Source organism: Nicotiana tabacum, chromosome 4 (genome assembly GCF_000715075.1).
Source record: "Nicotiana tabacum cultivar K326 chromosome 4, ASM71507v2, whole genome shotgun sequence".
Taxonomy (NCBI): Eukaryota; Viridiplantae; Streptophyta; class Magnoliopsida; order Solanales; family Solanaceae; genus Nicotiana; species Nicotiana tabacum.
In genome coordinates this window covers 99,930,557-100,002,645 of record NC_134083.1, presented here as the reverse complement: position 1 = coordinate 100,002,645, position 72,089 = coordinate 99,930,557, and the positions used below count along the sequence as shown (strand labels likewise).

General features: G+C 38.0%; 2 protein-coding genes across 3 annotated transcripts; one reads left to right on the top strand and one right to left on the bottom strand.

Moving 5' to 3' along the window:
• The first annotated feature begins 25,680 nt into the window (after positions 1-25,680).
• LOC107779386 (uncharacterized) lies at positions 25,681-32,828 on the top strand. Of its 2 annotated transcripts, none has more exons than XM_016599818.2 (8): positions 25,681-26,078; positions 27,409-27,893; positions 28,285-28,470; positions 28,546-28,644; positions 28,824-28,895; positions 29,013-29,126; positions 31,242-31,514; positions 31,627-32,828. In XM_016599818.2, exons 1-8 carry the CDS (start codon positions 25,856-25,858, stop codon positions 32,530-32,532), a joined length of 2,358 nt encoding a protein of 785 aa, XP_016455304.1. In that variant the 5' UTR covers positions 25,681-25,855; the 3' UTR covers positions 32,533-32,828. The 2 variants fall into 2 exon arrangements, with proteins under 2 accessions (XP_016455304.1, XP_016455305.1); XM_016599819.2 differs by having other exon boundaries at positions 25,726-26,078; positions 27,412-27,893.
• Positions 32,829-33,777: 949 nt separating this feature from the next.
• On the bottom strand, positions 33,778-55,013 carry LOC107779388 (tubulin-folding cofactor E). The gene is made up of 15 exons (XM_075252272.1): positions 54,451-55,013; positions 53,487-53,657; positions 40,604-40,650; positions 39,404-39,550; positions 39,254-39,328; positions 37,644-37,753; positions 37,417-37,559; positions 37,269-37,330; positions 36,122-36,229; positions 36,006-36,040; positions 35,115-35,180; positions 34,702-34,793; positions 34,536-34,612; positions 34,396-34,473; positions 33,778-34,207 (listed from the first exon to the last, which is right to left on the bottom strand). The coding sequence occupies exons 1-15, from the start codon at positions 54,806-54,808 to the stop codon at positions 34,109-34,111; spliced, it is 1,668 nt and encodes a 555-aa protein (XP_075108373.1). The 5' UTR covers positions 54,809-55,013; the 3' UTR covers positions 33,778-34,108.
• Positions 55,014-72,089: the final 17,076 nt, after the last annotated feature.

Genomic DNA, 72,089 nt, shown 5'->3' with positions numbered 1-72,089 from the left:
ATGGAAATTCAGTTACGTGTTGCAATGGTTCTTCTGAAATGAGTTAAGTGAAAGGTTTCTAGCCAATGAAGTGTTTATTCTACTAGTAGTCCAGGGGTATGATGAATTCTTGTACTCTCGTGTAGCGGCGTGATAGGTGCAGTGAGTGGCATGGGAATTGGAAGTTGAGGATCAAGGTTGCGATTCGATGTCGATAAGAATGTCACGAGCTCAGATGAGTAGGGAAGGATTCAGATGTTTAGAGTGAGCTGGCATTATCTTAGTGTCACCTGAGAATGGTGTTCTGTGGAAGAGGCATTGTGTTTTGATTTGCGAATTGTGATTTGCCTTACAGAATTAGTACAGTTTGTGGTATGGAGGTGCAGATTTTGCTACCTGGTGCAGAAGGTCATGAGAGCGTGCCCTACGAAGAAATTGTATAAGTGTGGCATGTTAGTTATTTGATTGTGAAAGATTAAAACCAAGTATGGAGATTATAGTAATATCGCAAATGTGAGAGTTTATGCCAGAGAGGCATTCCATTCCTTAGGCTTTGGACTGTGTGAGTTTGTTCTAGATTTGACGGTCGTCCTTATGTGTCATGGAAAAGGTTATTGTGGATCCTTGAAGGGTTATTAGCCCAGTATGGTATGGTCAGAAATGGCTTGAGGTCCGTTGATGGGTCTAATGTGAATATGTGCTCTACATCGGGCCGGATGTGTTCATTTAACATAGCATTGCTTATGAAGGAGTATTCGGTCATTGGATGTTATTCTCGTCGTCAGCTATTCCATGTATTACTCTATTATGCCATGTGGGTTATAAGACGGCTTGATTATTCGCACATGTGTCAAGGTCGCGTGTAGCTTGTGGTATTATATGAGCAGGATGGCTCTCGAGATGCATGTCATTTATCGAACCTTAGTTGTGCTTGGGTTTTGTAGCGTATGGTGCTATCCGTCTCCCTAGGGTTGTATTTTTTCACTTCGTGTTCTTGTGGTCGATATTCGGTATTTTGTAGGTATAAGCATTGTTAGCTTGATGGGTATTTTCTTATTTATTATTATGTGTGGATCGAGTGGCACGCCGCCACGGGTATCATGTTTGGATCGGGTTGTACGCCGCAACGGTATCATGCTTGGATCGGGTTGCACGCCACAACAGTATCATGTGTGGATCAGGTTGCACGCCGCAACAGTGAGATGATGAGTACGGTTTCCTATATTTATTCTTGTATATTTTGTTTCCCATTCTCTGAGAAGGGTTCATAGCATTTGCTCGACCGTTTTATTCGTTACGCGGGCTGGGTAGTTCCTTTCTAGAGTTCGCTTTTCCTTATGTATCGCATTCGAGTTTGTAGCTTGTTAGCGCATTGTTGGCGTCATATAAGATTTTTGGCAGTGTTTGAGATGGCTTATTGCCTGAGCAGCTTGTACTGGGTGAGACAAGATTTAGACCTAGGATCGGTGCGATCAGAGTTATGTAGGGTATATTAAAGAGCAAATATCATTATTCAATTTAGAATAAGGTAATGGTTCTTGTCAGGAGGAGAGGCTCCACGATTTGTTGATTCGGCAGGTGGTTATTAGTTTCTGTGCATCTCTTCTGTCGTGGCAGTATTGCGAGAGTTGGATCAGGTCTATATGTGTTATGAGGTGTATTGCGGGCACCGGATTTATGTAATTAAAGCTATTCTGGTCGGAGGGTGTTATTGTGATCAAGCGACCTATGTGGTGCATGGTGTGATTTCAGCAGAGGAGCATGGTCATGCTGGGTACAGTGTCTAGTGATTGATGCGGTATTCGTATGTTAGACTCGGTCCCGTGGAATATTTCGGATGTTGGAATTTGGTTCTAAAGCTTGTTAGTAGGTTTATAGGGAGGATCACCAGTCCGGCTCGAGCTAATGTGCCCAACTGGGTTGTGGTCTCACGAGTAGGTACATGAGGTGTTAACAGTGATTTTGGACAACTCCAGAGCAGTTCTTGTCACGTTCGAGGACGAACGTATGTTTAAGTGGGGAGAATATAACTACCCGACCGGTCGTTTTGAGCTCTAGCGTGTCGTTTGGCAGTTTGAGGCCTTGAGTAGCTTCACTTCATGTTCTATGACTTGTACGTGTGGTCGGAATTGAATTTCGAGAAGTTCGGAATTGATTTGGAAAGAAAATTCTAATTTCAGAAGCTTTAAGTTGGAAGAATTGACTAAGGTTTGACTTTTGAGTAAACGACCTCGGAATCGGGATTTGAAAGTTCCAACAGGTTCGTATGATGATTTCGGACTTGGGTGTATGTTCGGGTTGAGTATCGGGTAGATCGGAAGCATTTCGGTGCTTATTATGGAAGGTTGGCATTTTGGAAGTTTAAGAATTTCTTGAGTTTGACTTGAAATGAATTTTGGCATAATCGATGTCCGTTTGAAGTTCCAGCCTTGGAATAGGTTTGTATCGTGATTTGTGACTTGCACGTAAAGTTTGGCATCATTCCGGGATGTTTAAGTGTAATTCGGACGCATTCGGTGAAGTTTGAAGGTTGAAAAGTTGAAAGAAAGCTTTTGGCCGTCGATTCGCAATTTTGATTTTGTTTGACGTGATTTGAGGCTTCGACTAAGTCCATATCGTGTTTTGGGATTGTTGGTATGTTTGAACAGGGTCCCGAGGGCCTCGGGTGCGAATCAGATTGGAAATGGATCGAGTTTGGACTTGGGAGAAGTGTTGAGGCAGCTGGGATCTAGTGCAATCGCACCTGCGTGGAAAGGGCCACAGATGCGAGCCCCCAGGTGCGGCGTTGTGGTCGCAGAAGTGACATTTGGACTGAACTGGGATAGCTGCCGATGCAAGGATATTTCCGCATCTGCGAGCCCGTAGATGCGAAGGATGCTCCGAAGAAGCGAAAAACGAGCTGGGCAGCTGAGGTCGCAGAAGCGGAAGGTCTCCGCACGTGCGGGAGCGCATGAGCGTGGGATGGACCGTAGAAGCGGTCGCGCAGGAGCAAAATTTGGTCTGCAGAAGCGGATTTTCCTGGCTTGGAGGGAACCGCACCTGCGATGGATTTTTCCGTAGGTGCGGAGCCGTATAAGCGCAAGATGTTCCGCAGGTGCGGAAAATCGATTGGGCAAATTGTTTAAAAATCGGGATTTTGCTCATTTCACTCATTTATCTCTTGGTTTGGGCGATTCTTGGAGAGCTTCAAGGGGATATTTTTATCATCTATGGCAAGGTAAGTTATTCCCACCTATTGTAAGATAAATACATAGATTTTATAAGGATTTAAACATGAAAATTAGTGGAAATTGTGGAATTTTGGTAGAAAATCTAAAATTTGGTATTTTTGGATTTTGACCACGAAATTGGACATGAAATTAGGAATAAATTATGTATTTGAGTTCGTGCTATTATGGGTAATGATTATCTTCAAAAACTTTTGGAATTCAGGCACGTGGGCCCAAGGGTTGACTTTATCGACTTTTCGAGCGAAGTTGGAAATTATTATAAATTGATTAATTATGGGTAATATAGTATATATTTATGGATTTGCACATTGTTTGACTAGTTTTAGAGAGACGGGCATCGGTTTAAGGTGTTAGAGTGGCGTTAGAGCTGACTAAGGAACTTCAGAGCGAGGTAAGTCTCTTGTCTAACTATGTGAGAGGGAAACTACCCCTAGGTGATGTATTTGATTTGTGTTACTTGTTGCGGGGGATATGTACGCACAAGTTGACGAGAGTCCGTGCGTAGCTAGATTCATGTTATGTCCGGGTAGACTTAGGTTCCCGCCATGCTATAACTGTACTATTTGAGTTGTTCCTTTCCTATTAAATTCCTTTATTTTACATTACGACTTGAGACTAGACTTACGTAGAGTGATAAACTTGTTATTGTAGAGATTTGACGGGCTTCATGATTAGCCGTGGAATAATTGTACTCCTCTTACGAATTTCTCCAGTGCTATGCGTTTTCCTTGAAAGTTTTTCCTTAAAACTTATATCTCACATGTTTATTCGTTAGTGGGGTCAAAGACCCGTTACAGTTTCTTATTCTAATGGGATCGGGTCGTTCGCCTCGGTAGTATAATAGATGCATCTATGGTTCGTGTCGTTCGACCCTCGGCAGTGCACACAGTATGATGGGATCGGGCCGTACGCCTTTAGCATTTCTATAAAATACTCTTACAGAATCGTGTGTAATATTTGACATGAAACCAGTGTATCTACGAGTTTTCCTGATTTGGATTGTGACGACCTATTTGGTGAGGTCCATTATATATATATGCTCCGGTTGAGGAGATAACTGCTAATTGAGAGCTTGAGTTTATTGTCGAAAGGAGGATTGTACCACGTATTTATACTTGTTTATTTCGTTTACTTACTCTGCCTCACATTTGTTTACTTCTTACTGTACATAATTTATTGGATCACTAGTAAGTATTGATGTCGACCTCTCGTCACTACTTCTCCGGGGTTAGGCTAGATACTTACTGAGTACGCATTGATTTACGTACTCATGTTGCACTTGATGCACTTATTGTGCAGGTACATATATGTCTGGTGGTCTTTTGGCGCAAAGGCGCGGCTATTGCGGGGACTTTACCGTGAGCTGCATTCCATGTTATGATCTGCAGCATGCAGAGTCTTCATCAGAGTTATTTATATTCCCCTGTCTAATTTGTATTCCAAACAGATGTTGTATTTTATTATATTTTCTAGTTGATACTCATGCACTTATGACACCGTATTTTGGGGGTTCATACTGGTCGTTCATCATTGTAGGTCACGTAAATATTATCATTTTGCCCTGTAAACTCTATTTCATACTATTTAATTAATGAAAATTATGATTTCAAAATAATAAGATGAGTAATTAAGTTGATCAATCACTGTTGGCTTGCCTGGCAGTGGTGTTAGGTGTCATCATGATCTTTAGTGGATTTTGGGTCGTGATAGCCTGATCACCTCTCTCAATACTTCTTAGAACGCCATCTACCTCTCCTCGTACCCACCAATGCCAACCGCTCGCACCTCCTTACTGGGGTATCTAGGCTTCTCCTATTACATGTCCGAACCATCTGAGCCTCGCTTCCCGCATCTTGTCATCCATGGGAGCCACGCCCACCTTCTCCCGAATATCTCCATTCCTAATCTTATCTATCCTAGTGTGCCCGCACATCCACCTCAACATCCTCATTTCTACTACTTTCATCTTCTGGATATGTGAGTTCTTAACTGGCCAACACTCAGCCCCATACAACATGGCCGGTCTAACCACCGCTCTATAAAACTTACCTTTGAGTAGCGGTGACACTTTTTTATCACCCAGGACTCCAGATGTTAACCTTCATTTTATCCACCCTACCCCTATACGGTGTGTGATATACTTTGTTTGAGCATATTAAATAGTATTCCCAATATACTTGGTATATTATACATTGGGATACTATGATTACTGTTGAATCATGGTATTCTTGATATTCTTGGTGTATTACACATATGTATACCATGATTAGTGTTGAACACATGGTATACTTTACTTGAGTATGTAAATGGTATACCCAATATTCTTGGTATACTACATATTGATATACCATGATTAAAAGAGTGCATAATTTTATTAAAAATAAAGTAAATAGAATAACATTAAAATACAAAAATAAAAGAAAGTGAAAAAGAGTGACAAAAATATTTTACGTGAAAATTTTTACTGGAAAGAATAATATTTAAAAAATAAGAATATATAATGGAAAATAATAAAAATAAAAATAAAAAAGAAAATAAAATTAAAAAAATGAGGGATTGTTGTTAGAAAAAAGGAAAAAGAATAAAAAAAACATTAACAAGAAAAAATAACTTCAAAAAAAAATTGAAAAAGTGCAGAATATTATTAGAAAGAAAAAATAATAGTTATAAAATAGAAAAAGTAAAAAAAAGTGAAAAGGAGTGACAAATATTTTGGACGAAGAGATTTTGCTAGAAAAAATAAAATTAAGAAAAATAGTGAAAAACAATATAAAAAAATGAAAAGGTGTGAGAGATTGTTACTAGAAAGAATAAACAAAGAAAAAAATAACTATTAAAAAAATTGAAAAAGGGTACAAATTTTATAACAAAGAAAAAACACAAAATTAGAAACAACAATTAAAATGTCACGACCCAAAATCCTAACATGTGTGATGGCGCCTATCGTGGTACTAGACAAGCCGACATTTAAAAATATTTGCAACACTTTTAACAGAAAACGAATTAAAGCAGTTTAAACAATAAACGTTTTCATAAACGGGATAGAAACCCAAAATACAACGCGGAAGTTCCCAATCACTGGGTGTCACAGAGTACATGAGCATCTATACATCATAAGTCTGGAAAATACTGTCTATGATAATCTGAAACTAAATACAATAAGTGAAAAGATAGGGAAGGAGAAGCAAGGTCTATGAAACGCCAAGCAGCTACCTCGATAGTCTCCGAGAATCCAAACTCCACAACTCAGAAACCGCCGTGACCGGAAGCACCTGGGTCTGTACACAAGGTGCAGGGTATAACATGAGTACTAGGGGTGGGCATAATACTGACCGAACAGAAAAAATCAACAGAACCGTAAATTTCGTTTCATTCGGTTTCGGTTTTTTGGCTTATTCGGTCGGTTTGCGGTTTATGTTTTCTATAATTTTGATGTTCGGTTTGGTGCTCGATTTTGTAACTTCGATTTACGGTTAAACCGAAAAACTAAAGTTTTCTTATATGGGTTTTAGCCTCTAGGCTCCTCTTAAGTTGTCTAGCCCAAATTTTTCACATATTTACATTATAAAATTTGAAACCCAAACCCAAATAAAGTCCTACATTCTAAAAATTATCCCTTTTTGTTTGTCAATGCATCTTTAATCTTTGTTTGCTTGCGCGTCGCTGATGTTGCTGTCTACGAGATATTTATATTGTAACTAATATTTGTCAAATAAAGTTTTGTAATATTGAAATTATCTCATACTAATGCCTTAAATTCAGTTCCTTACAAGATTCAGTTTCCCCTTCCGGTATTGGTTGAGCTTCTATATTTTTCGTTTCATCTGCCCACGACTGCTTCTCTCCACTCGGCCGTGGCTAAGTAATATCCATCTATTCAAGCAAACTCTCATTTGCAACGACTGCCTTAGATTTAGCTAGACTCATAATAGTATGTTCATGTTTTACAGTTGTCTTTGCAGGACTGAGTCTTCTCCTCGTTCATATTTAATTTATATTTCCTACATCAACCAAATGATTTTGCTAATCATATTATAAGTATTGTATTTTTGAGTTTTAATTGCACTAAAACATGAAATTAAACATATTTTTTAGTAGAAAAAGTCCGATTGAAAAGCTCAATACGACAAGATCAAACTGACTGAATTGAACCGAAAATCAACCGAATCAAATTAACAAAAATCGAAGACACCGAATAAATTTTGGTTCGGTTATTGGTGCATCAAATAGAAAACCGAAAAAAATCGAACCGAACTTCATGAAAACCGAACCGCCCGACGCCCACCCCTAGTGAGTATAACCAATTCAGTAAATAACAAGACTAAATAAAGAACTGAAAGTAGTGACGAGCTTCACAGTTATAGTTCAATTACAGTGATTTTAACATAGGAAAGTAGGCATGCTCTCAAGTTCGATAAATTATGTCAAACAGTTACTCCATGACAAGTTTAAGTAAAACAGAGTGTAATATCTTTCAAAAATTTCAAGACAGTAATACATGGTAGCTAAGTGCAACAATAATGAAATCAAATGCATCCTCTCAGGGCCACAGTCACTCAGCCTTCCCATTCACTCAGCACTAGACACTCGCACTCAGTAGATACCTGCGCTTACTGGGGGTGTGTACAGATTTCGGAGGGGCTCCTTCAGCCCAAGCGCTATAATTCGCACGGACAACTCACGTGTTGCACGGACAACTCACGTGCTATAGTATAATATCTGGATCCGCACGGACAACTTACGTGTTGTACGAACAATAATGTGTTATAGTATCAATATCTCACAATCAGACCCCTCGGCCTCACTCAGTCATCAATCTCTCTAGTCTCTCGGGCTCTCAGTAATCATGAAATCAGCCCCAACAGAAATGATATAATGTATCAACAAGAAACAATAGAGACTGAGATATAATAAACAAGTAAAACTGTGACTGAGTACAAAACAATAATTTAGCAGATAATTCAACATGTACACGACCTCTGTGGATCCCTACAGTGCCAACACATAGTATAAACATGATTTGTGGTTCAATTTCTCTACTACAGGGAGAATGTACAGATAACAACAGATTATTCAACTACACGGTTCCATGGAATTTGACCAAGTCATAATTCCTACGGTGCACGCCCACACGCCCATCACCTAGAATGTGCGTCACCTCAAAACCAAATACATGACACGTAATACGAGGTTTTGTACCCTCGGAACCAAATTTAGAACTGTTACTTACCTCAATCCGAGCAAATCTCTACTCCAACACACCCTTGCCTCGCAAAATTACCTCTGAATGTCTTGAATCTAGCCATACAAAATGCGATATAATCAAAACGGGCTAAAGGAATCAACTCCATAAGAAAATGCTAAGCTATTAATCAAAATCAAAAATCGGCTCAAAAGCTGACCTCCAGGCCCACGTCTCGAAATTCGATAAAAGTCACAAAACTCGAAAACCCACTCAACCACGAGTCTAACTATATAAAATTTATCAAAATTCGATACCAAATCGTCACCCAAATCCCCAAATCAAACTCTCCAAATCCCTAGCCTCAAACTCCCAATTTACATCTTAAATACACACCAAATAGGTAAAAAAATCAATGGGGAAGTAAGATTATTTATCAAAAATGAGCACAAGGGACTTACCTCAAGAATCCCCTCGAAACACCTCTCAAGAATCGCCTAAACCGTGCTTGAAATGTTTGAAATGAAGTCAAAATCGCGAACCCTTATTTTAATAATCTGCCCGGGCTTTCCGCTTCTGCGGCATCACAGAAATGACATCACCCACGCATCTGCGGTCCATACCGCTCCTGCGGTCCCTCACTCCGCTTCTGCGGACTCGCTTCTACGAGCATCCAAGCCGCTTCTGTGGTCCCAGCTCATCTGCCCACTTCTGCTTCTGCGGTCCTCCTGCCACATCTGCGATCACGCAAATGCGAAACTCCCTATCGCACCTGTGTGCCTTCCGCTTCTACGCACTTCTCGCCGTAGGTGCGAAAAAGTCCTCACACCTGCGACCACATGCACGCTCCCCTCTAAATATCGCACCTGCGCAAGCCAGCTCGCACTTGCGATCTCGCACCTGTGATCAAAGCTCCGCATGTGCGGTTACACCAACAAAGGTCCATCTTTAGCAATCAATCAACTTGAACTTTTGATCAGTTAACCATCCAGAATCAACCCGAGGCCCCCGGGACCTCAACCAAACATACCAACAAGTCCTAAAATCTCATACGAACTTAGTCGAGCCCTCAAATCACATCAAATAACTTAAAAAATATAAATCGTATCCTGATTCAAGCCTATTGAAACTAAGAAAATTCAACTTCTACAAACGACGTTGAAACCTATCAAAAAACGTCTGATTGACGCCAAATTTTGCACACAAGTCACATTTGACATTACAAACCTACTCCAACTTCCGAAATCGGAATCCAACCCCGATATCAAAAAGTTCATTCCCGGTCAAATTTCTCAGAAATTCAACTTTCGCCATTCCAAGCATAATTCCATTACGGACCTCCAAATCACAATCTGGACACGCTCCTAAGTCCAAAATCACCCAATTGAACTAACGGAACCATCAAAACTCTATTCCGAAATCGTTTACTCATAGATCAGCATCCGGTCAATCATTTCAACTTAAGATTTCAACCTTGAGATTAAGTGTCTCATTTCATTATGAATTCACTCCGGACCCGAATCGACTACCCCGACAAGTCACATAACAGCTATAAAGTATAAAATGAGCAGTAAATAAAAAAAGGGGACTATAACTCTCAAAAAAAAAACCGGTCGGGTCGTTACATAAAATAAAATAAAAAGGTAAAAAAGACCAAAACAACAAAGAAACAAAGAAAGAAAAAAAGGGGGGGGAGGGGGGGGAGGAAAATACCTTTTGATGGAGTCTAGGCGTCGGAAATAAAGGAGGGGGCATCCATGTAACAAAATCTTCAACATGAGCATATTCTGTCATATTTCAAAAATAGAATCATATTGGTAATAAGGTTTATAAAAGGAGCTCCGAGCGTCCTTTTCTCTAGTTTTAAAAAAGTCTATTTTTTTGAAATTTTTATCTATCTATGTTACATTATAAACTTGACTACCTCTTCTAAAGAGGTTATCACTTAATTACGTTAGCATGAACAATTTATCATTTACAAAATAATGTATTAGAATTCAGTCTTACTCATTTTTTCTCCCTCTTCTTCTTTTCCCAAATTTGTATCACACTTATTGCGTCTGGAATACTGCGATGGAAAAACTCACTAGTTGGAGAAATCGTTAAAAAATAATAGTTGGTGAATTTTGAGCAGTTTTCGTCAGCTCAAATGCCCAAACACCATGACAGAATTCATGATAGTGTTACATAATGCAATTGGAGCTTTTGAAACAGTGAAAAAAACAATATAATGGAGAAGAACCAGATGTTAGTTATCTTGAAACAGTTAAAAAATAACAATTATTAAAAAACTCCATTGCCAATCGTTAAAAAGTTTTGAAACTTTGAATTCAAAAATCAAATTTTGTGAAATTATTATTTGTTTGGATTGGGAAATGATTGGAAATATCTTTTGGAGTTTATATCTTAATTTTGAAAGAATTTGGTGAAGATTCGAGGTAGTTTTGGTTAGAATTTCAGATTGAAACTCGAAGAAGAAAGACATTAACAAATTGTATATATTTTGTATGTCGGATGTAGAAACGCCATACGAAATATATACAACTAACATACTTGTATACAACTTGCATATAAATTATATGTAAATTATAGTTTTTGACCGGATTCTATACAAAAATATTCTATTCAAATTGTAGAAAATTGTAGATTTGGACGTAATTTGTATATATTTTATAAAACAAATTTAGTTACTTTCTATAAGTAGAAAAAACTAGTGGTAAGCACCCTCCACTTCCAACCAAGAGATTATGAGTTCGAGTCACTCCAAGAGTAAGGTGGGGAGTTCTTGGAGGGAAGGAGCTGAGGGTCTATCGGAAACAACCTCTCTACCCCAAGGTAGGGGTAAGGTCTGCGTACATACTACCCTCCACAGACCCCACTAGTGGGATTATACTGGGTTGTTGTTGTTGTTGTTGTTGTTGTTGTTGTTGTTGTTGTCTGTAAGTAGAAAAAATTAGATAAATCGGGTAAATAATTTTAAAATTTCTTATATATACGAAAAGTTCCCCTAATTTTTGGAAAATTGACAAGGTATGACAACGCATAAAGATATTTGGCAATATTTTGGCCTTACATTAGGTTTGACAATAAAAGCCCAAAAGTTTGACATCAAATAGCCATATCCCACAAAATATAATTTTGTAACCCCTCTCAAATGCCAATATAATAGTTATCCCTCTTCACCTCTCTCTCCCGTATCCTTCTCTCTCAACACCTTCCAATATTGACATTGACCTTAGTCGGATTGTATTGATGCTTCCAACAACAAACTTCGAATTATTATTTTATTAGATGAATATGAAGTTGTTGTAACTGCCATGTCAACCTTGAAACCCACTATCTTTATCCCATATGGAAATTTTGTAGACCTATCCTCGAAGTATATGAGCTTCCAACTTTTCTAGATAGAGTTGACAATTTAAATGGTGTTATGCACCATAGATGTATCTCTAGCATGTATATATGTGTATCCATGAAAAATTGTTGTATATACATGGTACAGTTTAAGTCTTTGATATACATGGAGATATACAAATCAATTATACATTTACGCTCATGATATACATGGCGTTATATGTGCGATGATACAAGATATAAATCTTAGTTCTACAGTTAGGTTCATGATATACATGGAGTTATATATGTCAGTTATACAATTAAGTTCATGATATACATGAAGTTATACATGTTAGGATCGAAATAATGAGGTGTCATGCGGAAGTTAGTAAAGCAAACCTTGAACGACGATAAATCAAACAAAAGAGAAATATATCAAAAGAGACACAAATATTTAACATGGTTCGGGCAATTGACCTATGTCCACAGGCGGAGATAAGCAATCTACTATATAAAAGAGAGTACAAAATATCGAGAGAACAACCTCATAAAGAGGCAAACACAAGTGGCAGGCTAACACTTGTCCTGAAATTCTCCCCATAAACAAGACTCTCAAATCCCATATGGCTACATTGTGGATGGTGCTAAATGAGAAGGAAGGATTCTCAATTTATAGAAGTAGAGAATATTTTCCTCCAAGAAAAAGGACTAGCCGCATATGGAAGAATTATATTATCCTTTTGGTAAAAGGAAAAATCAATTATAGTAAACATGTTGCCGTTTCCTTCAAGAGATAAGAAAACCAAATATGGTAAGGAAACCAGGACAAACATCTAACAATTCCACCTTCTTCACATAACCTTCAACATGTCGTATGTCTAAATCTCCATCACAAAGTTTGTCTCAACGTGCGTAGCATTTCGGTCAAATTTCTCAGAGAAAAGTTATGATTATCGTCAAGTAGGTTGCGGTTAGAACTAAACCCGCCTAGATGAACTTGTCTCGAACCTCGCTCTGTTAGGATCGAAATAATTAGGTGTCATGCGGAAGTTAGTAAACCAAACCTTGAACGACGATAAATCAAACAAAAGAGAAATATACCAAAAGAGACACAAACATTTAACGTGTTTTGGTCAATTGACCTACGTCCACAGGCGGAGATGAGCAATCCACTATATAAAAGAGAGTACAAAATATCAGGAGAACAACCTCATAAAGAGCAAACATAAGTGGCAGGCTAACATTTATCCTGAAATTCTCCTCCTAAACAAGACTCTCAAACCCATATGGCTATATTGTGGATGCTGCTAAATGAGAAGAAAGAATCCTCAATTTATAGAAGTACAAAACCTTGTCCTTTCCTTCAAGAGATAGGAAAACCAAATATGATAAAAAATCAAAACAAACACCTAATAATACATATATGTTATATGCAAGGGATACAAGTGAATTTATGATATTGTCACGACCCAAAACCTAACTTGTCGTGATGGTGCCTATCGTGATACTAGGCAAGCTGACATCTCCAAAACACTTTCAACATTTAACAGAAATGAATTAATATATTTAAAAATAATTGGAGTCTTTCATAAAAATGGGATAAAACCCAAAGCATAAGTGCGAAAAAAAATAGCCGGCAAGTATCGGGGTGTCACTAAGTCATGAACATCTAGATATCCAGTCTAATACAAACAGTGTCTAAGTATCAATACAGAAAGAAAGAAAAAAAATATAGAAGGAAAGACAAGGTATGCGGACGCCGGCAGCTACCTCGTAGTCTCTGGTACTCGATCGCGCACAAACTCAACAACCTCCGTGATCAAACACACCTGGATCTACACATGAAGTGCAGGGTATAGCATGAGTACAACCAACTCAGCAAGTAACGGAAATAAATAAAGAACTGAGAAGGTAGTGACAAGCTATACAAATACAATTCATTTTCAGTAATTCCATCAAAGAATAGACATGCTTTCAAATCCGGGATTTCAAGTCAAATCAGTCTATACAGTTACAGTGCAGGTAATCCAGATATAGAATCTTTCAGAAATTCCACAACAATGATAGATAGCAACTAAGTGTATCAACAAATGAAAAACAAGTACATCCTCTCAGGGCAACAAACACTCAACTCGTCACAACAACTCAATCACTCGGCTCTCAGCCCTCAGTACTCACACTCAATAGGTACTTGCGCTCACTGGGGGTGTGCAGACTCCGGAGAGGCTCCTACAGCCCAAGCGCTATAACCCACGCGGACAACTCACGTGCTATAGTATCAATATCTGGATCCGCACGGACAACCCACGTGTTGCACAGACAACTCACGTACTATAATATAATATCTCACAATAAGGCTCTCGGCCTCACTCGGTCATAAATCTCTCCAGTCTCTCGGGATCTCAATAATCATGAAATCAACCCAAATAACAATGATATGATGCATCAATAATGAACAATAGAGACTGAGATAAAATAAACAAGTAAATTATGACTGAGTACAAGTGACAATAAGCAGGAAGGTTCAACAGGTATCACGACCGCTGGGGGTTTTTACAGCACCAACATATAGCCTAAGCATGATTTCTAACATAATTCACTGTCAAATTCCTATAGCACAGAAAGGGCACATAGCTAACAACAAGCTTATTCAACTTTCCAGTTTCATGGAATAGACCAGGTCTCAATTCCAACGGTGCACGCTCACACGCCCGTCACCTAGCATGTACGTCACCTCCAAAATACTCACATAATACAATAATTCAGGGTTTCATACCGTTAGGACCAGATTTAAAACTGTTACTTACCTCAAACCGCGCAAAATCCTACTCTGCAATGCCCTTGCCCCTCGAATCAATCACTAAACACCCCAAATCTAGCCACAAGCAGTACGATGTAATTAATATAAGCTAAAAGAATCAATTCCATAAGAAAAATACAAAATTATAAGCCAAAATCCGAAATCAGCCCGAACCCGACCCCCAGGCCCACGTCTCGAAATCCGACAAAAGTCACAAAACCCGAAAGTCCATTCACTCACGAGCCTAACCATATCAAAATTACTAAAATCCGATAACAAAATTCCATTCAAAGCCTCAAAATTCTAACTCAAGAGTTCTTCCTCTTTTTACCCAAATTCTCACCCCAAATCACAAATTAGATGATAAAATCAAAGATGAAATCATGGGATTTAACCAAAACCAAATTGGAATCACATACCCCAATCAACTCCACAAAACTCCCTTCAAGAATCGCCCAATTCCGTGTTCTCTAGCTCAAAATATGTAAAATGGGTCCAAACCCTCGTTTTTGAAATTAATACTGTCTGCCCAGATTTCCTTCTTCGCGAACGCGACCGTCTCCTCGCGTTCGCGTAGGCCAACTCAGACTGCCTCCCAGTTTACTCTTCGCGAACGCGATCAATGCTTTGCGAACACGAAGCTTTACAAGCGCAACTCATCGCGAACATGGCACATACCTCGCGAACGCGTAGACCAAAGACCTGGGGTCCCTAGCTGCCTCACATCTCTTCGCGAACGCGACACCACTCACGCGTTCGCGATGCACACGCAGACCACACCTTCACGTTCGCATTCGCGTTCGCGTCCTCTTCTTCGCGAACGCGAAGAACAAAATCTTTCCAGCTCACATTAACCCTTCGCGAACGCAAGGCTCCTCTCGCGAATGCGTAAGAGGAAATCAGAAAATATACACCAGCAGATATCAGTCATCAACCAAAGTCCAAAAATGATCCGTTAACCACCCGAAACTCACCTGAGGTACCCCGGGACTTCAACCCAAACATACCATAAAGTCCCAAAACACTATACGAACTTAGTCGAATCCTCAAACCACCTCAAATAACATCAAAAACACGAATTACTTTCCAATCCAAACTTAATGAACTTCACAATTTTCAAAGTCTACAAAACGATGTCGAATCATACCAAACCACGTCCGATTGACCTTAAATTTTGCACACAAGTTATATTCAATATTACGGACCTACTCCAACTTTCAGAATCGAAATCTGACCCCGATATCAAAAAGTCAACCCCCCGGTCAAATTTTTCAAAAATTCGACTTTCGCCATTTCAAGCCTAAATTAGCTACAGACCTCAAATTTAAACTTCGGGTACGCTCCTAAGTCCAAAATCACCCAACGGAGCTAACAGAACTGACGAAACTCCATTCCGGAGTCGTCTTCATACAATTCCAACTACGGTCAAAATCCTAAGAATTAAGCTTCTAATTTAGGGACTAAGTGTCCCAAATCACTCCGAAACCAAAAACAAGACCTCCCGGCAAGTCACATAAGCAGAAACAGATACGAAAAAAATAGTAAATAGGGGATCGGGGCTAATACACTCAAAACGACCAGCCGGGTCGTTACATATATACATGTCAATTTCTTCGTCCCATATTTCTTTCTCATCTTCTACAGAGTTTCATCTAGAAAAAGTCTATGTAAACTAAAAGAAAATAGACCTAATATAGAGTACTACCCAAAAAGAAAAAGATGAAGTTGAAACCTAACAGATTACTATGGAGAAGTAAAACGAGAGAGAGAGAGAGAGAGAGAGAGAGAGAGAGAGAGATTTTGGGGGAGAAATCGGGAGAAAAGTTTAGGAAGAACAAGAAGAAAATGTAAAAATAAAGAGAGAGAGAGAGAGAGAGAGAGAGAGAGAGAGAGAGAGAGAGAGAGAGAGAGAGAGAGAGAGGAATATATGTACGTTGATTTGTGCTATATTTTTGGGCAAAATAATTTTGATAACATAGTTATATTGAAATATTAATGTTTGGCTAAAGGGTGCCAATATCTTTAAGTAGGGCTTTTTTTGCTAGTTGTTAGGGTAAGTTGTCACCTGGTGCCAAATTCCCCTAATTGTTTTCTAGTTGAAACTAGAGGAATTTTCAGAAACCACTATTGTTTAGTGGCTATTAACTTCATATAGCTATCATATACATAATTACTTCTTGTAGCTACCTTTCAGTTGTTATGGTCATGTATTCGCTCTACTTTATTCATGAATACAGTAGCAAAAATTGGCTAAAAAATCGGGCAGTCCAGTTGTCAGCCACTGTATTTACATGTATTCGTGCCATGTATTCATGAATACAGTAACGACAATTAATGTAATAGTAGGTCTCTCCAGTTATTTAATAACGAAAAATTGCTAATTTAACATGATACACTCCTAATATAACTAAACTAAATCAATTATAACACGTAATATTATCAATCCAATTAATGAGAAGATTTATCATACGCTAAACACCAAAAAATAGAGCATTCTTCAGAGTTTCAATCCCTCTTTTTTTTCTGATATAGTTCGAGTTTTTTTTTCCTGATATTGTTCAAGGTTCTGCTCGGAATTGATACAAGTATCTATAGAAATATTTTAAAATTCAGTTTTCTAGATGGCAAGTTTAACACTGCTAATTCGTCATTCTAGCAAGTGGAACATTAAAAATTGTTATGTCGATTATTCGATTGATGGGATATTGATAAAGGAGTATGCATCGTACAATAATTTGGTTCCTTCAATTTTGAAGCAACTTGGCATAGATTTGAGCTCCAAGTCAATTAAAATTGAATACAAAGTGGAAGAAAATTGCACACCTATGGAAATGCACAACGACATGGGTTACATGGTGTATGTAGAGTTGAAAAAGGAGAACAGAGAATTCAGGATGTATCCATTATGTATAACTACATTGGATAAATAAATTGTAGATGGAGGAAGTTTATTTCAAAGAGACCTAATGCAACTTGACGCAACCGATGGGGTGAATAAATTTGATACAGTTGATACACTTGCACTTGCGTCTTTAAACTCAGGTGAACCAATTGAGGTTTTCAAACCGGAAAGGGATTTGATTTGTGATGATCCAAAAGGTCATCTTATGATTTAAAACTCGAATCTGCGCTCTTAGGCCTTAAAAATCTCATTTTTACCCTCCTCGATTTTGCGTGCACAGTCCGGGCAGATTTTCGGAAAAGCTTTTATGTTGAAAACTAATGAAAATAAGAATTTTTACCTTAAAAGTTAATTTTGATTGACTTCGGTCAACATTTTTGGTAAACGGGTCTCGATCTGTATTTTAACGGTCCCGGTGGGTCCGTATGGAATTATGGGATCTGGGCGTATGCCCGAAATCGAATTCGGAGGTCCCTATCTCAAGTTATGAATTTTTGATGAAAATTAAAAGTTTGGAAATTATTTGTTTTTAAGAATTGATTGATATTTGGCATTATTAATATCGGGTCCGTATTTTAGTTCTGGAGCCCGATACAGGTTCATTATGATATTTAAGACATGTCTGTGAAATTTGGTGAGAAATAGAGTTGATTTGACGTGATTCGGACGTCTAGTTGAGAAAATAGAAATTTTAAAGTGTTATAGAGAATTTCATTTGATTTGGTGCTAAATTTAGAGTTCTAGGTGTTATTTTGGCGATTTGATAGCGCGAGCAGGTCCGTATGATGTTTTTAGACTTGTGTACATATTTGGTATGGAGCCCTGAGGGCTCGGGTGAGTTTCGGATAGGCCACAGAATGTTTTGGACTTGGGAAAAATCTGGTTTTCTGCAGATTCTGGTGTCTGTCATATCCTTCTTCGCGTTCGCGAAGGTCCTCTTGCGAACGCGAAGAGTAACCTGATAAGGCTGAGACTTCTTCTTCGCGAATGCGAAGGCCTGGTCACGAACGCGAAGTGATGGGGAATTTACCCTTCGCGAACACGACCGGCTCAACGCGAACGCGAAGCATGTGGGGACTTGGGGGGAAGGGGGGTTGGTCGTTCCTTCATCGCGAACGCGAGCCATGCCTCGCGAACGCGAAGGCTAGGGGGGAGTAATAATCGCGAACGTGAGCTAGGTCTCACGAACGCGAAGTCTTGGCAGTCAGTACCCTTCGCGAATGCGACAGTGGCCTCGCGAACGCGATGCACACCGTCGCCTAGTGCATAAAACAGAATCAAACATGGGTTTAAGCCATTTCTTCAATATTTTTCAAGAACCAAACGGGTAGAGAAAATTTTCAAGAGTCATTTTCTTCCCCAAAGTGTTGGTAAGTGATTCTAAACCATTTTCTTTCAATTACCCATTACATTCCTTGAATTATCAACCAAAAATCTAGAGTTTTCATGGTAGAATTAGGGGTTAGGGTAGAAACTAGGAATTTTAGAAATTTGGGGATTTAGACCTCGATTTGAGGTTGGATTCCAAAACTAATTACATATTCGGGCTCGGGGTAAATGGGTAAAAGGATTTTGGTCCGAATCTCGGGTTTTGATTAAGCGGGTCCGGGATCGATTTTTCGACTTTTTGGAGAAAAATTTGGGAAATTTAATTTATGCAATATATTTGATTCCTTTAGCAATATTTGATATTATTGAATCATTTTTGAATAGATACGAGTGGTTTGGAGGTGAATTCCAAAGGAAAAGCTGTGATTGAGAATTAAGTGGCCTTCGGAGCGAGGTAAGTGTTGTGTCTAACCCTGACTTGAGGGAATTAGGAACCTTAGATTACTTGCTAAGTGAAATCCATGTGAGCGGCGTATATGTGAGGTGACGAGTACTTATGCGCCGCCAATTTACCTATTTTCCATGTTTCTCTATTTTTCTTATATTGTCTTTTCCTATGTCAAATTGCTACGTGTTATGCTAGTGTTGTTCAATTTATCGTTCTTATCATGTTTATGGATTTCTAGTGATAATAATATTTTTATTTCAAAGTTGAGATTGATATTATGGAACTAAATAACGAAGTAAGGTTTGTACTTGTTATTCTATCTCCCTGTTATTATTTATGCATTGTATTATGGTAAGGGAGAGTGTTAGTGCACGGAGGGTGATGTAGTGCCATATTGTGAGTGTTAATGCACGAAGGGTGATGTCGTGCCATATTGTGAGTGTTAATGCACGAAGGGTGATGTCGTGCTATATTGTGAGTGTTAATGCACGAAGGGTGATGCCGTGCCATATTGTGAGTATTAATGCACGAAGGGTGATATCGTGCCATGATATGAGAGTAAAAGCACGAAGGGTGATGTCGTGTCGTTTCTATTAATTTTATGGTGAGATTGAGAGTAAAAGCACGAAGGGTGATGCCGTGTATTTTTTCTTACTGTATTCATTATTCCTGTTGATTCATAGTATATTGACTGCTCCGGTGATCATTCTGTTGTAGTTCTTTATCTTATATTCCCCTCAGTATGTTCCCCTCCCGACATTTCCTGTTTAGTTCTTCACTTCTATTATTTGTATATGCACTATTAAATTGTACAGGTTGATTTGTAGGTGCCTTGCCTTAACCTCGTCACTATTTCGTCAAGGTTAGGCTCGACACTTACCAGTATATGGGGTCGGTTGTACTGATACTGTACTCTGCACTTTCTGTGCAGATTTTGGTACCGGCTCGGGTTGATCGAGACTTGCTATTGGTCCGCTGTCCGGAGACTCAAGGTAGATCTGTCGGCGTTCACAGACCTTGAAGTCCCCGTCTATCTTTTATGTCCTACTGTTTTTTTTCATTCAGACAGTTGTATTTCTTTCAGACTTTTACTTGTAGCAAATTCTAGAATACTCGTGAATTGTGACTCCAGATCCGTGCGGTAGTAATTAATACAGTTTTGTAATATTTCGCACTTATTATATTTTATCTTAGTTAATTATTGTTATTTGCTGAATGAAAATAAGGAATTGGTTAATGATTCTCTAACGTTGGCTTGCTTGGCAAGTGAAATGTTGAGTGTCATCACGGTCCCGTTGGTGAGAAATTTCGGGTTGTGACATGATTATTTCAAATACTAATCAAAAAGAGGTGATGGCTGGACATGTATTTAAGGATAAGGCCACATTGAAGGTGGTGATGGAGCAATATGCAATTGCTAAAAGGTTTCAATTCCGTGTTGATAGGTCAAATGCTATCAGGTTTGAGTGTTATTACTTACAACTTCTTCACCAATATGTTGTATTCAATTATATGTATATGTATTCGTAATAGTTTTATAGTGTATTCATGGCAACATATTATTATACATCATATATTATGTTGTATTTATACTATATGCTTTCTTTCATGATATGTTTCTATATCTATATATGAATACATCATGTATTTATGCCGGATACAACCTGTAATAGTAACCTACTGCCTGCATATTTCATAATAAACCTAGTGCTTGTATTCTGTTGTATCTAACAGTTGTGTTCAGTGTATTCAAGTTTATTTTGTATTCACAGTATTTTATTTATTCCTAATACATGGTACTACTGCTGTATTGAGTATATTTCATTGGTTGTATTCATTAATTTTATATTTGTATTGAGAGTATATTACTGTATTTCACAAATAATGTTATTCACTTTTTATATTATGTTCAATAAATACCTGTTTGAATTCAATGTATTTCAAATGTTTTTTTTCTTGTATTCATGTATAATGTATGTAATTCATGTATTCATTTACAGATATATGTTTTGTACAAATGTCCAAAACTGATATTTCTCTATTTATTGTAGGTTGTACCATCGATTGAACACTTGCACATGGTGAATGATGAAGGAAGGCATTACACTGTTTGCCTCCTAAGGAAAAATTGCAGTTGTGGCAGGTTCCAAGTTGACGAGGTACCATGCCCACATGCTTGGGCTGTCTTGAAAAGCAAGTTCCTAATGCCGGAAGATTATTGCTCGAACTATTACAAACCAAAGTTTGTTGTAATGACATACGAGGCGCCCGTGTATACTCTGCCTGACCGAAGTGAATGGAATATACCAGCACATATCAGAGGAAGTTGTCTTACCACCCAAATGGAAAAGACCTCGTGGAAGGTCAAAGAAGAAGCACGATAAGCCGTTAAGTGAATTGCTTCAGAAGAAAAATCAGCATCCGTGTAGTATATGTGGGCAGGGTGGACATAATAAGCGTACTTGTAGAAATTCTCCACGTAGGAATTAGTTGGTGTTCTCATTTTAATTTGTGAAATCACTGTTTTTTGATTTGTTCAAGTTATACATTCAATATTGATTTTTTGGTGTGTTGGATTGTTACTGGATGAATTTTTTAAGTTTAGATTACTAAATTGAATGTTGCTATGGTTAGTGGTATCTTAAAAAAATAGTGTGTATATATATATATATATATATATATATATATATATATATATATATATGTATGTATGTATATGTTATAATTCGATTCAAAATGAGGTATAGCTGGACATGTATACATATAATACAGAAGTGTATAAATTTTTTTAATACATATGTAATTCAATTCAAAATACTTTTGAATACATAATATAACTAGGGCTGGCAAGTGGGCCAGTCCCGGCCTAAACGGGCCAAGTGGGCCGGTCCAAACGGTCCCGGGGCGGTCCCAAATTAAACGGGCCAGGGCCAAACGGGCTTTTTGTATGGACCGGCCCGGGACCGGGACCGTTTGGTCCCGGGCTAAACGGTCCCGGCCCGTAGGCTAAACGGGCTAAGTGGGCCCAACATATATTTTTTTTAAAAAAAATTAAATAAATATTAGAGACAAAAGGATGTTAAAAAAAATATCTAAGGCAATACTTTGTAAATTTTATTATAGAATTGTGACCTAAATTTTATTTAACATCCTAAATTTTAATATTCAATATTTAATATCGAATATATATAGTATATAAGATGTATATATAGTATAGTATATATATTAAAGTATGTATATATATATATATATATATATATATATATATATAAGCTATATTCGATAAGCTATATATACATCTTATATACTATATATAAGATGTATATATAGTATAGTATAGTATATATATTAAATGTATATATAGTATAGTATATATATTAAATGTATATATAGTATATATATATAAAAGCTATATTCATGTATTAACAGCATAACTTACATACTATTAATATAACTACATTTTATTAATACATAATACAACTATGTACATGATCATACTAATACATAAATACAACAGAATACATGTATTAACAACATAACTTACATACTATTAATATAACTTTTGAATACATAATACAACTATGTACATGATTATACTAATACATAAATACAGCAGAATACAAACATAGGAAATAAAATAGAATATAATAATTGAATCTAGTTAAATTTGAAATATAGTAAACACAGTAAAATACGGTGAATACAACTCGAAAAATAGTGAAAACAATCACTGAATTAAACTCAATATAACAGTAATATGTATTAGCAGCAGAATACATAATATAACTATGTATATGATCATACTAATACATAAATACAACATAATACATGTATTAACATCATACTATTCAAAATACTTTTGAATACATAATACAACTATGTACATGATTATACTAATACATATTACTGCTATATTGAGTTTAATTCAGTGGTTGCTTTCACTGTTTTTTGGTTGTATTCCGAATACATGTATCAACAATATAACTTATATATTATTAATATAACTATGTTTTATTACATTATTGGCAGAACTTTTGAAAAAACATTAAAGTTAAAAATGAGTATTGAATCATAAGAATTTAAATACATAGGCATATAAAAAATAAATTGAATGTATTCCGAGTGACAGTTGCATTAAGACAAGAAGACATTCATGTATTCAAAACCAAAAAGGTTACGTAAAACCATGATCAATTCAGCAATAAGCTGAAAATACAATCTGTATAACAGAAAACTATTCTAAAACTATTTTCACAGAAGTATCCGATTATGTGATTTGCCTAACAATCTTTGCGGGTGCTTCATTGTCGCTTATCGCATCGGCGTCTAACTTCCGCATAGCATAGTCCCAAAGGAGGGCACCATATCTTTGATGGAGTAAATTAGCATCAAAAGTTGTTTGTGGAACCAATCCATAAGTGCTCAAATACTCTGCATATGCTGCGACATACAAACCACAATCTTGCTAATAGATTTGAGAAGGGCATTGAATGCCTCCTTACCCCATGGGTAATCACAATATCTCCCGCTCTCGACCAAATTAAAATGTAGTTTTGGGATGGTTGTGCAGTTCTTCTCAGTGGATAATATGAATGTATGTATGAAATACAACACATCTATTTTAATGACATTTCCATCGTTATCGAAACCCTAATTCTTGTTATCAAAGTATTTCAGCAAATCTTTCTTCTTGACATTCTTTGCACCGACAAAGTATGTATCCACGATCTTATTAGGCATCTTTGTGTTAACACAATTGAGACCAGTAACTACCGCAAACTCCCTGATTGAAAAGCATAATGTTGTACCATTCACATGTATTAAAAATAAATCAATAGGACTTTCCTCTAGCTGCAGAACCATGAAACACTTGAACAACTGATGTTGAACCTCGCAGTGCTTCATATCGAGGAATTCTAAAAAACAAGTAGTACCAAATAGTTTGTACTGATCAAGAGTAAGCTTTTCTTTGAGGTCGGAGATTATGTCGGTGTTAGTATAGGAACTCACATGCGGCGATAAAATAGACGGGTGTTTAACAAGGAGTTTTATTTCCTACATACAAAAAATAGCTAAAAAGATAAAATATATGGTTGAAAATACAAATAAATACAGTTAGGTTGGATACATAACTCATTCATGGATACAACATAGTACACTGATAATTACAACAAAAACTGTGAATTATGGTAATAATTATTGTTTTAAATACAGATGGATACAGTTAGGTTGAAAATACAGATGAATACAGTTATATTGAATGCATAGCTAATTGATGAATAACATCAAAATGATAAAACTAACAATGCATTTAAAAATGTTGTTGTATGAACTCAAATACATATAAATACATCTAAATACAACAGTCAAAAATCACTGTACAAAATAAAAATCAATGTATGCCCATATCGAATACATATAAATACATCTAAATACAAGAAGAGAAAACCACTATACAAACTAAAACTCAATGTAAGCGGAATCAAATCACTGTACAAACTAAAAATCAATGTAAGCGGACTCGAATACATATAAATATATCTACAATTACCTTGTCGTTCTGTGTTTCCGAGCTACTTCCTTTAGCGACCTCTTTTCCCTTGCTCCCAGAAGCATCATCCATAAGTTTTCTTCTTTTTTCCATATCAGGAAATGTTGATTTTTCGAAATTTTCTCATCTTGACCTTTTTTCATAGGGTCATTGTGTATTTTTATTCTCCTTTCGGTTTCAATGGTTGCTGATGAACCTGCAAATACAGGTTCCTTCTGAGTGATTTGCAAATTGAAAGATGACCCCTCGAAATTGAGTGCTTTAGTGGGTATACCTCGGGTAACCCTCTTCGAAGTTGTTGAATCATCCATTGAAGAGGAAATTTAAAGTATTCTGCAGAAAACCTAACAATAGTGAATATTTTTTAAAAATACTATTGAAGAGAAAAAGAAGAAGCTTTAACTAGCCAAAAACCCAAAAACTTTAACACTTGCCACAACTTTTTGGAGAAAAAAACGTTGAAAATTGAGGGAGACAACAGCGTTGTGAGAGAACTATAAAACTTGTGGGGAGAATCGTGGTTCAACAATGGGGAAGACAAACTTGATGTGAGAGAGATCGTGGTGAGAGAAATTAGATATACTATACGGTGATTTTGGGAGAGAATAACTGAAAGAATGAGAGAGAAAAATATTAGACAGCGTATTTAATGCCTTAACGGTAGTGTATACCATAAATACATATTTTGCTATAAAAAATAAAAGGTAGCTATAAAAAATAATATTTTAAAAGGGTTTTTATTTATAATAAATAGAGTTAAACCTTTGCTATATGAGGTAAAATTTTCTTTGAAACTACTTCTGGGTAAAAGCCATGGGCCTACTAACAAAAAAGCCCAAGTAGCCCATTACGGATAGCCCAATATCCCATCACCAACATGGGCTACAAACCCTAGTAACCCAACCCCTAATCAATCTCGACGTACTGACAAAAAAGAAAAATAAAATCTAACCAACTTCCCCTATATATAAAAATCTCATAAGCATATCTTTGTTTTGCTGTCTCTTCTCTCTTCAACCAATTTTTTTTCGGATTGCACTTTTGCTACACAGTCTGATATAGTGAAAAGCTTAGGCGTTAGATTTTGGATCAGAGAAAATGGCAGAGGAAGAAGTGATGGTGGAAGCAACAACAACAAGCGGCCCGGTTCCATCGGATCATCACAAGAGAAAGCTGGAAGATTTGGAACCTGAAGAAGTCGGGTCGGACTCGAAACCGGAAACGGAGTCGGATTCCGTGCAAAAAGCTGCTGATGAGGAAGATCTTGATGGGTCTGAAGCTAAAAGACCTCGTTTGGAGGATAACAAAGCTAATGGATTAGGTATTAGAGCTAACCCTTGGTAGGATTTAGGTTGTTTTAAAGTTTTGCATTGTGATTTTTGTGCAGTTTCTTGGGTGTTTTTTGGTCGTTATTGGGTTTTTTTTCTTGTACAGAGATAAGGCTGATGATTTTGGTTTATTTTCTTATGTGGTTTGCTTTATGCCTTGCATTTCTTGGAGTGATTTAACCTTTCAGAGATTTATACGTTTAGGAAATATACAGAACTTCTACGACTTTTTATTTGCATTTTGCATAATATTGCATGATATGAGTTTAAATGGGATAACATGGTCACTCAGTGGCGGATCCAGGATTTTGGGTTCGTGGGTGCTTAACTGTTCTTGACTTACAATTACTATCAATCACATAGTATAAGTGCATAACTAATTGAACATGACGGTCAAAAAAGTTAATAAAAAATCTCGTATTAGTATTATAAATGCGTGTGACGAAAAATGCAACTGGCAAGAATTTATTTTTATGGATTTTGCCACTCTAGAGGAACTATTTGTTTTTAGAAGGGTCGAACTATGGAGTTTCTTTCTTTCTTTGCTATAGAGAATTACTAGGTAAAATACAAAAGGAAATACTTTATAAAAAAGGGGAAGGTAAAATAAAATTCAGGGAAAAAGTAGTCTGGAACGGAAATAAATAAAGTAGTAGTATTGGATAAAAAATGTAGCTACTCGATATAAATTTAAAAGGGATACCTAATGGGGTAAAGGAAGAAAGTAGTAAGTTTCGAGCTCCCACCCCCTTACACTACTAAAGCAGCCACTATCCTTGCTTGACTAAATCACCCATCAGCATTTTTGTTCTCTGGGTGCTTCCGGGTTTAATATATCAAACACCTCAAATTTTCTATATAGCTAATAAAGGCCATGCGGTAAGGTTAATGGGTGCTGAAGCACCCAAATTTAGTATGTAGATCCGCCCATGTGGTCACTGATTCATATAGCTGACCCTAACTTATTTGGGACTGAGGCGTAGTTGATGTTGGGGTGTTGCCTTATGCCTTGCATTATGGTATGTGCAATATTTTAGGTCCTTATGATGTGAAATTATTGTGGTGGAAATTTTTTTTGAGGAACTACTTTTGATCTTTCTGGGAAATACTTGAGAAAGGGAATTGTGTTCTGTGCTGAGCACTTGAAGTGGGCTGTGTAGGAAGAGTGGATATCTGTGTAGTGAATGTTTATAGTGAGTTGATATTTTGTTGAAGAGTTCTCTTAGGGATTTGAATTGTTGTAAAATGTGAGAAATAGCAAAGATTGTGTATGGGAAGTCTGATGTGGTAAAGCTTGCTTCCATCTTTTTACTGTTTTTTCAGCAGCCCAAAATGGTTATGAGGAGAAGATAGAGGAAGAACCGAAAGAAGATGACAATGTGCAGCTGTTAGATGCAGAAAAGAATGATACTCACCCAGAGGTGTCTCAAGAAGTAGCCACAGAAGCTCCCGAATCAGTTAGCGAACAACCTGCTGATGCTGATCAACAAACAGGGGATGTTGAACATTTTGATGCTGAAAAGATTTCCGAGGCAGAAAAGAGTTCACAGGTAGATGAACCATCTAAAGGTGACATTCAGGAGCCTGATGTAGAGAAGAGTACACAGGTCGGTGGGCCGTCTAAAGGTGAAGGTGACATTCAGGAGCCTGATGCAGAGAAGAGCACACAGGTCGATGAGCCGTCTAAAGATGACATTCAGGAGCCATCAGCTGAAGCGCCTGAAACAGAGGGTGTTCAGCTTGATCAAGAGCATCCAGCCTCTGATGATCAAACAATTACACGCAAAATGGAGGTCCCCAATAATAAGGTGATGAGAATTTATGTGAAGTCTGAATTTATATTCTCCTAGTGCGGTAATCAGCTAGGCATGTGGAGAACTCCTGGCATTTCGTAACATAAGCAGCCAGTTTAACAAGCTCTAAAGTATATCAACTGTGTGCTGAATTGAGTCACTTTCATGTGGGAAAATGACTTTCTTTTGATTTTACTTGTTAAAGAGTGCAACAGAAACTGATATTTTCTGAGCTACACAAGGTGAAAATTTTAAATCAAGAAAACCTGGTGATAAGAATATTTGGTCATGATTAAGTGACCGTTGTAGAATTCGCAGTGGATATCATTTGGTCCTCCTGTGTGCTATTTCACCTTGTCTAGCATTTGACTTGAATCTTATAGAGTTCTATGTAAAACTGGTACAGGTTGGGGTTCTTATTGGAAAATCCGGGGATACTATTCGATACCTGCAATACAACTCGGGAGCTAAAATTCAGATAATGCGTGATGCTGATACAGATCCACATGCTGCAACCAGGCCTGTCGAACTGATTGGAACATTAGAAAATATAAATAAAGCTGAAAAATTAATAAAGGATGTCATAGCTGAGGTATGTGGTTGGTCTTATGATCATTTCCTTTTGTCATCTTCCCAGCTTTTATGGTTCACAATGTTGGCTCTCTAGGCGGATGCGGGTGGTTCTCCTGCACTTGTGGCTAGAGGCTTTGGCACTGTGCAGGCTGTGGTTGGAGAACAGATCGAGATACAAGTTCCAAATGAGAAGGTTGTATTTCTTACTTGTTCCACTCTCTTTACCTTTCCAAATGAGAAGGTTGTATTTCTTACTTGTTCCACTCTTTACCTTTCGTTCGACTGGGGACTTTGTGGGGGCAGAAGAGGTTATTATTTTTTATTCTTTAGTTTCCATGATTGACAAGGGCCTGTCTTCTTCTCTTGCTCTAGGTTGGTTTAATTATTGGAAAAGGTGGGGAAACTATCAAGAGCCTTCAGACAAGATCAGGGGCACGAATTCAGGTACTGATAACCCTATGATTTCTGTTGGCACCTATTTTGTGCAAAGTAGTTTTACTATTAGAGGCAATCAATTCACTTGGTTAAATTATCAAAATTAATGTTCTACTATTTCCGTAGCTGGTTCCACTTCCTTCTGATGGAAAAGAATCTAAAGAAAGAACAGTGCGAGTGACTGGTGATAAAAAGCAAATTGATATGGCAAGAGAGATGATCAAAGAAGTCATGAGTCAGGTTTGTTTGGATGTTCTGCCTTATTCTTTAAGTGCGCTTGTGTGAGGTCCATTTAGGTGTATTCAATGCAGTTTAATATTTCAGATCAGTATTTCTGATATAAGCGTATTTCATTTCATCTATGTTAATGGCCATTTCTTGAACACTTTTTCTATAAGTAACTGTTTCTTGAATACGCATAATTGATACTGTGACATGCTTACAATCGGGTTTGAGCCTGGAATTTTGGACAGAAATATATGTTATAGGAACTATCAGAAATTTCAGATGCAAATCTCGTACTTAAGTAACATAAAGCAATGTGTTCTTTATATAACTTAGTATATTTTGAGCCCCTATGGCTTTACTTTAGTGGCAAGAGCGCAGTGCATGACGTGTGAGTTAGGCATATGTCACAAGCTCAAACTCTGATACGGGAAAAAGCCTAATGATTAAGTTGAGAAGGGTAGATGATGGGCGGCTGCCCTGAGTTTACTCAGTTATCAAAAAATAACTCAGTATAATTTGTTGATGTGCAACATCTGTTGAATTTGATGTATGTGTCATGGACAATCGTGTAGAATGCAATTATGCCTTCCGTTTTCTGTTTAGCAGTTGATTTATTCTTGTATAAAATGACAATTTACAAGTGCAATTAGAAGTTACATGTTAAAGAATAAACGTATTTAGCTGATCTTCTGAAGTAATAGTATGGCTCTTACCAGTAGGAGGGCACCAACGAGTTTTTGGAACATTTGCATGTTTCTTAGTGTCACTAAGGGGGCATAAAGTTCTCTGCTTACAAGGGGTCAGTGTGAAAACTCTCTTAATGGTTTTACTCGAGGCACTTGTTTAGGTAGAATATGGTGCTGTACTACTGCCTTGCTATTCATTGTTTACAAGCTCCAGTTGGTGACTTTGCTAGATCTGAACTGCTGAAGGAATGTATTAATGTACTCTTAGGATTAAATTAATTGCCTATCTTGTAGTGGTTACTCTGTTATGTGTGGTGAGTAGGCGTTTTGCATGAGATGAAGAAAAATGTCACATGTTGGGAGCTTGTTTCTTAGTGAACGTTCATAAAAGTTTGTGTGCCGGGTCAATTGAATACAGTTAAAGAGAATGTTGTGTTGAAATGGGATGTCGGTTGCCGTGATTTATATTTGTCAATGGGTGCCAATTTCGAATTGGTTGGCTTTAAAAATGCAGATTTGGATTTTGTCTTTGACATCGCAGCATTGCGTTGGTGTAGCCATAGACAACTACTATTCACTCTCGACCACCGAAGAGAGGTATCAAGCATTAACCCTCGCCATTGCAGATGTTAATAGTTGGTAAGATTGCTTCGAGACTTAAAAACTAAAAATGATAATAATAGTAAGGTTATTATATTAGAAGAGTACTCTCTGGATACCCTATGCTCTATGCAAGCCACCATGTTGCAGAATGCCATCACTAGTTAAATCATCTTTATTGAGTGTACTATATCCATGATGAAATCTGATCTCATTTTATCTTAAACATAGGAGAACTGAATAGTCGGCCTTTTGACTTGCATTAACACGTGGTGTTTGGAAGTAGTGTGACTACCATGGTATTACACAATTGAATGCAATAAAAAAGATGTTCTTTTATTCAAGACTGGATATTGTTCTGCCTCTTGGATACTATGTGCATGTGATTTTTGAAGATGCTTGATATGTATGTACTAAATGTCAGATGATGGTTTGTTTAGATATCTGAAATAGTATCAAGAAACATCAATCTCTTTTCCTTGATAGTAGTGTTATGGGCTACTCATCTGATCCCATTTTGGCAGTTGTGTTTGATATTTTCTTGAAGCGTCATTAGATTGCTATTTCTGCTTTTATTCTTTACATTTTCATCAATGCTCTTGCTATCTACTATTCACGTTTTATTATAACTCAATGCAAGTACAATCTATGGATCTGTGTATAAGTGTTTTCTTGCAGTTGTCACCCTGCTACAGTTCAAGCATCTACAAATTTCATTTACTTCGTTTCCTGGAAGCTATTCCTGAGCTTTTCTTATATTTATGCTTATATTTTCTGTTTAAATCTGCAATCATGTGGCTAACTTCTCTAGATGTCTTTCTTTTTCACAATGGTGTGATAGCCTGTAAGGCCATCAACTCAATCTTCGGGTTATGGTCAGCAGGCATTTCGCCCACGTGGCGGAGCTGCTCCCCCACAATGGGGACCCCGAGGTGGTCATCCTGGGCAGTTTCCAGGTTATGATTACCATCAAAGAGGACAATATTCATCTCGCAGCCCACAATACCCACCTCCTGCCTATGGAAATTATCCTCCACAGCAAGCACCAAGAGGCGGATTTGGTCAGGGTTGGGAGCAAAGGCCTCCAGCCTCTATGCAGGGCCCTCAGTCACAGGTTGGTGTTTATAATTATTAATTGCACTATATAGCCAATGCCTCAGCATTTGCTTCACTCTTTAAAATTATTACTCATGCTTTCTGGTCCTTTAACGGGTCTGCCTTCTCAGGCAAACTACAACTATGGGCAGGCACATGGTCCAGATTATGGCCAGTCATACCCTCATCACCAAGCACAGCATGGACAAGGCTATGGGCATGGATACACTGATGTAAAATATGATCACCAAATGGCACCACAGAATCAGTATGGAGGACATGGAACTTCTCAGCCGACATCTTACCCTCAAAGTGGTGCACATCCCAGCTATGGCACACAAGAACAATACGGTAAACCTCCTTCATATGGTATGCATCCACAGGCTTCCCATTCGCAACCTTACAGCCATCCCAGGGCTAATCAACCTGGAGAAGTGCCATATCAGCAGGGTCCAGCTCCATCAACTCAAGGATATGGTGCTAGTATGCCGCAGCAGCAGCAGCAATTCCCCTATGCATCCAGTGGGCAAATGCAACAAACTTACCCTGCATATGGATCCACCGCTACCGCCGATGGATACAATCACCCACAAGCTGCTCCAGCTTGTGGTCCTGGGTATCCTCAGCAGAGTGCCCAGCCTGTTCCTGGATATGGTCAGCCTGTACCACAACAACCTCCTGCTTATGCCCAAGCAGCCCCTGCTGGAGGTTACAGTTCCTACCCTTCACAGCCCGCTTACACTGAACAGCAGGCAACAAATAGTGCAGGCTATGGTTATCAGGCACCAGTTGACCAAACTTACAGTGGTGCTCAGGCTTCAACTACTTATAGCGCACCATATACTGGACAACAAGCCTATGCTCAACCAGCTCCAGTTCCTGCTGCAGCCCCGGCTCAGCCTGGTTATGATCAATCCATGGCTCAATCAGGTGGTTATGCAACTGTACCTGCTGCTGCTGGTTACGTGAAGAGTGTCTCGCCCCAGCCTGGTTATGCACAGTATGATGCTAATCAGATGTATGGTGCCCCAAGGTGAACTTGTTATCTGATGAAATTGTTTCAGGGAATGTGTTCCGGTGTTCTTGTTCACAACTAGGCTGTTAGTTCGTATTAGTTTGAATTTCAGATCATTTTCATTGCACATGGAATATTTTATTAGTGCAATGTGTACTTTGTTTTTGCTTTGTCAGCATCATACGCGCCTAATCATAAATGCTAAGAATTTATGGGAAGTCTGTATTTTCTGCTTTACAAATTTTTTGTAGGCATATGGAACTCTTGTGCTAGTTGTAGAAATGTATTTTCAAAGTCTTGCGCTGGTAGATTTTCAAATCTGTTGTTGACAATTTCAGCTTAATGAGTGACGAAGATGAGAGATATTAGCAGGTGATGATCGATGCTCAATGCTTCATCTATAGCTATTTTTGTGCAAATATCAAACATAAAATTTAAGCTATTTTTGTAGTTATCTTTAAGGAATAGGGTGAGAATGACCGTTGATTTCCTCCCCCGAGTGCAATTTCACCTTATGATTGTGTTTACAAAATTGGGTCCTTGAAAAGTGTTTATATTGGTTGAAAATGAGTATTTGAAAGTTATATATGCAGTGTACCTTTTTCAAGTCTAGCGTGCCATTATTTTTCTAAAAGCAGTTTAATTCTGTCTTATAGGGAAATAGGCAAAACGTGAGATTAAGTTGTATTTGTAATTACGATAACTTTGTAGTCTAATACCATGTTAATTTACCCCCAGAAAAAAAGGAAATATAGTAGAAGGAAGAAAACTGGTTTGATGTGTACTAAACTAGCATGGCACTGCAGATTTGAGGTTGAACGATCTTCGGCGGCACTCGCAAGAAGTTGTGCGAATTCATTAAGTTCTAGTGACGCTAAAATTTTAGCGATTCCAAATTGTAACTTTCTCAAATGACATTAATCATGTCAACACTCCCCATTCTTTGTTGAAATAGGTTAAGTGTTTACTAATGATTGTTATTAACCAAATCTAGAATGTTGGAATGAAGAGCATGGGAGGTAACTAGTCATAAGAAGAGTGGAAGCGAGCGCAATCAAAATCAAGGCGGGAGACATTTCCATCATCCCTTAAGAAGTGTTGTGGTCGAGTATACACTGCTACCAAATTTTTACGACAATGGAGAATCCTCAATACATAACGGTCTTCGTTTGTTCGGTTAATTTTTGTATGTCTTGTTCCTGTTTTTGTAGAATATATATGCACTTCAAAAGAACTAGCGGTTTGATTCTCACTCTTAGCCTCATTCTTTTCGCTCTTAAAAACACTAGATTTATATACTATTCCAAGTTTTGAAATGTTAGTGAAGGTATATTGTAGTGTCACAAAAGCTTCATCTACATCTACATCTACATCTACATGCATAGGCCAGACAACCAACCAAACATCCTGCAAGCTGGTACAATTATCTTTTGAGAGTGATGAAAAGGGCAAGAGTAGGAAGAGAGTATGCTGATAAAAATATTTTTGGAGTAGAGAACTAAATGCACGAGACATTCTCAAATTCCAAAGAGATTCCAAGAATGTATTTTGTGTTGACAATGAAGCTTTCACTGGACGTTCCATGATTTCTTATGACATTAACAATCTTCATCCACAAGAATAGTTGATTCATTGCCAACTCCAAAGTCAATTAATGATGCCATATCATCATCAAGCAGAGTTGGGAATGGGGAACCCTGGGAAGTCCAAAAAGAAGATTCTAAACATAAAATTCTCAAAATCTTAAACACTGATAAATCATGCAGTGACTATAAGCAAAATATAGAGAAGATTGGTTGTGGAAATTTACGATTATCTGTTAAAGTAATTATTGTACATCTCATGACAACAGTGACTAATGTGACCATTTTATTAGCATACGTACCTCTTCCCGAAGAAATAACTTTGGCTTAATAGATTTTATCTTGAAGAAACTCTCACAAAGGATTTTCAGCTTGCCCACCTGAATGGAGCAGAGATAAGTAGAAAGCTTTAAACCAGTCTAGTAAAGGAAAAAGATCATACCGTAGTTGTCGCAGGCAGCTTTTTAGTCAATGGGGCCTTTTCACCAATTGATGCTGCAACACACTTCAGAGTAATAGCTGCAGAAGGCGAGCATGAGCGGTAAGATCATTTTCATGGATCCGATTAGGATCTAAATTTGGCAAAGTTTAGAGTTGACAGTCAATACAAATGAGCCCTGATGCCATTTTTTGTGGACCCGTAGCTCCACTTGCAGCCTTTTGATCCTCAATCCCGTGAAAAGATTTCAGCTCTGCAAATCTGCACCAATTAACACATACTTAAGAGTGCTAGATAGGGCTCCTACTTAATACTCTGAGTTGCTTGAGAAACAGAAGGTCACTAAAGTAAATGTAGTATTCAAATATATGCGAGTAAATAGAAAATAGAGAATAGGTTGAGGTATTTATTTCCAATGTAGGTACTGCAAATTTTTCAAAACATCCTCTAAACAATCAGTACCAACGACACAAGCTAACATTTGCCCAAGCCAAAGACAAAATATACCAAATATTGGCTTATATACTAGCCTCATCAAAAATATTTTGAAGATATATGTTACGTACTAAATAAAATAAATACCTGGGGTGAAGCTTCTTAATTTCCTCTGCATTATCATGGCTTTTAGACATGACCAATCTGACATACCTGCAGAAGGATTTGAAAATCTATTTATCTGAACAATGACTGGACTAGAATCAAGTAAAGTGCCTCAAGTTAGTGTATTTTTCGAAGAATCAATCAGCAACAACATAAACAACACTAGCCTCATCCAGCAATGCTTTGCAAATGGAAAAGGAAAAACAAAAGTTAACAACATCACAATAACCAACAAATAATATGCCTCAAGAGTTGCGGAGTTTAAACAAAACACATAAATATACTGCCTTGGATGAGGCAATTGCTTTAACTTTCAACTATCTCATCAGACGGTCCAATGTATAACAGCTACCTAGACTTCTCAAAGAACAGCTGATGCAGGTTTAAGAGACATAGAGAATAAGAACTTTCATTTAGTTTTTGGCTTACTGTTTAGAAGTTTTCGTAATTCTCTTCAGTAAATATCTCAACACATTTTCGGTATATTTTGAGGACTCAGCAATATATTTCCCCTACGCCCCTCCGATAAAAAAGGGAACAAAAAAGGACAGAAAAAGAAAGAGGAACTAAAATAGGTGATTAAATTTACAAGTACAGGTGCCACCTTTCCACTAATGATTTAACAAAAATTTAGTTAAAGCATGGTTCTCAACAATAAACCAGCTACATAATGGATTTAAGATTATTCATCAAACGATAGAAGTGAAGCTAAAGAAGATGATCTGAAACTAAGTTTAAGATAAGAAAACAGCCAGCGAGAAAGGTAACTAATTGAAGTAAGATTTTTAGAGGCATAGGTAAATAATAATATGATCTAGATGTAATCACTCTTGAGTTCATTGGGACATGCTACATCAGAAAGAGAGAAAATACCGAATTTCAGAATCCTTCCTCTCTCGAGGACTAACCTGAAAGAAAAAGAAGGCATGAAAAACTTGAGCAACTTCAAATGCTTGCAAAAATGAATCAGTAGAATATGAAGAATTTACCTGGCTTCCGTTTAAAGTTTCAACTTTAGCAAGGCGAGCAATCAAAACAAACCGGGGCACACCACCTTTCCCTGGATCTGCTATAGGATTCTCAGAAAGCCTTATATCCTACCAAAAGTTTGACCAAATAACATGAATTTGAAACAAGATTCTGAAGTTTGTAGCGAGTTACATTTTCTAGGTGCTATACTTTTATAGTTAGCAGGCAAGTAATTTTTTGGATTACAGTTAGCAATCCCTTGGTTTTTAATGACATAAGAACTTCGACAACAGAAGGCAATAATGGGACTTCATTTTCTTCCTTACGGGGTGATAAGAATTGTACATACCCACCCCCTTCTGACTATGTCACATTAGTTCTTCCCGTATGTTATATCAAGCAGACCAATGCAAGGTTTTGAGCAGTTAGCGATATTTTTTAGAAATTTCTTCATTTTATTTTTTTGACTATAGTTATGCTGATAAATACACACTCAAGATTCAACCGCATTCTTCAGGAAGAACGTTAAATGTTGGAGAGAGGTGAAAAAAAAGCAACACAAACCATAATGTGGAAACACAGAACCCTTGCTCAAATTAGTGACAAAACGTACAGCTTAAACATCGCTGTAAGCTTAGCATGCACTTAGCTCATTGCGAATTATTGATGGAAAAACTAACTTATTATGACAATCCAAGAACTTTCTCAAATACGATTATACAAAGGTCAGCTACTAATAAAGTAAAATAAAAACCACTCTGGCTTATAGTTCTCACAAACACATAATAGATGCAAAGAGAACGATTTATCCCTCGAGTAAAATGCAAAGTTCTAAATTACAAAAACCATTTGGATACAAAGTGAGATCCAATAACAACCACATTAAGCCCACTTACCATACCAGCAACGTATTCCGGAAGATATTGGAGGATAGAGAAAAGGACACGCATGTAGTGGTTGCATAGTTTCATGATATGCATCTAATGTGTAACACCATAATAGTCAGATCACACATAAGAAGCTCCAACATAAAAATTAGATCCAAACACCATTATTACATCCGTTTTCCAGATAAAAGTTTTTCCTATAATAACAAATCATTATCCAGTTAATTCATGAAAAATTCGTGATCAAATCAAATGGTCTGTACTTTAAGAAAAATCTTACCAACAAATTAGGGAAAAAATTAAGAGAATCAATAGAAGCAAGATCTTCAATTTTGTTCCCACCTGTAAATGTAACAAATAAACTACCAGTTAAATCTCAATTAAATATCCAGGATTAAGGTTAGTTCTGCAGAGAGTTGTAGTATTACCCACAAGAAGGCAACGGAGATTCTGGAAAGGCCTAAAGCTTTCCCCAAGAAGTTCATGACCATTGGGTGTTTCAGATGATGAATTATGATCAGGGTACCAGATACGGCCGATACAGTTGTTATTCAAAAAGAGCTGTTCCAATCTGAATGCAAGACGGCAAACTAAAATCTCAATGAGATGCAACATAAAAATAATGTGTTTGAAGAGGACATTAATTTTGCAGCACCTTTTTAACTGTGACAGCTTCAAGATTTCATCCCAAGCGACTATAAAGTTATTCTCCAAATTGAGAAGACGAAGATAATCAAATCCATGAACAATATCTGAAGATAATGGCTGGAAAAGGAAAAAAAATTTCTAAGAAAAAATTCAGTGAATAATTTATAGATCATATATGACGAGATTCATCCTTGTACTTCATATGGGAAACTCATTTATTACTCTCTTGGTTACAGACGTAATAGTTAGTACAATAACTAATTGTTCTTGATGTCAGTTACTAGGAAATGAAGTGCGATCATTGATGAACACATTACTCAGAGGAGAGAGCTAGTAGGAACTTTCAAACAGTATATATGCCTTTCATCTGAAAGTTTCAAATTTTGCTCTTGTAATTCTGGAACCGATACTTGTCTAGACATAATCTGTTAAATTGGTTTCAACCCGGTTAATGTTCTCCACCCTAATGGGTGAAGGCAGTACCAAATTTCATTGCCCCAGTTTTCATGTGGAAAACAGAACTAGAAAAATACTTGCTATTACCATGCAGAATTTCATAAAAAAAAAAACTAAGTGATCAATGCGAGATATATGGATTTTCCTTTTCAACTTTTGAAGAAATGGCATAAAAAACCTAAACTGGCATTCTATTTCTATTTGGTTTTGTATCCAAAATCATCTTGTGACCATCGCTAAGAGTAGCTCCCCGAAATCCTCTAATGGCCAGCAGTCATCCTCTATCTCGCATATGATCTATTCCCTCGTTGGAAAATGATGATGATCCAGTACAAAAGCAAAAGTAAAGGTTGGAGTCACATCAAAGTATCTGCCAGATAAGATGAATCCCCATGCAAACTCATGGGCTTCAAATCGCAACTTTTTTTTCAATAGTTCCTTTAGTTTTTGTAATAGCTTCTCTAGCATGCTTAAACATAAATCGGTAAAAGTTGAAGGATTTTTACTGCCTACTGAGTATACACTTGTTTGCTTTGTTATGTGACAAGTTTTTCCGGTCTAACAGCTTATTTGGATGGTTGTTACCTATTGTACTGTATTCTATTATTATTTTAAATATGATGTTTGTTTTGGTTGTTACTTAGATTTTATTGTATCGTATCGTTAAATTCGTTGTTCTGTGACGATGAAAAGTGCTACTTTATGTAACGGCCGATTTGGTGTGGTTTTTACCTTATTTTTCTCTCATCTTGCCCTTCCTTATTATTAAATAATCCTAATTTATCCTTCACTCTACCTTTTTATATAATAATTCTACCTTGTACCCTACTTTTTCTTTGTAATATTACAAGTTTATTCTTCATATTACTGGCGTGTAACATCATGAAATGATGGCAAATGATACAATCTATCCAAACATTGTATTCATCAAAACAATACAGTACAGTATAACACCATACAATGCTATACATTATGAAATGATATCTAACAACCATCCAAACAAGATGTAAGAGCGAGAGCACAAAAGATACAAAGAAGATGAAAATTTAATGTCATAACACAGTTATCTATCTTCAGTAAAGAAGAATTAATAGAACTTGTGGATAATAACATAGAAATTTGAGATTCAACTGCAAATAACTCTAATAAGGGAAAACACACCGCTATTTCTCTCAGTTTGTTTCCCATCAGATGAAGCTCTTCAGCAAGAGGGAGAGAGTCTTTAAGCATTTCAACCTGCCAAATGAAATACATCACACTCAATAAATGATTAAGTTACATGGAAGAAGACAGCAATAGGTCCACTCTCACCTGTTTCCAGCTTATACCAGTGTGATTCAAAACTAAAACTTTGATGTGGTTTAGCAGGGGCATCCCACTTATATTGTGAGACATGATGTCGTATGATAAGTTCAGAGTTATGAGAGCCGGTAACTCTTTACAGATTGCAGCAATTTCCTGCGAGGATATGCTTGCTCAGATAAACAGTATTTTTACGCATGGAGAGAGAATGCACTGGTATCACAGTTCTGCATACTACGATGCACAAAAATGAAATAGAGTCATACAATCAATGATATGACTAGACTTTTCGACATCGATTCTCTACATTCTGCAGTCCAACTAGGTATTATGACCAATAAGCTGGACTCAAATGCTTTGTTGAGACTAGGTCAAAGAAGAATTGACCCTATTAGAGTTGAAAATCCAACATATCTAATGAAGTACAATCTGAATCGAAAGGTTTTATGGAAAAGGAAATCAGCATGGACTCAATCCTCCCCTCTCCTTCCATGTTGATATCTAAACTTCCTCCAACCTCCAGTTCACATGACAAATTTTCAGTCTAATGTTTGAGACACTTACAATCCAACAGACCTTTGAAACTATTCAGACTTCAGATGCAACTAACCATTTCAGACTTCAGATGCAACTAATCATTTCAGATTTAAACCACGATCTGATATTCTTTTTGAGAATGGTAACATATTTCTGTGTATATATGTAGACATCAGCACAAAGTTTGTGCCGGAAACCAAAATGTGGGTGTTACATAAAAAAATGGAACATTAAAAAAAAACATTCCTTGCTCTTCTTACAAGGAACCTAATATCTCTAGAATTGCCTCAGGATCATCTGTGTTCCGACTTACACCACAAACTGAATAGAAGAATACAATTCCCCTTAATTTTTTGTAAAGAACTACTTGTGTCTTCAAAACATCTCGAGTTCACCTTTTTAGCTAGTTCACCTTTTTTACTACTTATCTGATATTCTCCTATTAGCTAGTTCACTTTTTTTACTACTAATCAGAAAAGTTTTGTCTTCTTTGAAAAGTATGTCAGGCAGTCAAATTAACTTCTTAATCCACATCACAAATAAAACTATATCACCACAAAATTGGACACAGTGAAAACCAAAACGTCGCGTAAACAGTCAACAAGTCAGAGAGGATCTGATTACAATCAAACAGAATATGATCTGACTTCATTCAGAGAAGCAATGCATTACCCTCCAGTCAGAAAGCAGGTTTCCAGTCAAATCAAGCTCCTTTAACCCTGCAACAATGGCATGCACAATTCAGGTAACATTTTGCTTCCTGTCTGAAAGCTCACAGGGCTGAATAATGATATAGAAACAACTAACATGTAAGCAAATGCTAGTAGATAAAAAGCAACAACAGTAAAAAAGCAACAACCACAACAGCAAAATAAAAGAACCACCATGAGTCTCAATCTTTAACTAGTTAGGTTGGCTATGAATCCTCAATATCCATTTGCTCCATTTGGACACAATGCACTCCAATACTCAAAAACTTGTCTTTAAGACAAATTAACGGTTCTCTAACACTAGAGTTTCTCGATATTTTATATTGATATACTGATATATCTATATCATATTAAAAGTGGGAAGCCCATAACTAAAAAGTTGAATTACATAAATGCCCTTCTAAATCACTTAAATATCCTATATTATTACTTATTTAATTTAATAATAATGTATTAACATAAATATTTAAAAGTATCAGAAAAGAAAATCAAATATTTGAAAGGTTGTGTTCCTTCTGCTTTGTGATCAGCTTACTTTTGAATTCATTTCAACAGTTGGCTACCTTTCAAATTTACAAAGCCTATTCATTTAATGGCTTTAAACTTGCATCAAATATGTTACACCAACAAATGAATAGTCATTCCCTTAGAAATATTCCGCCAGTTCTTTCTTCGCTAGATATACAAAGAATTATTCATTCTTCTTAACCTTCTACCAATTCTTTTTCACGGTCAATTCTTCTAAGATTTCTTCTTTGGGTTGAGTTTCATTATAGTACATTCTAATTCCAAATATGATTCTTCAATCTATGTGTATTTTTTTCTGATTCTGATTATATGATGTTTTCTATGAATTTTTTTGGTATTTGTTTTTGTGATCAATTTGTGTATGGAATAGTGATTTAGAACTTGAAAATTTGGGTTAGTGGAAATTTGAGAAAAGTGCATTTGTAGATGTTGCATGCGTTGCTTTACTAATATTCAATGAATGTGTGTCAAGGAAAGCATAGAATAATGTCAACGGCAACTATTTTTCTATTTACGGCGAAGTACTTTTCTATTAGTTTGTCTGATAGTTGCAGTGTGGCATGTAAATCTTAATCTATAATAAATAAATAAAAAGAATTAATTTTTTCAAAAAGAATGACATAATTTTATAGTTGATAATAATTTAACATTAATTTTTTTTAAAAAAAAAATTAATGAGAAGCTTTTATAGCCTCACAAAATATTATGATACGTTTGAGATCACAAGTTTCAAATGTGCCCCTAAAACCAAGTTTTGAGGCTACATTTAAGGCACATCTAAAAGTGGGAACCCCAAAGCTAAAAAGTTAAAGACCTAAATATACATTTAATTAATTTAAATACGCTAATTATTAAAAATCATATGCCCAAACCAACCTTCATACTCCTTAATCAACCGATCCGACTATCCACAAACCATTCATTAACAAGTGTAGCATTCCTAATGTCCGTTCCAACTACAACAAAAACAATAACAACATACCCAGTTTGATCCCAACAGGTGGGGTCTGGGGAGGGTAGTCTGTACGCAGACCTTACCCCTACCTAATGTAGGTAGAGAGACTGTTTCCAATAGACCCTCGGCTCAGGAAGGGCAAGAAGAAGAAGAAGAGGAAAGCAAGGAAGGAAGAAAGATGGAAGAGAAAAGAAAAAGGGAGAGATAAAGGATAAGTAGTACCAAATAATAGTAACAGGGAATACAATACCTGAGGCGAACAAAACCACATAACGTAATAAAAATCTAAGAATATGAAGAGACATCCATGCTACTAAGACTATCGGTGAACAACTATAAACTACCTACTAACCTTCTATCTTAATCCTCGTCCTCCACAACCTCCTATCAAGGGTCATGTCCTCAGTGAGCTGAAGCAGCGCCATGTCCTGCCTAATCACCTCTCCCCAGTACTTCTTAGACCTACCTCGACCTATTCTCAAACTCTCCACGGCCAACCTCTCACACCTCCTAACAGGAGCATCAATGCTTCTTCTCTTAACATGTCCGAACCATCTCAGCCTTGACTCCCGCATCTTGTCCTCCACGGAGGCTACTCCCACTCTGTCCCGGATAGCTTCATTCTTAATCCTATCTCTCCTGGTACACCCACACATCCATCTCAGCATCCTCATCTCTGCTACTCTCATCTTCTGCACGTGGGAGTTCTTGACTGGCCTACACTCAGCCCCATACAACATAGCCGGTCGAACCACCACTCGATAAAACTTACCCTTAAGTCTTAGCGGCACATTCCTATCACACAAAACACCGGAAGCGAGCCTCCACTTCATCCATCCCGCTCCGATGCGATGCGCGACATCTTCGTCAATTTCCCCGTTACCCTGGATAATAAACCCGAGATACTTAAAACTCGCTCTCTTGGGGATAACTTGAGCACCAAGCTTAACCTCTACGTCTGCATCATGGGTCCCGTCACTGAACTTGCACTCCAAGTATTCTGTCTTGGTTTTACTCAGTTTGAAACCTTTAGACTCCAAGGTCTGTCTCCAAACCTCCAACCTCGCGTTAACTCCGCTACGCGTCTCGTCAATCAACATTATATCATCGGCATATAGCATGCACCAAGGCACCTCCCCTTGGATATGACGCGACAGTACATCCATCGCCAAGGCAAATAAAAATGGGCTAAGAGCAGATCCCTGGTGCAACCCCATCGCCACAGGGAAATGCTCTGAGTCACCACCCAAGGTCCTCACTCGAGTCGTAGCATCATCATACATATCCTTAATCACCCTAATGTACGCTACCGGAACACCGCTAACATCCAAACACCTCCACAGGACCTCCCTCGGAACTTTATCGTATGCTTTCTCAAGGTCAATAAACACCATATGCAAATCCTTCTTACTCTCCCTGTACTGCTCCACTAATCTCCTTACCAGATGAATCGCTTCCGTAGTCGAACGCCCCGGCATGAATCCAAACTGATTCTCGAAAATAGACACGCACCTCCTCACCCTGGCCTCCACCACCCTCTCCCAAACCTTCATAGTGTGACTCAACAACTTGATACCCCTATAATTGTTGCAATTTTGGATATCACCCTTGTTCTTGTAAAGCGGAACCATCGTACTCCACCTCCATTCTTCGGGCATCTTCTTTGTCTTAAAAATAACATTAAACAGCCCAGTGAGCCACTCCAAACCTGCCCGCCCCGCGCTCTTCCAGAATTCCACCGGGATTTCGTCTGGCCCCGTCGCTCTGCCCCTGCACATCTTGCGCATCCCCCCTTCCACCTCCTCTACCATAATCCGCCTACAGTACCCAAAATCCCGCCGACTCTCGGAGTGCTCCAACTCACCCACCACAATGCGTCTATCCCCCTCCTCATTCAACAGTTTATGGAAGTATGTCTGCCATCTTCTCCTAATGAGTGTGATGTTTGGCATATTTCGATATGTGTTAATGTTACTTTACCCATGCTTTAACCACTTTTTGATGTTATTTAATCTTTAAAACACCCAACATGGTGTAATTATTGGTTTGATGACTAATTAAGTTATGTGTGACGATTTAAGGTGTTCGGAGTGCAAAATATGAAGAAAAGGTGGTTTAGCTAGAGGAAGAAGGGTTGGATGCGTCGCATCCAACCTAGGAAAACATCATCCTGCATGCAACCTTAGCAGTGAAGTTGTGCCATCGCGTCCGCCATCGCGTGCGAAACTGGGAAGTAGAAGTGAAGCTGGATGCGTCGCGTCCACCATCGCATGCGAAGCTGAGAAATAGAGGACAAGGTGGATGCGTCGCATCCGCCTTCGCAGGCAAAAATTGAAATGGAGGACAAGGTGGATGCGTCGCATCCACCTTAGCATCAATCCCTGAAGCCGAATTGGACTAGGAATAGGAGAGCTTTGGCCCACGACTTTTGTACGCAATATATAAGCCAAAAACGCCTCTTTTAGGTCATATAACATATTGGGAAGAGGAAAAAAACCAGGAAAAAGCTGTGAAGGCCGGAATTCATCAAGTTTCATCTTTCTCCCACCAAACTTAGTAATTTTTATGTTTCTTTGTATGATTTGTTGTTTGGCTACCATGTCTATGTGGAGCTAAACTTCACGTTCTAGGGTTGTGGTTCTTTCATGACTATTGTTATTCGGATATTGATTTTGACTTCTTGATTTATCATATTAGTTTATTTATTCAATCTTGCACTTAATCATTTAATTGCTTGATCACCAATTGAATATTATCTACGAATCTAGAATTGAACTCGAAAGTGGGAATTCTATATTGCATATAGGATTGAGTAGGGCAAGTTCTTGAACTCGGGCATCGGGGAACGGATTCGTGGTTAGGATAGACATATACCTAATTACCTTGCTTGGTTGATTTACAGGAATTATAAATGCGTTCTTGTTGATTCTAACTCCATAGACATATAGGCGTTAGGTTAGCTTGAATAGGCGAGTAAGAACTCGACAGATTCTTATGAGCAATATTAACCCTGTCAACCAATAAGCTAGATAAATTAGTCGGTCAATTCAAGTGAAGAATACAATAGGATTGTTAGATAGACCATAACCCTAGATCGTTTTCATTACATTGATATCATTAAAATCTGCTCTTCCTCTGTTCAAAGTTTATTATTTATATTTTTCTTATTTAATTAGTTAGAATAAAATATTTTTAGATTTAATTCTTATTTAGATAATTAAGATAGGCTAATTTAGTTAATAGCTAATCATAAGTCCTCGTGGGTTCGACATCCGACTTTGAGTCACTTTATTACTTGACGACCGCGTATACTTGCGTGAGTGTGTTTGGTCGCAACAAGTTTTTGGCGCCGTTGCCGGGGACTTAGAAATTTGCTATTTTTCTAGATTAGACATTTTTTTTATCTATTCATGTTTTTTTATTATTTTATTTTAGTTAGTATTTTTTATTTATTTTAGCATGGCATCTTGGAATAAAAATTGTTCGAATGATGGTTATTCTTATTTTGATGATCCTTGTCCATATTGTGGAGGACCCCACTGGTGGAAAAATTGTCAGAATGTTCCCAGGAGCGAGTTGTGCGCACAATCTCAATCCTTTGAGTGGAATATTTGTAATATGTGTGGTGGTCAAGATGGCCATTGGGATGGTTGTCCTAATTTTGTTCATCCTTCTCTGAGCCCTTATTATGATCTTTCTAATGATATTTCTGAGTTTGATAGGGGCAATGAAGTGCAGGATATGGAGCCTGATGCATATATTAGGGATATTCTGAGGCAAGTAGCAGAGCAACAGGATGAACTCAAAAAAGATATGAAAAGAATGAGGGCAGCAATCACAAGAATGAAGGCCAATATGGAAGAATTGAATGAAGAGAGCGAGTTTCAAGAAAAGGAAAATTTTGAAAAAGTGAAGATTTTGAGCCAAACATGGCTAGTGGAACAAGCTGAAAAGTTAGAAATATATGAGGCTCAACGTGAGAAAATTACTGATAGGACGAGACACTTTATAGAAGGAAGAGCTGAATTGGGACAGGAGATTAAAAATTTTGGCACTGATATTCACGACTTGGGAGCTAAATTAATTGCAAAGGTTGATGCGTCTAACGCCCAACAAAATAGTTCTGAGTTGTGTGAAGCTGAAAAGGAGCTTATACGCCAAATTGAGGAGCTAAAAGGGGAGAGTAAATCATTCGTCCATACTTGTATTGATGATGTCCATGTCGAGGAAAGCACTCTAGAGTCATGTGAGGAAGTAGATAATATTATATATGAAGACTCTAGTGTGTGTACATATGAGGATGTAAAGAGTAATACAATTCTAAAGTTAGGGTGTATTGGTCCTCATTCCATACATTTTTCAAAATTGTGCTTGGATGATGACATGGAAATCGAGTCATCTGAGCCTTTGGAGGAGCCAATGGATGAGGAACGGGGTGCTTACATTCTTGAATTCGTCGTGCCAGAGAGACAAAATTACATACCTCATCCGAAGGCCAAGAAGTGTAAAATGCGATATTGGTTGCTTGGCCCAATTAAATGTGTCTCACCGCCTCGGGAGCATAATAGAAAACTGGAAGCCAAATTAGGGGCGCAATTCATAAGTTCGAGGTGGAGGCAAAAAGTGGTTCACGTCGTGCCGCTACGTTAAATCAGGCGCTTGTTGGGAGGCAACCCAGCGTTACTGCTTTCTTTTATTTTTGTTTACTTTTTATTTTATTTTATTTTTATTATTTTGTAGTATTTATTTTTGTTTTGTAGGATTATGAGCATAGGAAGCAAAGCCATTAGAAGAGTGCAAAAGCGAGCTAGATGGTGAGGACTAAGTGTGGGGTGCCCACACAAAGGACGATGCCTGGGGAAGTCTGAGTACCTCGTGAGCCGCTATTGCTTCGGCCTTTGGCCTACCAGGGAGTCTTGTTTACCCTCTTATTATTTATAATGTGCATTGAGGACATTGCAAAATTTTAAGTGTGGGGTAAGGAGATCGTTTGGATAAGTTTCTGTGCTATTTTAGCTTAGTTGTAGTACTCATTCTTAAGTGTAGTAGCTTTTGTGAAGGAAAAAAAATGAAAAATTAACGAAAAAGTAGAAAAATCGGACTTTTCCCGACGATTGATCTCCTAGACAGTTTTCTTGAGGGATTAAAGTCTAAACAAAAATTCAAAATATATCTTTTAGCTTTCTTTAGGTAGTAATAATCCCCTGTGGTTTTTCTTTGTGCCTCGGTTCTTTTCCATGGGATGTAGTTTGAACCGGGTAATTTTGTTTTCTTTTTAGAGTAGAGTAGGAATGTAGGGAATAAAAGGAGGAAGAATGATGAACCTAGGTGACCTTGACTTGGTTGATACTGGCATATTTAAGCTTTTACATATGTAATATCTTCCCTTCTCACTCTGAAATTATTGATGATGCCTTGTTAAAACGGATAGCATGTTTTGTTGCAGCCTATTTCTCATTTTTCTTGACTTGTGTTCACTTTGCGTTTAATGCTTAATATCTCGTTGCTCCGTGAATACTTGCATTGTTTGAGAGTCGGAATGTGACCGTCCTTAGCGAGTCATGTGCCATGTGTGGTGAGGTTTTTGTGTAGTCCATGTAATGTACTTGTGTCTAGAACTTGCCCGGTATGTGAGTTGAAGCGAAATTTTAGGTGATGCTCGGTTTGAAAAATGATTTTAGGCTTTCTTTGATCTTTTTGAGCTTATTGCTTATCACAAATAAAATCTATCCCTAGTTAAACCTTTTGAGCCTGTAGACCTTTTATTTGGTACCCACATTACAAGCCTATACCCTTTTTATTCTTAATTGACATTGTTTTGATCCTTTTACCTCTTAAAGCACTTTAATTGTTAGATGAGCGCTAAAAGAAGTAAGAAGGGACTAAGTGTGGGGTGACTTTTGAGTGGAACCAATGAAAGAAAGAAGGGTGCACTTATTTTGTAAAATAATACACCACTAGCGGAAATTGAAAGAAAGAAAAATATAAATGAATAAATTGTTGTCTTATTCTTGCTAGTGGGTATGAATTAAAGTAGTGCTTAAAGAAAGAGGAAATATTGTTGGGGTGATATTATTTGTGAAATTGAAGTGGTGTTGAAGAATTTGCGCTTAAAGTAATTTTGTGATGTATTAAAGTGCTTAGGAGGGTGAGTCACTATTCCTAAAATATATCCTACCCGTCCCTTAGCCCACATTACAACCATGAAAAAAGTCCTAATTGATTTTAGATCGAGCGAGCTTACATTAGTAGAGATTTACATTAAGGGCAAGCCTATGGTACCAATTACATGCATGCGACTTCTTTTTGTGAGAGTGAGCGATTTTCTTTGTGAGCATGAGATTCGAATGTGTGGAGTGATTCTACTCTCTTTGCTTTTGTTGTGAGGGCACATGGTTTCACGAGGGATAGGTAACGTTATTAGACTTCTCTATAATGTTGGTTGTTCAAGCCATGAGTGCATTGTGACATTGAGTCGGTTTTTGAGGTTAGGATTGTTGTGAGCATGTTGTCTTTGTTCGAATATGTTTAAAGAAGGGCATAAGAAAAGGGAAGTGTGTTGATGCATAGTCTAGAGCCTAATTGTAGCAAATAACCACGGTCATAGGTGCAGTGTGCTTTGAACGATAAGAGTTTAATTTTGTTTCGTCTACTATATGATGGTTTGTTCGAGGACGAACAAAGGTTTAAGTGTGGGGTAGTGATGTTTGGCATATTTCGATATGTGTTAATGTTACTTTACCCATGCTTTAACCACTTTTTGATGTTATTTAATCTTTAAAACACCCAACATGGTGTAATTATTGGTTTGATGACTAATTAAGTTATGTGTGACGATTTAAGGTGTTCGGAGTGCAAAATATGAAGAAAAGGTGGTTTAGCTAGAGGAAGAAGGGTTGGATGCGTCGCATCCAACCTAGGAAAACATCATCCTGCATGCAACCTTAGCAGTGAAGTTGTGCCATCGCGTCCGCCATCGCGTGCGAAACTGGGAAGTAGAAGTGAAGCTGGATGCGTCGCGTCCACCATCGCATGCGAAGCTGAGAAATAGAGGACAAGGTGGATGCGTCGCATCCGCCTTCGCAGGCAAAAATTGAAATGGAGGACAAGGTGGATGCGTCGCATCCACCTTAGCATCAATCCCTGAAGCCGAATTGGACTAGGAATAGGAGAGCTTTGGCCCACGACTTTTGTACGCAATATATAAGCCAAAAACGCCTCTTTTAGGTCATATAACATATTGGGAAGAGGAAAAAAACCAGGAAAAAGCTGTGAAGGCCGGAATTCATCAAGTTTCATCTTTCTCCCACCAAACTTAGTAATTTTTATGTTTCTTTGTATGATTTGTTGTTTGGCTACCATGTCTATGTGGAGCTAAACTTCACGTTCTAGGGTTGTGGTTCTTTCATGACTATTGTTATTCGGATATTGATTTTGACTTCTTGATTTATCATATTAGTTTATTTATTCAATCTTGCACTTAATCATTTAATTGCTTGATCACCAATTGAATATTATCTACGAATCTAGAATTGAACTCGAAAGTGGGAATTCTATATTGCATATAGGATTGAGTAGGGCAAGTTCTTGAACTCGGGCATCGGGGAACGGATTCGTGGTTAGGATAGACATATACCTAATTACCTTGCTTGGTTGATTTACAGGAATTATAAATGCGTTCTTGTTGATTCTAACTCCATAGACATATAGGCGTTAGGTTAGCTTGAATAGGCGAGTAAGAACTCGACAGATTCTTATGAGCAATATTAACCCTGTCAACCAATAAGCTAGATAAATTAGTCGGTCAATTCAAGTGAAGAATACAATAGGATTGTTAGATAGACCATAACCCTAGATCGTTTTCATTACATTGATATCATTAAAATCTGCTCTTCCTCTGTTCAAAGTTTATTATTTATATTTTTCTTATTTAATTAGTTAGAATAAAATATTTTTAGATTTAATTCTTATTTAGATAATTAAGATAGGCTAATTTAGTTAATAGCTAATCATAAGTCCTCGTGGGTTCGACATCCGACTTTGAGTCACTTTATTACTTGACGACCGCGTATACTTGCGTGAGTGTGTTTGGTCGCAACCCTCGTCCATCAACACTTTTCCATCCTCGTCCTTGATGCACTTGACTTGGTCTAAGTCGTGGGCTTTCCTCTCCCTCACCTTGGTCTAATGTCCGTTCCAACTCTCCTTTTAAATTGCAATGAAATCTTCCAAAAGACTTTACTCCAATCGCGCCATCTTTTTTCCAACTATTGTATGTATAAACATTATGAATAGATTGGAGTTAGCTTCTGCTTAAGGTCAAATGGAATGATCAGAGTCGTGTCTTATCTTTACACCTCTTTTCAGGTTTCATGTTCACTTGTGATTTCAAAATTCATCTGGACTGAACTTTTTACATTGTTCCCCATCTTACAGAAATGACGAGTAAGGCTGAGCGGGGATGGCGAAGGAAAAAATTTAGAAAAGTTAGTGAAAAAAGATAACTGAGGAGAGTGACCCCAAGTTTCCAGTTGGATGCCTCAATGCAGACGAGGTTTTTGCAAAACCATTTTATGTATTATCTATTGATTGATTAGGATAATTTTCTTAATGACTAGAGGCACAGAATTGAATTTTTGCATCACTTTATTACTGATGGTTTTAACCATATTCTGACTTTAATTGATTTATTTTATTACTCGCACATAGCAAGTCGTGCTAAACTTTAATTGCCTCGATGTGTGATAATGAACAACATGCACAAGGTATGACATCAGCATAGATATTACATGGAGTTTAGTGTTCTTTTTCTTATTCGAAATATACTTTTCCATATTGAGCTCTAGATGCAACAACTTCATTTATTCTACAGCATTTATCTCCTTAAAACTAAGGTTTATAAAAAGATAGTCTAACACTCTTGACCTTATTAACTGTAATATATTTTTGCACTATTACAATTTGATTAAAAAAAAGGAAAAAGCAAGAGTTGTTAACATAGATATTTGAATATTTGACCAGAGGACTGCCTATGGCTTTCCTCATTTGTATGGACGATATGTCTCAGGTCCACTATTTTGGAAGATTAGATTTATTTACACGATGACATATAACACTCGATGGGTAGAGATCCAAGATGAATTTTTCAAAGTTCAACTAGTCCAGACTTAGTGACTCAAGTTTAATTTTTAGAGCGGAGTTGCATGATCTTAAGGACTAAAATTTCAAGAAAGAAATATTTTGGCATGTTGCAGAGGACATGGTTTTTGAATTGAATTTCTCAAGGGAGGCAAAGGAACATACATCAGGAATATCATCTATAAGGAATTATTGGTACACTTTATTACATGTGTATACCTCATAAAAATAAAATTAGTAAAAAAGAAACATGTATCTAATTAAAAATTTAATTGTTCATCTTCGTAGGTTCAAAATCTTCATCTTGACCTCGACAAACAAGTCTGTACATATTGATTGTTTACAGAAAGTTGTATTATTCTTTCATGCATATTTATTTACTCAAAATTTTATTTTAATACTCGACATACACGTGCAACACACGTGCCGAAAAACTAGTAATTCTAAACACTCCTGGCAACACCGCACCTAATTTAAGTGTACTAACATGCTAACCCTTAATCCCGATTAGCTGGTGTAGCCTGTATGGATCTTTTGTTTCATTATGCTACGTTTTTCCTTAAAACCACATGGAATTTAGAGATTGTAAGTATTTTGAATCTTAGGATGAAAATCCTAATATAAATAGTATGCAGGAGAAGTGTAAGTATTTTACAACTCAAGAGGACAAAATAAACTTGTTAGTCGGCTTTCTTGCTTTCAGTTCAGTAGGTCATGTTCAATTTCAGAAGTATTGAATGTATTTCGGATTTTCACACCGTTATGGACTTCTAAGGTAGGTTGTAGACTTAACAACTTCAAAATATGTAAGGCAAATAACTACCCAGGTAAGCAAGACTACTTACCTCAATATTGCAACCATAACCTGAATATGTTTGGTTGCATTCCCATCTTCAGATAATAAAACAAGAAAAGTTCAGTGTAACATAAGTTTCTTGGTCATATTGCTTAAGTTTTCAGCCGCTTGGCGCTCTGTAGTCTTTCCTTCGAAATTGCTTTAAAGCCATGTTCTACTAATTCCCAAACCTTTATATCACTAATACCTACTTCCATGGACACCCAAAACCCCAAACACAACTGATCAGCATGAGGCAATCCTAGTCCCTAGTTCTTTCAACCGTTCAACTCTCTACTGTCTTATCCTTGATCACCCAACCCAACCTTTAGCCTTAGCAGGACTCACTTTATTCATCCGCAATGTTCTCATATATTTTTAAAGCACTTGAGGAAAAAGAATGCCAGAAGTATGGAAATTAATCAAATAATGATACTCTGCAAATGAATATTACTCAACTACAAATGCAAAAACAAGCTTCCTTGTCCTCAATGGGATAGTTCAGTTATTGAGGCATAGAAGAAACAAACACGAGATCCTAAGTTCAAATTCCATCTACAGGACAGTGTGAACAAATCAGCTCTAACCTTGGTGCATAGGTTTACTCGACATCTATGCTTGTACATTGTAGCAGGCTTGGATGTTGTAGCAGGCCCTCGATGGATTAGTATATGTGAGCGCAAGCTGGTCCGGCTAATCACCGTCATGTAAATAAAAAGAACCCAACTACTATCATCTATTACTTCGTTCACCCCAATCAAACATCGACTTTTCATCTTTGTTCCGTCCCAAAAATGTCCGTTTTCCTAAAGAAAATTTCACAATACTTTACATAATAGTCAAGGATGTGTTGGTCCATCTTCTACATTTCTCTAAGTTCTTTATCCCTTTTCTATCCTTAATACGCGGCATATATTCAAGAATATGCAATTTCAACTCTCATTATTTAAACATGGAACTACTTTCCCATATATATATTGATATTGACACATCATACTTTGCAGGGAACTCTTATTTTTAATGATTGTATCAATCAAACATGGACACTCAATTTGGACAACTTGTAAGTAAGAAGCTTTCTAGAAGATGGACAGCCAACTATAGATGTGAAAGTTAACAGGAGAACAACTTCAGAAAATAAAAGATTGCAAACTCATAATCTTCTTTCCTGGCCAAACTTTAATAAATCGGTAATCAAACTACTGAACTAGGATACAACAGAAGATAAGAAATTTCATAATCTACCTCATAATTAAAGTCAAATACTTCAGTTAACAGAAAATGAAAGTAAAGCACAAGTAGGAGAATGACACATCAAAACTTTAATATATGAAGGAACAATCATGTACAGTTAGGAAAAACTAGGCAAGTGGAGAAGCACATAATTACTTGGTATAGTGGTATTGATATGCCCTTGGGGTCCAGCTGAGCTAACCCCAAAATAAGCAAGTGAAGCACTTGTCAACTCCTCAAACCGACTCAGCTTGTTTTGAATTTTATCTTTACCCAGCAGCTGAATAGATACCCGTTTGTTTGTCGCAGAAAGAACATACATCTCATCTGAAACATTATGCAAAAGGAAAAGATTAAAGAAGTATATAACTGTTCAAGGAACGATGTCTTTGTTCCACAAGCTAGGAAATAATCGCAAAATTACGGTAAAAGATGGAGCCAAATAGAACCCATCATTGAACATCCCAAGAAACGAACAACCCATGCTTCATTTAGTAGGTACAATCGAGATACCACCAGAGTGACTTCCTAGCTCCTATGGTTTCTGAAACTACACAATGCTATTGGCTGGCTTTTTCACTTTGACGGAGCTATTTTAGTTGTTTATTCAGACATTTTGTATTCCTTACTTAACATGGTTAAATCACATATCTTTCAGCTCATAAGTTCTATTTTGCCAAAACTAGTCTTAACGCATCTTACTTATTTGTTTATAAGAAATGCATTTTATTTACTAAAAATAACCAGGAAGATAAAATAAAATACACATGTGAAACACATTGAGAACAAAGAACACAATAAAGTTAGTGCCCGTTTGATTTCAAGCATAAGGGGTGATAATACCCGCACAAAATTCAGCCTTCCTTACACATTGTTTGGTCGTCATTTTTGCTGCTAACATAAATAAGTACATGCATAAGTTATGCAGGAATGTATGTATTACAATCTATCCATTATTATTCCCTTTATAACTTGTCTCTAAACCAAACGACCCCTAGCATACTACTTCTACAATTCCATTTTCATCAAGCACCAAAACAGATCACCCTCTAGAGAAAACAAGAGTCTTCACTAAGCACAAGAAACCACCAAAAAACTGACAACAAATATCAACTATTACCTTCTTCTTCTTTAGTGGATTCTCCATGATATCTAATCTCAAGGGCCTTCAAGAGTGGTATCCCGGAGCTAAGATTGTGATGTCGAACAAACGACGCCGTTTTTGGGCCTTGAGCTTCGAAATAGCGAACCCCATTATGTGATCCATCGTGCTTGCCATCTCCATTATCCCAATCAACACCGACCCACTTTCCCTCATAGCCTTCTACTCCTCCCACGTACTTCACTGTTCCAATCCGACGGGTATCTCCGGCGAAATGGACCCTTTGACCCACCAAGAGGTCGGCCGAGTTTGACCCGGATTTGGATCCACTTGAAATGGGTTTTTCAGTGTCCACTGAACTCTGCATTTTTCGCATGAAAGCTCTTTTGAGTGCTAAAGAGGTGATTTAAAGCGGAAAAAGAGAGGTGATTTTTACTCTCTGTTGGTGATTATTAAATTAAATTAAATAATCTTGTTATTCTTAACAAAAAATAAATTTGTTTATAAAATCAAAACATTTGTAGTCTGAATTCTAGTTCTAGTGAAATCAAAATATGTGTTAAAACCTATCGTTGCTGGTTAGCCTTTTTCTTTTTCTTTTTTTTCCTTTTAAAGTTTAGAGAGTCACCTTTGCCAATTTTACAATAGTTAACAATTCAAAATATTTAAAAAGTATTTAAAAAATATGGTCAAAGAAACTTTATTTGTGTTTACCCATAAAATGGTACAGTTTAATTTATACGTATTTTATAGACAAGTGAATTGATTTGATCCCAAAATGATAAATAAATTAAACAAGAATGTAAAACTTAACGTTGAAATCGAGATAAGACCACAGAAATCCTGATTCCGGGAGCATAGCTTCCGGAGGCAGTAGTAACGATATTAATAAGCAAGAAGATAAAATATTATTGAGCTTTGAACAGTATATAGCATAAGTTTGTCAGAAAATTCGTGTATCTTACAATGGTTGTTGAACTCACTATTTATAGTTGCTTCTAGGGAACAAGGTCCCAGGATCAAATCCCTCTTAAATGACAATTATGGGGGCCATTAAAGAATGTGTAACGGCAGGCTATGAATGCCAAAATTCTCTAAAACAGGCTACATACTTAATGTTATAGAATATTCTCTATTAAATGTTACAAGGTGACATGCATTTATTTTGTCTTTATGAGCTGTTCCCTTCGGGAACAAACGAGATTGCTGCCCTCGGACTTGATTGCCATTTGTCTCGCTTTCCATCTGCCTTCGACTCCATGCATCACTTTATTATACGAGCATTTAATATTAACATATTTTACCCTATACAGATAGTCCCCCCGCTTTCCGGTGGCACATCCTTGTGTTACCGGAAAGTTGGTGAAGATACCAATACCTTTCTTAGCAGAAAATTCTCTGACCCCCTCTGAAAAGTTTCTGATGAGACGCACGTCTCTCTATATTTAATGTCCCGAACACGCGTCATCCCACGATTCAACAACACTTTCACCGGTTCTCGAGGTTATCATGGCCACGATTTTAGCTGTATATTCCTTTACTTATACGCTTTAACCTTCTTCTTTTACACTTCATAATTTTCTAAAGTCTCTCAAACTTTCTTTACTCAAGTCACACTTGTTTTCAACTTCATTTAATCTTTTTTTTTCAAAGAAAAACCCTCACTTTCTTCTGATAACTATGGCCCCTTCTTCCAAAAATTTCAGTTCTTCAAAGAACAAAGAAAATACTGATGATGTTGCTCTCCTATGGTGAGCACCATTATCCCAGAAGGCTTACTACAACTAATGACTTCGAAGAGAAGTACCCTTCTGCTAACCCCCGCACATGGGATATTGGTGTGTATCCTTCTTCCATCCGTCCTTCTAGCATCGCTGCTGTGAAGGAAGACTGTGGTTGTCAAGATTTGAACATCATCGCTCCTGACCTAGCGGAGCGGGTAACCTTCTCTAAGAAGGGTTTCACATATGTTTACACGTACCCCTTAGCTTTGGGCTCGTTCTCATTGAGCGGGGGACTTGATTCCGTTATCTTGGAGTTTTGCTTTCGTTACCAAGTCTGCTTGGCATAGATGAGCTGTTCTGTATGGCAGACAGTCGCATGTCTCCGTCGTCTATTCCAGGAGACGGGGGAAAATCTATCACTGGCTCGACTGATGAACCTTTATTCTCCTAAGATTTTTCGTGAGGAAATGATAAACTTCAGCAAACGTGCTCACCATGCTTTGCTTACCGGCATGGCAATGGCTGAGGATGGATGGAGTGGTTCATTGCAATTGCCACCAGGGATATTATCCCGACCACAACTCCATTTTCCTGAATCACGCAACCGTACTCGTAAGTTCAGCGTCTGTCTTTTCTTTAAAGATTGTCCCATGTTATTACTGATCCTTCTCATTTTACTATTTCAGCAACTCGGTGGACACCACCAAGGGTTGAAGGCTTGGACCAGTGGGTCCAGAAGATTGTGGACGTCACTATGCATGAGACCCGTCGGGGGAAAGAATTGGCCCTTAAATATGGGTGGAAGGCCAAAAATCATGGTAGGTTGAACTTATCTTGTTTTTACCTTACGTATATGAAAACTAGTTAACTTTTCTTTCTTGTTGAATTCAGGTCTTCCGCAGGGCTCTGTTACCGTCCCCGAGGAGGACGTTTTGGCTGATCCTATTGATGTGGCGAGGTTGCTGCAGGAGGCTTTCACTCGAATGGGTATCATTGGGCCTGCTTCCTGTGCAAGTGCTTTCTCTCGGATTCCCCGACCGGAGAACAAGCAACCAAAAATGTGACGTTCCTCCACGACCGAGGGCAAAAATAAAAAGGCGAAGAACGCCGCGCTTGAGCCAGCCGCAGACACTGTGGTGATTGATGATGATGGAGGAGCCAGTGATGAGGGGGCTTCTCTACATAGAAGATGACGACATTTATCAGCTTAACAGAATTCTCAATCTGTTAAGCTAGTTACACCAACCAAGGATGACGTCCAGACGCTGTGGGGGAATGTGATATAGTAGAAGATGCCAACTCTCGTCCAGTCGTTGTTCTCGGTACTGTGAGGCTGGATACTGGGTCTCTTCTGTCTTCGGTTGATAAGCAACCCACAACTAGCACTGTTTATGTCGCAACTACTTCTTAACCTATAACGTCATCAGCTTCATCTCCCTTTTTTCCAACTTTACCTTTGCCACCAGCAACTGCTACATCATCTCCACCGGCCGCAGCCATCCGAGAGGAGGATGTCCCTCTTCCCTAGTCCCCAGTTCATGGGAATTTGGGACATAACTACTCTGCCCCTTCCGAAGATCCTTAGAGAAGGAGGAGGAGTGTTTCCCTCTCGGTTTTTACCGAATGCCATCTGCTGTCCCGACCGGTGGAACTTGCTAATTATCTGAAGCCTCTGGCTTCAGAGAAGGATAGGAATAAAATATAGTCTCTCCCGGGAGAGTGTATGGTGAATAATTCCATGCACAACGTAGCGGCGGTACGATATTTGTTCCCTCTATTGTTCCTTCTATATTTGTTATGGCAGGGTTTTTAATTTGTACTTTTGTTTTGCAGGCTAACTTCCTTGATTCCGAGGACCTTCAGAGGTTGATCCTTGATAAAGAAAAACTCACCTCCGAGCGGAATCAATTGTTGGTTGAGCGAGATCAAATTGTTGCTTGCCTCCCAGAACTGGAAGCACAACCTGCTGAGGCCATTGAGTTGGAGGCTCGATTGTAGTAAAGCGAGCAAGAGGTAGTGACCCTCAGCCAATAGGCTGCCCTGTTAAGGGTACAATTTGAGGAAGCGAAGGCAAAGTGGGTTGAGGTCCAGAATGTCGTTCTTGCTGCTACCGATTGCGAGGCTGCCTCTACTAAAAGACTGAATAATTTGGAGGCAGCCTTGAACTCCAAAGCTGAAGAGGCTGCCTTGTTAAGGGTACAATTTAAGGAATCTAAGGCAAAGTGGGTTGAGGTCCAGAATGTCATTTTTGCTGTTGCCGATCGCGAGGCTGCCTCTACTGAAAGACTGAATAATTTGGAGGCAGCCTTGAACTCCAAAGCTGAAGAGGTTGTTGCTACTGAGGAGAAGCATGCCCGGTTGGAAGAGAGGCATAAGAGAGTCATAGATCATAACAAAGTTTATAACACCATTATCCGTGACCTTGATGTCAACCTTCAGGATGCTAGATCTAAGCGGAATAGCCTTTCGACCGAGGTTGACCATCTTAAGGAAGAACTTCAGCGTCGAGCGGCTTCCCTCATTATTTAAAAAATATATTCTATGTATAGCATGAGGAGAAATACCTTGGAAGAGGCCAAAGCGGGCGTCATTAACTTTGATGTCGAAATCGCCAAGGCCCCTGAGCTGGAATCAACTGCTCGAAGGGGTCTCCCGGTCCAACCTGATGATACTGATTATTCTGGTTTCGGTTTCGAGTTCTCAGGAACTGAAGAAGAACCTGAAAGGGATGATGATGAAGATCAAGATGGTGAAGGCCAAGATCTTGAGCCGACGGTGGATCCGCCTACTTCTCTTGGGGGTGCAAATGTTTCTCTTTCCCCGGATTCCGAGGATGCAGTAGCTTAGCCTTTTGCTTTCTTTTCACTTTGCTTTTCTTTTCCATACTTTTGTACTTATGCTGCTTGGCACGTTTGTTGTATATAGAATTTTTTTTCGGTTAAGTATTGCGCAAGTTTTTCTCTTTGTGTCGAATTATGCAAGGCTTCAGGTGCATTTTTCCCCGATAGCTTTTAGATTCTGGGCATAAGTTCTTCTGGAATCAACCCTTTACCTTGAGGGTTTCATAAGAGAGGGCCCTCTTATGTTTATGGTGCTCTTGAAGAGTACGTCTCTTGTTCATTACGGCACTAGCATTTGAAGTACTTGTTTAACTTTTAAATAATAAAATTAATTCATCGTTCGGACAAGAAACAAGATAAAAATAAAAGGACTTTACTTTATTCCTTCTATTTTAAAAAGTACATAAGCATTTGTTGTGCTAAAAATAAATTACCATTACTTATGGCTAACTTGTACAACTTGTTTCCACGGGGCTGGCCGCGCAGTCCCCGATCTCGATGATAAAACTTTGTTCCTAGATTTCGTAGTCCGGTTGATGTGGCAGTCATGTTGCCATATTCTCATATCATTCCCCCCAGTGTTCGAATGCGAAGAATACGAATTTGAAGACTGGAAGTCTTGCTCCTTTGAAGATTCCACTAGTGAATGGTTGGATAATCTTTGGTTCGATAGCAAGCTTCACTTCCCATTAAGAACTTTGCTATAGAGTCAAAGACTATCTAACCAACCCCTAGTGGCTTGCACTCGTGAACGGTCGGGTAATCTTTGGCCCGATAGCAAACTTTACTTCCCAGTAGGAACTTTGCTACAGAGCAAAAGATTATCTAACTATCTCGTAACAGTTCTCCACTTCTATGCCTTATTGTTTAAAGGTCTTACTTCTGCTGACGATGTTTCCTTCGTAGTATGCTTTCCGTTGCCGCCTCGTTAAAAACCTTGCTAGAAAAATCCAATTGGGACAAAAACTGGGCGAAGGGAAAAAGAGTTCAGTACATACTTTCAGTATAGGCGGTGCTCATCAGCAATAGTATCTTTTGAGGTGTGCCATATTCCAGTTGCTAGGAAACTTTACTCCATCTTGATTTTTTAATTCGTATGACCCTTTCCCGGTGACAGCTGAAACTCGGTAGGGGCCTTCCCACGTCGGACCTAGCTTTCCTGCATTGAGCTCCCCGGTGTTCTGAGTTACTTTCCTTAAAACCAAGTATCATACTTTGAAATATCGGAGGTTGGCTCTTCAATTGTAATATCTCTCCATTCTCTGTTTTTGGGATACCATCCTTATATGCGCCAAGTCTATGTGTTCGTCGAGCAACTCTAATTTGACCAATAATGCTTCGTTGTTTGTTTCTTCATCTGCCCGGAAGTATCTCAGGGTAGGTTCTCCTACTTCTACCGGGATCAAGGCTTTTGCTCCATATACGAGAGATAAAGTAGTCTCCCCCATACTTGATTTGGCCATTGTTCGATACGCCCATAATACACCTGGTAGCTCTTCGGACCATTTACTTTTGGATGCTTCCAATCACTTTTTGAGATTTTGGATAATCACCTTGTTTGTTGATTCTACTTGACCGTTTGCGCTCAAGTGATAAGATGATGATGTGATTTTTTTGATTTTCAAGTCTTCAAGGAATTTTGTGACCTTAGGGCCTATAAATTGTGGCCCGTTGTAGCAGGTTATTTCTTTTGGTATCCCGAATCTGCAAATTATATTCTCCCACAGGAAATCTACCATTTCGCATTCGCCAATTTTATGGTAAGGACATGTTTCGACCTACTTAGAAAAATAGTCAGTTAAAATCAGAAAAAATCTTACCATATCGGGCGCCGGCGGCAGTGGACTGACTATATCCATCCCCCACTTCATGAATGACCATGGTGATAGAACCGAGTGCAATAACTTTGTTGGTTGGTGTACCAACGGTGCATGGCATTGCCACTTATCACATTTCTGAACATAAGCCTTAGCGTCTTTGTCACGACCCAAATAGATGGGCCGCAACGGGCACCCGGTACCTAACTCAACCGAGTACCAATATAATGTATCTTTTCGTATCATACTATCATAGATAACTGAGCCATAAAGGCTGCCGTGAGATAAGTAGAATACAACATGAAATACCAACTTATACTTAAGACATACGAGCCTATAAGACCAAAATAATCACTCGTACACTGAACATAGGCCGACAAGGCCATACAATCTTTTACATACATGACATCTGTCTACAAGCCTCTAAGAATACATAATTTTCATAAAGGTCTGGACAAAGTCCCGCCATACCAAACAATACACGTCTAAATTATACTGACCAAACAAGCAACTCCGGAGCAAATGGAGCGCACAAACATCTTCTGCTGAGCTGATAGCTGACTTGGAGGGCTCTCGACCTGTCTATCGGGACCTGCAGGCATGAAATGCAGCGTCCCCAGGCAAAGGGGACGTCAATACAAATAATTTACCGAGTATGTATGGAATGAAAATCAGTAAACAATAGACATGAGAAAACATGGAGTAAAAGACTCGACATGTATGTCTGAATAACTCTGTGAATCATTTAATTTTTTATAATGTCATGCATATGCGTATAATTGTCATACCATGCATAGGTATATGCGTTCATAACATCATCAAGCCTCTGAGGGCATCCCATCATATCATTTCGGCCATTGTAGGCAATCCATCAACGTATACCAGCTGATCAGGTGGTGGTGCGTATATAACGCCGTAACCTTTTCCCATACGTTAATAAGATTTCTCAAATATCATAAAATCAATATGCCTTTCGGACAACTTTATCAAATACGTATTTTTCTGAGACCCATGAACAGAGGATATAATAATAATTCACATGGGGAATCAAGAATATAGACACCCATAGTACTTCTATGAATAGAGTCATTTATGAAAGTTTCGCGTTTGCACTTTTCGTTTGTATCATATAGATTATGCCAAAAAGAAAGAAGGGATAACCTTAACATACCTGAACCGATTCTCTTGACAATCCCTTTAACACTATCTTTTGCGACGAAACACGTAACGGCGGATCGAAGTAGGAAACAATTCGTATGGAATACCCGAAGCAATAACGTTGCTATGCAAAGATAATCTTGGCTGAAGCTTTTCCTTAAGAACTTAGCAATAATGTTGCTATTTGGAAAATCATCTTTGTTGAACTCTTTCTTAAGAGATAAGAAATAACATTACTGTGTAAGGAATCTTGGCTGAAACTCTTAGAAAGAACGTTACTTTTCCTTGAAATCCTTTCTTAAGAGATTATAAATGTTATCCTTACTTTTAGGTAGGCCCCACTTAATAATGACTAAGCCTTATAATCTCACTCAATTATGCCACCTTTCCATTATAACATAAGAGTCACTAAATAAAAAAAGGGGTTGCCACGTGAAAGACCAATTATCCTTATCCCACTAAACTAATTAATTAGTTAATCTTCTACTAAAATCACTAATTACTCAAATATTTATATAATTAAGAATTATCTCAAATTACTCAAAATACCACTTACTTTTAACACACCTTATACACCACCTTACTATCATGGTCATATGGTACCTTGTATGGCACAAGCCCATAAATATCGGGTATTATTGCTTGGACCGTATTTCATCCCAAATCGACAATCTTAAACGAAACTCATTTTCTTTGATTCTTTTATCCTCTCACCATCACGAATTTACTTATCACTTGTTTGAAATAGCATAATGCTTATAATCTCAAAATAATCTTATTCTCGAACTTACGTCGATTAACGTACGATGAAACTTTAACGTACGAAAATGCGGGATGTAACATCTCATTTCCGAGCTTTCATCAATTTATTTATGGCGTACTCTCACGTACGAAAATATGGGGTATAACATCATTCCCCCCTCTAGAACATTCGTCCTCGAATGTTGACTGGTGCAGCTATCATTTTCATAACCCATAGCTCTTGTGAATACTTTAATACTCTTCTTTCCATTTAGGCAACTGTTCTTTGAATACATCCAAAGGTCAGGGCATTCCCCCCTTTAGGCCTCTTTCTCACACCACGGTCTGTGGTCGGAATTCTTCCAATCTCGTAACTCTTGCTACCTTCTGTCATGCAGCGTGTAAGGTTTTTTTTCCTTGTATGTGCGCTTATGCGACTCTTCTCTCCTTTTCCTCCAGTTTTTAGCCAATCTCTAGGCCTCACTTTGTAAGCATATACAGAGCTTGATAAGATGTCTCTCTAGGCATCTATATGTATACTTAAGTTCTTTGCTCGATACTTTGTTGAACTTACGAATATTGCTATATCTTATTTCATAGACCCGGTTATCCATTCATATGACTTTACTGCATCTAGGTAGGTCATACTATATCATAACTCTTACCTCGATTTATCGTTACTGAGGTCTGCTATCGAACTTCGGGTTACTTTCGTTGTTTATCCCATATGTATAAATCTAAGTCCTTTAATGCTTCCTCATTATTGTTCATCTTAAGAATGCCGGCCTAATCTCATCTCATACTTTGTGACTTTTGTCCATCCATTATTGATTCACCTCAATATTGATCTACAATATACCACTGATAACTTGAAACTGCTTACGTAATACCTTGCCACTAGGGCTTACGTTGCATCGTGGAACATTTGAAGTAATTAGACTGATCCACCCAGAGGCGATAATATACTTCCATAACCGTATTTCATAGCATCCCAATGTGATTCATATTACGTGGGTATTTTAATCATGTACAATTCATGAAATCATTACTCAATCGAAGGCCCAAACTCCATCCTTCATCTATCACAATTACACCCTCATTCTACTACCAAGGTAGTATTCCATTTCTTCTAAATGCTACTAGTCTTAGACTCCTTTGAGTTCATTCAGGCTATACTAAGCTTTCTATGACTTAGAGAAACCATAAACTCTCTTGTTTTTATGGGCTTAATCCCGAGGACTTATCCATTATCGTTACCTTCTCACTCGCCCTTTCTTATCTATATTCCTGTCTTCCTAAAACCTTGTCGCTTTATCATACTTTAGCTTGCGACTTACACATATCTATTTATATTACTCGCAACCTTTTCTCAACTTGCTTGCCTATAGATTTTCTTATGTTATTCTGGAGCATCAAGCGAGACATCACATCATCTCTAACTCTTCTTTACTCTCTTAATTAGACCTCTCGATACTTAGAAATCATAGGTTGGAAGATATGCCACTGACGCCGCCGCTACCATTCCTGGATACTGAATCCCAGCGCTTCTAACCTTCTATCTGTAGTATGGATTATTCACAACCTTCTGCATCTGAGTATCTCGTATGTTGTTCACCTTTACCTTACTTACCTTAAAATCTCGCATCATGTCTTCTATCTCTTTCATAACTTCCCTTCTGCATAGGTATGATTTACATCCACAACTTGAAGCTCTATTATAACACTTGCACCTCTGGTGCATATATAATCTGGTGGGAGCTTCATACTGACTTCTTATGAGGCTGGTACTCTTCTAACTGGCTTTCTCGTAGAGCCGTTATCTAATATGGTTGTTGTACTATCTCTCTTATACCTCTGATATTAAGGATGATCCTGAAATGTTCTCAATCTCGAGGTCTATAATTTTCTGGGTCCAATAATTAGACTCCTAATTTACTTAGTTAATGTAACTCTTTAGTTTCCTCTTCCCTCTGGTCAACCTTTATGTAGACTTAAGTCATCTTTCGATCTGCGGCTCATGGTATTAGTTATTACTTTAGCCTTTCATGGACTCTATGGAATATCCATGATACAATCTCCTAACAATTCATTTCTTTGTCTATGACCTGGACTCAATTCTTTCTTTTAACTTATACCGGAGTCTTCTGCGGCTGTATGATTGTCAACATATATGCTACATAGATAATACTTCAAAATCCTAAATGCATTCATAACGTAACTCACTCTGGATCATTGATCGAATAATTCGTTTCATTCCTTCTCAGCATTCTTTAAACGTAAGCAATTACCTTTCATGGTCTTTCTGTCCCTTGTTGCGTGCATACTTGGCTTATCTTGGTGCCCACACATATTGGAATTCCATACAACCCATATGATCTTGAATATCACCTTTTGATTTTTTTTTTTAACTTCTTCCCGTTTATTAGCCACGATAGGTGCCACTTTCTTATGGGGTGCATACAATGCTGTTGTGAAATAGTTGTTACAAGACCATTTTCTCTTTAGGTCACTGTGCTTAGGTTGACGCCTTCTTCCTTATTTCCTCAGCTAGTCTTTTATCGTAGTACTTAGGGAGGATACTCTGACTCTTGTAAAGTTGTGAGCTTATTACATTATATATTCGACGGACCTTTTGATGTCCTTCCTTGCCTATAATTGTCTGTAGTTACTTAATTCCACGTCTTTGTGCTTGTAGGGTTGCTTCTAAACTTGATATTTTGACAGTCTTCCCGGTGGCATTCTATTTTATTTTCGTAATACTCATACGGTTCCTTTAACTACCCCAACTCCTATCTGAATATTTCTCAAGGATTCACGATGTCATATCTGCGAGACTGAATTCCCCATGTTGGGGTTCACTCTTGTTTATCTTGCACGATCTATTGATTTGTCTGTATCCTCTTATCTAGCCATAACTAGGCTCTTCCTGAATCAACTACTAACTAATCGTTGGCCCATTCTCATATCAATATTCCGTATAATATTTCTTGGGTTATTTCCTTTGTCTTAACTTACGTCTCACATTGGCTCCTTATTTATCAAAAATATCCCGAGCCGAAACCCTTACTTCCTTTCCTTGATGTCATGCTTGCATAATGTTCTGGAATCGTAGCATATCTGTAGGATTTGGATAAGTGCAATCCCATCCTTTCTCATTTTTTTTTTTTTTGCATTCTTCCTTCACCATTCCATAGTTACTAGAACCACTTAATTCCTACTTAATGCCACATCACCCATATTCCCCCCTTTAGGGGAGTACTAAGAGTTGGAGCCACGAGGATCTACCTATAGATGTTTTACGTTTTCATCTTTGGCGTCTTTTCATATCATCGATGACCCTTGCTTGCCTTGCGGTAATCTTTCTGTATCAAGGATAACAAAATTTCCTTACTCGTGAGGGTGACACTTAGTGTAACTGGCACATGCAGTCCCTTAAGCTTAACTTTGCTCACATTGCTTGCTTTAGGGAAGTATCTTCCTGAATGACCATTCTCTGAATTTTTCATGAATCTTTTTATGTTGTCTATTCTATTATCGCCAGAACGAAATCTGAAATTCTCATGATGTCGACCATTATCAAATCACTCAGTCCCTAATCCATGTTTAGTTTATCTTGTTCGCCAGCCCATACTGATTTATATTACTCTGAAGTCTAGCTTTTCCCTCTGGTAATCACGTTAGATTCATAGACTTATTTATCGAAATAAAGATATGACTTTATGGCCTATACTCTTTTGTTATCTCAAGGCCTATCACCTCTCGTTTCTTCCTTCACCTGACTATAGACTCTGTAATACTGTCATTATTTTTTGATCTACCGTTGTCATCCATGTATCACACCTTACTCATAATGCTTCCTTATCTCTCTCCTTATTTCCCCGCTAATATTTCTGCTTATCACTTTCTTTTGAAAACTTCAACAAGATATTCTTTTGCTTTTAGCTCCCCTTGCTTCATCCATTGGCTCTTCGGGTTGCCTAGCATTCTCGCTATACTAGGGACGGGAGCCATACTAAGGTAATACTTATTCCTTCCAGGATTCCAGTGCCTGTCTTTGAACATTCTAGTATTCATATCTAGCTGTACTATTCTAGAGTGCACCATCTGGGTATCTTATAAGGAGATCTATTAACACATTTGCTATATCCTTCAGAAATGTCAACTAACACAAATAATCCATTCACCATTTTGGGTTACTCTTACCCTACCCGGATCCTGATATCCGTCCTTCTCTTATACTACTTTTGTTAGCCCCCATAAGGCATAAATGAGATGGGTGTGGCCAATTGTACATACCTTTGTTACTGTTGAAGGTAACTCAAAATGCTTATATCTCATTTCTTGAATTGTAGATAATGTTCATCTTTACTAACTGGGTACCTCGTACCCTTCTTCACCTTTCTTTTTATACTTGTCGAAATTTGTATCTATCTTCTAAATCTCTCATTGCCTTTCACCATAGAGGTGGATAGATATTATTGCCTTAAGGCTCCTTATCAAGAAGTTTGCACGTCTTAGTATCCGCATATTCTGTTGGAAACGTTATATTTACTCATCATAAGCATGGACACCCATAAACAAGACTCTACTAGACACGGCTTGTAGACTCCCTAGGATAGAACTGCTCTGATACCACTTTTGTCACGACCCAAACCGATGGGCCACAACGGGCACTCGGTACCTTACTCAACCGAGTACTAACATAATGTATCTTTTTGTATCATACTATAATAGATAACTGAGCCGGAGAGGCTGCCGTGAGATAAGTAGAATACAACATGAAATGCCAACTTATACTTAAGACATACGAGCCTATAAGGCCAAAATAATCACTCGTACACTGAACATAGGCCGACAAGGCCATACAATCTTTTACGTACATGACATCTGTCTACCAACCTCTAAGAATACATAATTTTTATAAAGGTCGGGACAGAGTCCCGCCATACCAAACAATACACGTCTAAATCATACTGACCAAACAAGCAACTCCGGAGCAAATGGAGCGCACAAACATCTTCCGCTGAGCTGATAGCCTACTTTGAGGGTTCTCGACCTGTCTATCGGGACCTGCGGGCATGAAACGTAGCGTCCCCAGGCAAAAGGGACGTCAGGACAAATAATGTACCGAGTATGTAATGACTGAAAATCAGTAAACAATAGACATGAGAAAACATGAAGTAAAAGACTCGACATGGATGTCTGAATAACTGTGTGAATCATTTCATTTTTTATAATGTCATGTATATGCGTATAAATTTCATACCATGCATATATGTTCATAACATCATCAAGCCTCTGAGGGCATCCCATCATCTCATTTCGGCCACTGTGAGTAATTCATCAATGTATACCAGCTGATCAGGTGGTGGTGTGTATATGTCACGACCTAAATTAACCCTCCGTAAGGTGTCGTGATGGCACCTAGTCTTTACGACTAGGTAAGCCTAATATTGCGGAACATATAAAGAAAATACAACATTTTGAAGATAAACAACATATTTTTCAATAGCCAACAGTAGTACCACTCGGCATATACAAAATAATTTCCCAAGACCCGGAATATCACTAAGTCACAAGCTGCTATAATCTATGTAGCTCTATACAAAAGTCTGAAGATAATAAAGAAAGTCTCTAGGCGAGGGAGTAGAAGGGGAATCCGAAGATCTGCGGACGCAAGCAGAAGTACCTTGAAGTCTCCTAGAATCACCAGCATGCGCTAACCCCAAGGCTGATAGCTCGTACCTGGATCTGCACACGAAAACATGTGCAGGAAAGGGCATGAGTACACCACAATGGTACCCAGTAAGTGCCAAGCCTAACCTCGGTCGAGTAGTGACGAGGTCAGGTCAAGGCCCTACCGGAGTAAATATAATAAATTAAACAGTAAAAGATGTAAGTAAAATTTACGATAACACTGTTAAAGGGAGCCCTCGGCTCAGAACAAGGTAAACACAGTGAAAAATCTCTCGGGATACCGTCTCGTAGTTTCAAATGAATATGCAGTACATGAGGATCTCCCGGAATACGTCTGTAGTCCCAAAGTAAATATGCAGTACATGGGGATCTCTCGGAATACGTCTGTAGTCCCAAAGTAAATATGCAGTACAAGGGGATCTCCCGGAATACATCCGTAGTCCCAATTTAAATATGCAGTACAGGGGGATCTCCCGGAATACGTCCGTAGTCCCAATTTAAATATGCAACGCAAGATGAAATGGCAGGTATGGCATCGAGTTATACAGTTTACACTGGAAACAGATAAGACAAATAAGGACTTAACTAAACATGACGCACAGAATGTCAATTAGGCAGTTACAACACGTAAGCATGCTTCTCTAGTCTAAGTTTCACAATTAAACGTATGAGTGCAATTTAATAAGGAAAAACAATTTATGATTTAGAAAGGAAAAACAGAATCCTTTTGCAATAATAGCCCGTATACGTGCTCGTCACCTCATGTACACGGCGCCCACACACCAAATAATATCAAGATATCCTAAAGGGGAAGTCCCCAACACAGGGTTAGGCAAATCACTTACCTCGAACCGCTCAAATCAACTAGATATCATGCTCTTGCCAAGAGTATCCGACTCCAAATTGCCCGACTCTATTCAAAACAGTACAACACCATCAATACGCGCTAATGGAATGAATCACACAAGAAAAACTATAAACATTAGGCCAAAGTCCGAAATTGGCTCAAACCCGCCCCCGGGCCCATGCCTCGAAACCCAACAAAATTTACGAAACTAGAAAGCTCATTCACTCACGATTCTAACCATATCAAATTTACTAAAATCCGACACCAAATGGTCCTCAAATCCACAATTCAAACTTCCAAATCCCTAGCCTCCAACTTTCAATTTTCACCTTAAATACACATTAACTAGGTGGGAAAATACATGGCAAGGCAAGATTATTGACCAAAAATAAGCACAAGGAACTTACCTCAAGAAATGCCTCAAAAATGCTCTCAAAAATCGCCCTAACCCGAGTTTGCAAAGCCAAAAATGATAAAAATCGCGAAGCCCTTCAGTTTTAATCACTGCTCAGGTATTTCCGCACCTGCGGAACCTAGGCTCGCACCTGCGGGTGCACTTGTGCGGAAAACTTGTGCATCTGCGCAACTCACTTTCCCCCTCTGCCTTCGCACCTGTGACGAAAGGGCCGCATCTGCGCACTCGCGCCTGCGGAGTCCCTTCCGCTTCTGCGCATCTTGTGCATTTGCGAACATCCTTGCGCATTTGCGGGCATCGCAGATGCGGAAACTTCCTCGCACCTGCGACCCTAGGCCAACTCTCGATTTATCGCATCTGCGCTTCCATCTCCGCATGTGCGGATCGTGCACCTGCGGTCTCTTTTCCGCAGGTGCGAAACACCAGAACTAGCAAAGGCACTAGATTTCTCCTAAGTCCAAGTTTCTTCCCGTTAAGCATCCGAAACACACCCGAGGCCCCTGAGACCTTAACCAAACATACCAACCAATCCTAAAATACCATACGAACTTAGTGGAGCCTTTAAACTACGTCTAACAACACCAAAATCAGGAATTAAGCACAGATTCAAGCCTAAGAATTTAAAGTTTTTCAATTTCTACAAACGACGCCGAACCACATCAAATCTAGTCCGAATGACCTCAAATTTTACACACAGGTCACAAATGACATTATGAACCTACAGCCACTTTTGTAATTCCATTCCGAGCTCGATATCAAAATTTCCACTATCGGCCGAAATCGCCGAAAAACTAACTTTTGCCAATTCAAGCCTAAATCTACTACAGACCCCCAAAACACATTCCGGACGTGCTCATAACCCCAAAATCACTCAACGAAGCTAACGGAGTTAACGAAATTCCATTCCAGATCCGTCTTCATACAGTTCCGACTACGGTCCAAACTCTAAGGCTTAAACTCACAACTAGGGACTAAGTGTCCCAAAACTCTCTGAATTTCATAACCAACCACTCCAGTAAGTCCCAATAGCGGAAACAAACGTGGGGAAAAACAGTTATTAGGGGATCGGGGCTCAAATTCTCAAAACGACCGGCCAAGTCGTTACAGTATATAATGCCATAACCTTTTCCCATATCCCATATACATATAATATACGCGTATATAACGCCTTCTGGTCATGGGTCAATACACATGTATAAATGCATAAAATGCATAAGAAATACGTTAATAAGATTTCTGGAATATCATATAATCAATATGCCTTTCGGACAACTTTATCAAATACGTATTTTTCTAAGACCCATGAACAGAGGATATAATAATAATTCACATGGGGAATCAAGAATATAGACACCCCTAGTACTTCTATGAATAGAGTCATTTATGAAAGTTCCGCGTTTGCACGTTTTGTTTGTATCATATGGATCATGCTAAAAAGAAAGAAAGGATAGCCTTAATATACCTAAACCGATTCTCTTGACAATCCCTTTAAAATCGTCTTTTGCGACGAAACACGTAACGGCGGATCGAAGTAGGAAACAATTCGTATGAAATACCCGGAGCAATAACATTGCTATGCAAAGATAATCTTGGCTGAAGCTTTTCCTTAAGAACTTAACAATAACGTTGCTATTTGAAAATTCATCTTTGTTGAACTCTTTCTTAAGAGATAAGAAATAACATTACTATGTAAGGAATCTTGGCTGAAACTCTTAGAAAGAACGTTACTTTTCCTTTAAATCCTTTTTTAAGAGATTATAAATGTTATCCTTACTTTTAGGTAGGCCCCACATAATAATGACTAAGCCTTATAATCTTACTCAAGTGTGCCACCTTTCCATTATAACATAAGAGTCACTAAATAAAAAAAAAGGGGGCTTCCACGTGTAAGACCAATTATCCTTCTCCCACTAAACTAATTAATTAGTTAATCTTCTACTAAAATTACTAATTACCCAAATATTTACATAATTAAGAATTATCTCAAATTATTCAAAATACCACTTACTTTTAACACACCTTATATGCCACCTTACTATCATGGTCATATGGTACCTTGTATGGCACAAGTCCATAAATATCGGATATTATTGCTTGGACCGTATTTTATCCCAAATCGACAATCTTCAACGAAACTCATTTTCTTTGATTAGTTTATCCTCTCACCATCATGAATTTACTTATCACTTGTTTGAAATAGCATAATGCTTATAATCTCAAAATAATCTTATTCCCAAACTTACGTCGATTAACTTACGACGAAACTTTAACGTACGAAAATGTGGGATGTAACATCTCATTTTTGAGCTTTTATCAATTTATTTATGGCGTTCTTTTACGTACAAAAATATGGGGTGTAACAGTCTTGTTCCATCCGGGGCCAGTAGTATCTTGCCCTAATTAGCTTTAATACTAAGA

Coding starts and splice junctions, on each gene's coding strand:
- LOC107779386 (XM_016599818.2), top strand. CDS start 25,856: ATGGCAGAGGAAGAAGTGATGGTGGAAGCAACAACAACAAGCGGCCCG. Junction 28,645..28,823: donor TACAAGTTCCAAATGAGAAG/GTTGTATTTCTT, acceptor CTCTTGCTCTAG/GTTGGTTTAATTATTGGAAA. Junction 29,127..31,241: donor TCAAAGAAGTCATGAGTCAG/GTTTGTTTGGAT, acceptor ATGGTGTGATAG/CCTGTAAGGCCATCAACTCA.
- LOC107779388 (XM_075252272.1), bottom strand. CDS start 54,808: ATGCGAAAAATGCAGAGTTCAGTGGACACTGAAAAACCCATTTCAAGT. Junction 40,651..53,486: donor TATCAATACCACTATACCAA/GTAATTATGTGC, acceptor CCATTGTTGCAG/GGTTAAAGGAGCTTGATTTG. Junction 34,794..35,114: donor ATTAAGAAGCTTCACCCCAG/GTATTTATTTTA, acceptor TAATTGGTGCAG/ATTTGCAGAGCTGAAATCTT.